The sequence below is a fragment of the Gymnodraco acuticeps genome, unplaced genomic scaffold, assembly GCF_902827175.1.
Source record: "Gymnodraco acuticeps unplaced genomic scaffold, fGymAcu1.1, whole genome shotgun sequence".
NCBI classification, from domain to species: domain Eukaryota; kingdom Metazoa; phylum Chordata; class Actinopteri; order Perciformes; family Bathydraconidae; genus Gymnodraco; species Gymnodraco acuticeps.
Genome location: NW_022990538.1, coordinates 1 through 72,089, shown reverse-complemented (window position 1 = coordinate 72,089; position 72,089 = coordinate 1). Strand labels below are relative to the sequence as shown.

The following is a 72,089-nucleotide window of genomic DNA, read 5'->3' as shown; positions in this document are numbered from 1 at the left end:
GACAACATCCATGAAATCAACTTGTATGTCCAGTAACATGTAATGAAAGATGATTGATAACCTCATAGCCTCCAGCATACAATGTGGACTCCCCAGTCCAGCAGAGAGCAGCTCCACTCCTGCATCCTGCAGGTCGTTGTTACTCAGATCCAGATCTTTCAGTCCAGAGGACTTGGACTTCCCTCTCTGAAGAACCAGCACCTTACCGTGGTAGAGAGGTTTGTGTGCCCTGATGAACCTGGGGGCTGTGTTGTCACCTCAGGAGGGGGAAGCAGGGAACCATCCAAGCTGTGTACAGTAAGGATGGGACGTTGTTGGCCTCAACTGATGGAGTGTTAGGGCGTTGGAAGGAACACTTTGAGGAACTCCTGAACCCGACAACTCCGCCCTCTATGTTAGAGGCAGAGCTGGAGTATGACGGGGGATCAACACCAATCTCCCGGGGGGAGGTCACTGAGGTCGTCAAACAACTCCACAGTGGCAAAGCCCCGGGGGTGGATGAGATCCGCCCGGAAATGCTGAAGGCTCTGGGTGTTGAGGGACTGTCATGGTTGACACGTCTCATCAACGTTGCGTGGAAGTCGGAAACAGTACAGAAGGAGTGGCAGACCGGGGTGGTGGTTCCCCATTTTAAAAAGGGGGATCAGAGGGTGTGTGCCAATTACAGAGGCATCACACTACTCAGCCTCCCCGGGAAAGTTTACTCTAAGGTACTCCAAAGGAGGGTCAGGCCGATTGTCGAACCTCAGATTGAGGAGGAACAATGCGGATTCCGTCCTGGTCGTGGACCGACGGATCAGCTTTTTACTCTTGCAAGGATCCTGGAGGGGGCCTGGGAGTACGCTTATCCGGTCGACATGTGTTTTGTAGACTTGGAGAAGGCTGTTACGTACTCCCCCCCTTTTGTTGTCCTCTTTGTTCTCTCTGCTGTGCAGGTACACCTGGCTCCGCCTTCCCCAGGTGTTCCCAGTTGTCACTCAGCCGAGCTTGGCGCAGGTGTTCCCAGTTGCCAATCAGCCGAGCATAAAAGAGGAGACTGAAGGAGAAGGAGGGGGGCCGATCACTACTCCGGATGTCTCTGCTGTGTCAGAGCTCTTTTGCCTTTTTGTTGTGTTTCCTGGAGGACGTGTTAGTATTAGGTTTTCGCGGCTTTATTTCTCCCGTTAGGTTCTGTTGGATTTTGGGTAGCGGAGGAAGGCTCTGGATCCTACGGCCCGTGGTGTGGTTGGCCCAAGTCCCCTCCGTCTGTTTGTTTGTTTTACCTGTCCTCCAGTGGAATGATTTAGTATTGTGGCAATAAATGTATGATCACAGTTTAGTGCCTACGTGTTGTGTACTTTTGTTTTATGTTGCGGACTGCCTCACGAGCCACTACTATTGAGTAGGGAGGCGAGTCGTAACATATGGGGGCTCGTCCAAAGGCTGTCTCGGGCAGGTGCCGGTGTGGTGAGTAGTATTACTTTGTAAAAGGCCTCTAGAGGACCTAAAAACATTAGTGCTCATGGAAGAATTCAAAAACTGTTTGCCTTACACAGTAGCCACATGAGCAAAAACCGGTGAAACTGTTTGATGCTGCGGTTTTGGCTGAGAAATATGTGCTTACTCACAAGACTGTCTACAGTGAGAGGACTAGGGCACAGGCCGGGTTTGTGGACAATAATATCAGAGAAACCCCAGTCTTCACTAAAGTGCCATGGCAGTCCAGCAGGCCAAGAGTTGCTGAGGAAAAACCGGGAGAGGTAAATTGGGGATCTACGGATAGGCCAGTGTGTCATTACTGCAAGAAAAGAGGTCATATTGCTGCGAATTGTTATTCTTTGCGGGATGAGGAGAAGCCTGTAAAGACGGTCGCTTTGGTGAGTACTTCAAAGCCAGGGTCTCTCAAATCAGAACTGGAAGTTTTTGCTCCGTTTCTCATGGAGGGAATGGTGTCTTTACCGGGGAAGAACAACAGGGTTCCAGTGACCATTTTGAGGGATACAGCAGCTTCGCAATCCTTTATGATGAGGGGTGTGTTGCCCCTCTCTAAGGAGTCTGCTGTGGGTTCGGATGTTCTTGTGAGGGGGTTTGGTATGCAGTGTGTGGGTTCGCCATTGCATAATATTCATCTTGAGTCAGATCTGGTCACAGGTCTGGTAACTGTCGGGGTTCGGCCATGTTTTCCCATTGAAGGGATAGATTTGGTCTTGGGGAATGATTTAGCCGGTGGCAGAGTGCTCGTTAAGCCGGGAGTGAATGCGGTGGCAGTCACCCGCGACAGTTTTACGGCTACGGGATTGGACAGGCCGGTCAGGGATCCTCCATCGTGGCGTGAGGGTGGGAAATCAGGTACGATAAGCCCTGGGGCTGGTCATAACCCTGTCGCTGCCTGTGTGGAGGCGCTGTCCAGTGCTAAAAGTGACACCCCTGACACCCCTGTCACCTCGGAGGCCCCGATCGCTGCGGAGACTCTGGTCAATATGGAGTCTCATTTGGCACACTTGCCTGATGCGCAGCGTGCAGACGTATTGGAGCTGATCGTGAGGTGGAGCGCCCTGTGTCGTAGCGCTCCGGGAAATTCAATCCCCACCAGCGGGTGTGTTCCACCGTTGGTTCCACAGTCGAAAAGGAAGCACTGGCTATGGTTCTGGCTTTGAACCATTTTGAGGTATACGTGGGGTCATCAAACATTCCTGTCACTATTTTCACCGATCACAACCCCCTTGTGTTTCTGCAGAGAATGCGTAACACGAATCAAAAGTTGATGTGGTGGAGTATTTTCATGCAAGCCTTCAATGTTGAGGTCAAACACATTCGTGGCAAGGATAATGTGTTGGCTGATGCATTGTCGCGCTTATAATATAGCAGTTATTGTGTGTTGTTAACCTGTCTGGTGTGTGGAATGAGTGGTGGTGAGCACATCTGTCAACTAAGGTTGATTGTTGTGATTGTTTTGTTTTTAAAAAAAATAAAAAATCACTAACTCATGGTGGGGGTGTTACGTACTCCCCCCCTTTTGTTGTCCTCTTTGTTCTCTCTGCTGTGCAGGTACACCTGGCTCCGCCTTCCCCAGGTGTTCCCAGTTGCCAATCAGCCGAGCATAAAAGAGGAGACTGAAGGAGAAGGAGGGGGCCGATCACTACTCCGGATGTCTCTGCTGTGTCAGAGCTCTTTTGCCTTTTTGTTGTGTTTCCTGGAGGACGTGTTAGGATTAGGTTTTCGCAGCTTTATTTCTCCCGTTAGGTTCTGTTGGATTTTGGGTAGCGGAGGAAGGCTCTGGATCCTACGGCCCGTGGTGTGGTTGGCCCAAGTCCCCTCCGTCTGTTTGTTTTACCTGTCCTCCAGTACCTCTCCTGGTCTGTGGGCGTGGCTGTAATGAAGTCCTAAAGCTGAACTGGTCGGACTCCACGCACCATTGCAGTCCTAGTGCTCTTTCCATAGGCAGGTGATCTGTGTCCAAATCCAGCTCTTTCATCTCTGTTGCTCTGATGTCACCTGGGATTGACGTCAAGACACAACGGCTGGTTGTCACCCATTTTTGGAGGTTGAATCCTCCTTGACTACAGAGCAGAGTCAAATCCTTTACAAGCTTAATTGCATCTCCCTCCGAGGCTGTAGACTTCAGGCAGTCGTCTACATAAAAGTTGTGATTGACTGTTTTGATCACTTCAGGAGGGAAGTGAGCTGCATTGTCCTCTGCAGTTCGCCTCAAGGCGTAATTGGCGCAGCTGGGGGACGAAACAGCTCCAAACAAGTGTACCCTCATTCGATATTCTGCTGGTTCCTGGTCAGTGTTGCCCTGAGGCCACCAAAGAAAGCGAAGAAAGTTCACATGTTTATCAGGCACCCGCACCTGATGAAACATGGCCTGGATGTCAGCCATGACTGCGACAGGCTCCTTTCTGAAGCGAATGAGGACCCCCATAAGGGTGTTGGTGAGATCGGGGCCCTGCAAGAGCTGACAGTTCAGAGATGTTCCTTTGTATGAGGCTCCACAGTCATATACAACCCTCAGCTTTCCTTTGGTGGGGTGATGTACTCCATGGTGGGGAATGTACCACACTTTTCCCTCATCTTGTTCCAGCTGTTCAATGGGTACAACTTCAGCATAACCTTGAACCAGCATATCATTGATGAATGAGGTGTACTCCTCTTTAAACTTCCTCTTCAGGCCTTGAAGTCGCTGCTCTGCAACACAGCGGTTATTTGGCAAGACCGGTTCCTCTTCTCTGAAAGGTAAGTCAATGTAATAATGTAAATGTTTCAGTTCTGTAGTACTTCTCATTATATTCATGAATTTAATGTCCTCTCTTGACATTTCCAATTGCCCCTCTGATGTTTTTTCATTAAAATCATGGTTGTATTGCTTAATGAGCATCTCTTCTAGATGTTCCACAGATATGCGGTTTGTTGTGACAACAGAGCAGCCAGTCTTAACTCTGCCGTTACTTCCACTCCTAAGTGGTCCATTAATGACCCAGCCAACTCTTGTTCTGACTGCGTATGGGCCTTCAACTTGGCTGTTGATCAGCTCCCATGGTTCCATCACTTTTGCTGCATCAGTTCTGATGAGCAAATCCACATCTGCATTCAAGTCGTGCAGCTTTATGTTACTCAAGTAAGGCCATTTTTCCACATCATCCTGTCGTGGAATATTCACACGTGACACTGGCATAACTCTTTGGGTTAAGACATTGGGCAATTCAATAAAATCATCCGTATCCATGCCAGACACTTCCAAGTGAGACAATACATTGGTACTCACAATTTTCTTTTGCCCTATTGTTTGCAATATAATACTGGCTGGCTTGCCACTTAGCCCCAATCTCTTTGCAAGGCTATAAGTGCAAAAGGTACCGGAACTCCCCGGATCCAAAAATGCATAGGTCTGTATAACTCTGTCACTCATTTGGCTTTTCACTTGAACTGCAACAATCGAAAACACAGCATTGCACTCATCTCCGGCCCCTATATGGCCACATGTTTGAGACTGACCAGATGTTACACTCAGTCTGCTCACAGGTTCTTGTGCTTCATTAAAAGGTCAATCAATCAATCAATGTTTATTTATATAGCCCAATATCACAAATGTTACATTTGTCTCAGTGGACTTTACAGTTTGTACAAAATATCAGTATGACAATACGACACCCTCTGTCCTTAGACCCTCACATCGTACAAGGAAAAACTTCCGAAGAAAACCCACAGTTTAAAGGGAAAAATGGGAGAAACCTCAGGGTGAGCAACAGAGGAGGGATCCCTCTCCCAGGACGGACAGACGTGCAATAGATGCCGTGTGTAAATTGAAAAGATAATACATTTGCAACATAGGTAGTCCAAAAGGTGTACTTATACCCTTCTGCTCAATGTGAAGGACTGAAGGATGCTTTTGCTGACACACACTGCAATCCAATCGACTCCTGCAGTCTTTGCTTATGTGTCCCCATTTCAAGCAACCAAAACAAATTCCATGCTCCTTTATGAAATGTATCTTGTCCTTTTGTGTCTTTAACTTAAACTGTGAGCATTTTTCAAGTGAGTGGCTGGTTTGTTGGCAGAATAAACAGCATTTGTTATGACTTTGGGCAGAAAAGGACTTGATCTTATTATCCAGCTGCAGCTTTGTTTCTTTCTTTCATTGCAGTGACACCGGTGGCAAAGGTGCCCTGTTTCCTATGCCTTGGTTCACTGACAGTGGGGGGTTTGTTGCAGCTGGTACATTTTGAGTCCTGAATATTTCCAAACAGTGGGTCAGAGGCAATTCTAACTTGTTTTTCAACAAAGTTCACAAGGTCAATGAATAGTGCTCTGCAACCACGTCTCTCTTGCAAATCACATGCATGGCTCCTCCACTTCTCCCTCACCTTATAAGGAAGCTTCATCATGATGTTTCTGAGGTTTGATGGCATGTCCAACTCATTCATGTGCATGATTCGCTGTGTTAAATTTGAGCATTCCCGTAAGAACAGAGAAAAGGATTTCAGTGATTTGACATCTTCTGCTTTAACCAGAGGCCAGCTATCAATGTTGTCCATATAAGCAGAAGCAATTTTGTATTCATTTTCAAAATGTTCAGCAAGCAGGGATTTGGCTCTTTGGTATCCTTGAACAGAGGGGAGGTGCTGACAACTTTTCACCAGGTCTCTTGGTTGCCCCCTGTTGAACTGCTCCAAGAAATGTAAACAATCACTTGCATTATCAGTTTTAACCTCAACACAATTTTCAAAGGATCTGATGAAAGAATGATACTGAAGAGGATCACCATCAAATGTGGGTATATTTCTCACTGGTAGGGAGGATGCTAAATGTTGCTGGTGTCATTATTGCATGTCGTATTCAAGGAGGATGCTCGTCCTGTCTGTTGAGCATCATGAACCACCTGTGTTGGTGCTTGAGTGTATAGTGGTCTGATGTCCGTCTGTAATACTGCCATTTGTTTAGGCCTGACAGTTTGTGATGTGTCTTTAAACTTGATGGTCTGTGAGGTTTCCTTTGGTCTTACAGTGACAGCCTGGGCATTAGGGTGAAATTCATTTGCATGTTATTTTTGTCATTTCTCTGTGGGACAAATTGATTAGCCTGAGGATTGAGTTGCCTTGTACTCTGAGCCTTGTTCCTTTCCAGATAAGAGTTCATTCCATCCCTTTTGGAGCTGCATTTTGAGCTAGCTTCCAGAACATTGATTTTGGCATTAGTTGCAGCTAGCTCGGTCTCCAGAGCAAACTGTTCCTTTTCTTTTCTTAGTTCCTCCTCTTCTTTTCTTAGTTCCTCCTTTTCTTTTCTTAGTTCCTCCTCCTTTGCTTCCAACTGATGTTTCCTTTTTAAAGCCTTCATGCGCTCCACAATTGCTGCTTTATCAGCCTCTGCTTTTAGCCTGGCAGATGCGGTGGATGATGTTTTAGATACATTAGAGTGTGTTTTGTGTTGCCTTTCCTTTGGACCTGAAATGTTAGAGGCACTGTCCTCCGGATTGATATCATCAATAACAGCACTTTGTTTAGTTTGAGTCTCAACATCAGTTTCAACATCAACATTGCTAACATCATTGTCATTTTCCACTTCATTGTCAACATTTTCATTTGATTCCACATGAGGGTGCCCAGCAGCAGACAACCAATCCTTTACAGACTCAGTGAAATTACAAAATGTCATCATTGTTGCATTGAAATATGTATTTTGCCTTTTGACCTCCTCCTCGGGCAAATCCATATCTATGAAAGACTCATGCATGTTCTTAGCGTCCTCATAACACTTGATGAAGTTGCACAAATGAGCTAGCACAGACTTCACATTGTCAGTAGATTTCATCCAGACACGTATTGGTTCAATATATTTCTTGGCCTGCTTGATTTTTGCCGATCTCTTTTCTTGGCACGTTTCTATGTAAAACGCCAAGCCTTTTGGGGTAAACTTGAGGCTCCGTTTTACAGAGGGCTCGGGCGGAGCAACATTCTCCACACTTGAAACATCTGAATCAACCACAGGCATTGTCTCGTTTGTCTCAACCAGCTGCTCCATACTGTCTGATTGAGTTCACACAGAGAATTATATTGACACTTCACGTCGGAGATTTATGAATAAATGTATTTTCAAGTCCAACAACTCCCAATATTCATCAACATGTAGCGAAACAGTAATTCAGTCACTCCAAATAAGTTTGCTTTTTTCCAATAAAGCTGACAGATTATCCTTCACATACCAATGTTATGTTGTTGTGGAGTAGGTTTGTGCGGCGTCCATTTAAGCCGTGGGTGGTCCTCTGTTCTCCGATCGTGTCTTTAACAGGCAATTCAAAGTTTCACAAAGTCAATGAGCATTGTCTCAGATCTCCAGATCAAACGCTGATGCGCCGGCGTCCATGCTCCTTTGTCCCCTGATCAGCACGATCATCTCAGCCTGAGCGCGGTGGTGTACAGTCCAAACGTCCATGCAGTGCAAAAAATAAAAAATAAACAATAAAAGTGTCCGCTTCAATAAGGAAGGGTTTTTTACTTTATGTAGTGGCTATTTGTCAACAACACCAAAGTTTCAAAAGGCCACTGAGGCACCAGTTAGCAGATCTTACGCAGATCAGGAGCCGGTAATTAATCCATTGTCCAGACAAGTCATCGACGTTTTCGTGGTATTTATTAGTTTCACCTTGCGGGAACAATACAGCAAAAGGTGTTTTAAATGTTTGCTGAACTCAGCCCTGACACTGGTAAAAAACCATAGACCTTCCCGGTGCCCACTGACTGCTGCTGTGCCCTGATTGACTTAAATAAACCCAGCTGTGTGCCCAAATTGACCCATCACCTTCAAAATAAAAGCATTTGAGCTGGAACACAACTTAAATTAAATAATATGGCTGTAAATCAATTAATTTTACAAAACAAAAAACAACAAATAAATACATTAAATAAATGTGAAAAATACTGAATAGCTTCCACACCTTCCCTCTGAAAGAAGGTAGTCCCTCTGCTCTCTGAAGTCTCTCCAACATCTTTGGCAGCAACTGAGACTGTGAGAGAGAGGTTATGTGTTATTTCATCCTTTTGACAAACATTAAGGTTATCAGCGTTTTCAAGCAGCTGATCAGCGTTCTTCCAACATCCCAAAGACTGGATGAAATCTGCACAATGTTGACTTATTCTTATGCTCAGGGTAACTCTTACTGTGAAATACATACATTCTTTAACAACAATGCTACTTCTTTATTTCAGGTCATCGACACATTAACCTCACATACATAACTCATTGGTGAATACCCCAAGACATAAAATACCACACTAAAAAGATCCTGCTCCCCTAAAATAGTAGTGTGTTGCCCATGTCAAACAACTGCTTTTACCAAAAAATGCAAAATGTAACTTGCCTTCTGGTCCTGAGCTGGCATATGAAAGCCTCTGCACCAGATCATTTCTGGGTATCTTCTCTAAAACCTTCTTTGTCAGCTTGAGTGCTCCATGGAGTTTGTAGGTGTTCACCATCAGATCCACTGTGTCCTGCATCTCTGCATTCTCCAGCTTGGACTCTTTAATGGCTTGGTCGCCTTCCAGGACTCCAGGCTGCTGCAGATACCACTTGAAGGCCTTAAATTCATTTTCTTTCAAATCTTCCAAAGTGTTTAAAAGGTGAAATAAGCTGCTGAAATAAGGCAGTTGTTTACAACCTCAAAGTCTGTAACAAAAAAGTTCTGATTGGCCAACATGATTGGTATGTAGACTCTGGCCATTTTAAGCTCCTACTGGTGGTCTTGGTTTCATTTTACGTAAATAGAGCCATCCTTGACTTGGGGCTGCTCAATTAATCGTATTTTAATCGCAATTACGATTTTGGCTTGCAACGATTACGAAAACAACGTAATCGAAATAAAACGATTATTTTTTTATTATTATAATTTTCTTTTTTTTATTATTGGTTTTTCAGTTGAATTATACTTAACGTTCAGGGTAATCAACTGTTAAAAACATACTGTTCAAAAAATGTTTTTCAATAAATGGATGTTTTCAAAGTAAATGGATCGTTTTTAATAATCGTGATATCAATTATTGACCCAAATAATCGAGATTATGATTTTTGCCATAATCGAGCAGCCCTACCTTGACTATAAGCACCATGAAATGGAAGTTGTAAAAGAGCCGGAGGAATACAACAAAAACAATTGTTAGGGAGTTAAAGTCTGTCACTTCTAAAAAGAGAATGTTGACACCAGACACCACTTGACAAGGAAGGTAACATCATCATTAAAAATGTACTTTACGGTTCACATGTCTAAATATGATTCAAGCAATAGTTCTTAGAAGTTAACTGAGGAAAGCGTTACATGTTCCTCTGGGAAAAGTCAGCTTCCTGTTTCCCAGTCTTTTTAATGGGATTGTATTTAGATTGGCTGCTGTTTAGACCAGCCTGTCCTCCTCCAAAAAACGGCCAAATAGGTTGATTGTTCAGCAGCTCATTTTACGACTTATAGTCACATTTTAAAGTTTAGCACCTCTAGTGATCGTGTAAGAAACAACAATTTGCGGCATATGCTCCCGTTGATTGCAAACGCTCCGGAGGGTCGTATATTCACAAATAACCCTCTCTGGAAAATCCTAAATTGTAGAATAGTTTGGCCATTAAAATGCGTTTTGATTTGATTTCTAGCGAGAAGTGTATATTGTACTTTTAGAATCCACGTCCAGTGGATATGTAAGATCTATAGTTTGATAGATATTACGAAGATTTGAGGTCTCGTCAGGAGAACGTTAATATACTACGTCTTTCCCCACAGCGTCCATGTAAAGTTAGCGTCAACCCTCACGGGGTGAAAACCGTATTTCCGGTCTCGGAGTTTTCATAATAAAACCGGAAGTATTCTCCTCACTGTCAAATGATTACACAGTGATATCTGCATTACTCATCCACTAAAAAACATCAGTTTATCCTTGTTAATTACACAATATTGATTGTTTTAAATTGTGTACAATGCTTTTGTGTTTTTAACCTTCGATTCGGAGAAACATCCGCTTTGCTGTAATAATAATCATGAATCTAATCGATAGATTTATGATTCAAAAATTATAAAAGTAGGGTAAACATGTGGATATTATCCGGCTGAACAAAACGTAAAAACAAAAATACTGCATGTGGGTGCACACTTACATTCTCGTCGCAATTTCTACAGGCTCGCACTACCTGTTAGCATCTGGCATCTGTTAGCATCTAGCTCTCCTGCTTACAAACTTTTAGCCATCCCTGCTTATAAGTAGTAGTTTTAGTTGTCTGCGATCTGCCGAGGCCTACTCCCACCTGTCGAGTACGGCTGTACTGAAGTGTTTTTCCTCCGGAGACGGAGCGAAGAGACGGAGCGGCTCCACCTGTTGCTGCATGCGATCTGCGATTTACGGAGGCCTGCTCGTCGCGAAGAGACGGAGCGGCTCCACCTGTTGCTGCCTGCGATTCTGCGATCTGCGATCTATACCTGTAGAATACGGCTGTACTGGAGAGGTTTTTTACCCCGGAGTCGTCGCGGAGAGACGGAGTGGATCCACGCTTCGGGCTTGGCCTGCTTCCACCGGGCGTGTGCTGCCGTACGGAGGAGGATTTTACCACCGCTGGGGCCTGCTTTCCACCTGTCCTGGTTCTGCTGTTGCAGAGGCCTGCTTTCACCACAGGGATACCACGGAGGGACCGGAGCGCTTCCACGATGCTGTTTTCGCCTGTCCTTTGCTGCTGTGCTGATTTTTCTCCAGGAACATCGCGGATACTGTATGCTGGTCTGGGAAAATGGCCCATATCGGGATTCTGCTGTGCCTGTTAACTGTTTTGGACTATGAGAAGATCTCTAGGCATTCTGAGAAGTCTACTGGATTCAGGTCTGTTCTGCCACCCGCAGTGGGCATCCCCTGCAAAGGTTCGGATGTGTTGCTCAAACAATTACCGGTTGCCTTGTAACAGACAATCTGCTCGACAAAATATGTTTGTCTTTTTTGTTTTCCTGCGATGATGGTTCTTCAGGACTGCTTCTTAAGCTCAAATCACACTCTCGCAGACTTTTCCGGTGTTTCTAAATTAGATGACAATGTATGTCTGTCGTTTAAGAGGAAAAGATGCCTGGTTTTGTTGTTGTTATTACTGTCAGGAAATGTACAACCTAACCCTGGTCCGCCCAGTAGTAGTAGTCAGATCGCTACTCCTGCTGATTTTAAAGCTAGGTCTGGGTTGGGTTTCATCCACTTGAATGTGCGCAGTCTGTTAGGTAAACTAGATTTTGTCCGTATCTGGGCGAGCTCAACTGACGCTGACGTCATTGTTTTATCAGAAACATGGCTAAACAAATCTATTTTGGCCTCTGACATTGCCTTAAATGGTTTTAATGTGTATCGTACCGACCGGCCTAATAAAGGTGGTGGCGTTGCCATTTATGTTAAGAATAAGTTCAGTGTAACCACATTAGTTTTCAAATCTATCAGTAAGCAATGTGAATTTTTAGCCATAAATATAGAAGTGGCAAAGGGTCAACAGGTCATGGTGGTGGGCTGTTACAGACCCCCCTCAGCTGTCAAAGACTCCTTGTCTTCACTAGCAAATCTTTTATCACAACTAGACTACAAGGAAATAGTGCTACTTGGAGATTTTAACTGGGACTGGTTAACTGCAGTGTCAGAGGATTTAAAAAACCTTTGTATCTCTTTAAATGTTACTCAGATTGTGGACAGTCCTACTCGCCCTAACATTAAGTCCCCTAATAAATCCTCCCTAATTGATCTCATTTGAACTAATGTTCTCCATAAATATTCATCTGTGGGAGTATTTGCAAATGATCTGAGTGATCACTGTGTTGTAGCCACAATTAGGGACACTAAGGTCCAAAAGGTTAAACCTCGCATTATCATTAAGAGAGACAAAAAACATTTTATGGAGCAGGGTTTTGTGCATGATCTGTTTGATTTTGATTGGGGTAAAATCGATCTGTGTGCTGATGTTGAGACTGCATGGTCTTATTTTTATCTTGGTTTATGGAGATCATTGATAGACATGCACACCTGCGTAAATTTAGAGTAAAGGGACGAGACAATCCTTGGTTTTCTGCTAATCTGTCCAGTCTCCTTCATGAGAGAAACAAGGCCTGGGCAAAGGCTAGGAAATCAGGCTCAGAGGTAGAATGGCTGCGTTTTAGGCAGCTAAGGAATAGCTTCACATCGCAAATCAAAAGTGCTAAATCAAAGTACTATCTGTCAGTAACCACAAATAATCTGAATAATCCTGGAAAATGTTGGAAAGCCATTAAATCGTTATCCACCGGCGATATCCGTAATGAGCTACCTCCGTGCATTACCACAGCATCTGGCACTATATCGGACAGGGCTACTATGCTAAATTGCTTTAATGAGCATTTTGTGTCCTGTGGTTCTCTTTTTGATTCTGTCACTAACTCTGCTTCTGTGAACACTACAGTATGTGACTCTGAAAAACGTGTGTTGGAAAACCCTTTTAGTTTTACCCCTTTTACTGTTGATGTTGTTCGTGAAGCTTTAACCAAGTTAGATCCTAAGAAGCCGGCCGGCCCGGACAACATAGAACCTTTCTTTTTAAAGATAGCTGCAGATTTTATTGCTCCACCTCTCACTACTCTTTTTAACCTCTCCCTCAGCACTTTACAATTCCAAAATTGTGGAAGTCAGCGTATGTCCTGCCTTTGCTAAAAGGAGGGGAGGCCACCTTATTAAATAACTATAGGCCAATCTCTAAGTTGTCAGTTCTGGCTAAGGTTCTTGAACGCTTAGTGAGTAAAGGTAAGGTGTTTTTATGTACAAATGACATCCTGTCTAAAAATCAGTCAGGCTTTAGAAAACAACATAGCACCATCACTGCCACAATGAAAGTGGTGAATGATATGGCGAGTATTTTAGATAATAAGCAGAGTTGTGCAGCTCTATTTATTGACCTTTCAAAAGCGTTTGACACCGTCGATCATCACATCTTAAAGCAGAGGCTACTCAGTATTGGCATATCCAGCCATGCAGTGGGTTGGTTTGTGAACTACCTCTCTGAAAGGTCCCAATGTGTTCACTTTGATGGGCTGTCTTCTGAGTGGTTAAACATTGCTAATGGTGTTCCCCAAGGTTCTGTTTTAGGTCCACTTTTATTCTCCATATATATCAACAGTTTAGGTGAAAATGTGGATGAAGCTACTTTACATTTTATGCGGATGATACCGTGATGTACTGTGCAGGTCCCTCCATTAAGGAGGCTGGTGTTAAATTACAGGATGTTTTTAACATTATTCAGACTCAGCTCTCTGAACTAAAGCTTCTTTTAAATGTTGAGAAAACCAAGGTAATGCTCTTTTCTAAAGCTAAAAAGACACCAGAGCCTGTTTTAGATATTGTAACTACGTAAGGAATACAACTTGAAGTGGTTACCTGTTACAAATACCTTGGTATCTGGCTTGATGATTGTCTCACTTTTAAACTTCATGTCAATAACCTGCTTAAAAAGCTGAGGGTTAGGCTAGGTTTCTTCTACAGGAACAAGTCCTGTTTCTCGCTTGAGGCCAGGAAAAGGCTAGTCACTGTGACCTTTTTACCTGTGCTGGACTATGGTGATTTGATGTATATGAATGCACCTGCCAATTGCCTGGTCAAGTTAGATGCTGCGTATCACAGTGCACTGAGATTTGTGACAAACTGTAAAGCATTAACCCATCACTGTACCCTGTATGCAAGGGCTGGTTTGCTTTCACTAACTGTACGGAGGCTCAGTCACTGGTGTTGTGGAATATTTTCCAAGGCCCATAACTTTGACCCAGTTTATCAGTTCAAACTGTCCTGACTGAGCACACGCACCTCGTAACCTTGGCTGCTGTGCTCTCAGTGTTCTGTCTCCCTGTTCCTGCCTGTTGGCGTCAGCTGATAGAGGTGTTATGATTCTATGTTCCTGCCTGTTGACGTCAGCTGATAGAGGTGTTATGATTTTATCTTGTTATGCAGCAGTTTGATGATGCTCTCAGAACTAGTTAAATACATGGGTCTGAGGTAGAGTTCTTTAGAATTAACGTGGCAACTCTACCGTGAAGTCAGAACCTCTGGCTCTTGGACTTGTGATGTGAATCCTCCGGCCGTAACTCCAAATAAACCTCCAGTGTTTGACATCAAAAGCTCCTGCTCCACCGTGTCTCCTTCCTGAGTCGGTGACTCCCACTGCATTGCTACACAGAAGTTTCCCTTACAATTTGGCGTTGTCGGCAGGATACCAAAAAAGCTTCAGAACTGGTAAGTGTGATTTTCAAATCTACATTTGGACATTGCCTTACCAGAATCTGTGATTGACGGTATCCTAAAATTACCTGTGAAACTGAGCGGCTGCGTTTCGTTTTGGTTAATGAACATTTGGGGATAATAAACCCAGGGAATCAGTGTCTGGGGACTCAGTCCTGGCTGATTTCCTCTGTGTGTGCTGCTCGGGACGGAAGTGCCATACAAGCATACACAGCTCATGTTTAGAGAGTAACCTTAAAGAAATACATCAGTAAAGTGGAGCTTCTGTATGAAAGCAATGTAAAGATTTGTATTGAACAAATCGCCGAATTCTGGGGTTTTCAGCGGCCAAAACAGCAGTTAAAAATAAGCAGCCAGAGATATTCCCCCCATCGCCTCTGTGAGCACGGCTCCAGCAGCAGCCACGGGTGTGTGTGTAAACATCCCCTGTGTCTGGGTGGCTGCAGCCGTGCAGCTGAGAGGAAGAAAGTCACAGTTCCTGTCTATATCTTTAACTCACACCACCGCCATCCCAAAACGGGATGGTCTAAAAGCACTCGTTGTTTGTGACCGTCTTCTACATTGCTAGTAAGGCTGGGGCAGCACGAGGTGCGTGCATCACCTGATGCGCCACAGCTCTCTACTCTGCTAGAGGAACATTTCCTACGTTGCTTGGAAGTGTTGCCTACGTTGCTGGACCAGCTGGTGGCGGTCCGGGGTGCATACATAAAAATTATAGGCTAATTGATCACAGGTGGGCAGTGGCAAGCAAGTGTGGAACAGAGGCTGTGTTTCACCGTTGTGATTAACTCGATGGCGGGTATATAGGCTGGTCGTGTAGGACTACAGTTAACTGTGCTGTTTTTGGAGAGAAAGGGTAGAGAAAAAAAGTCTATGTTCTCCTGGTCGGGGGTTCATAGCGCCACTGATGGAGTAGTGGTTGTCGCAAGAGGATAAGCTAGTTATTGCTTTTGGACGGTCTTCAGGCACGATCTTAGCACTTGTACAAGGGTGGATGCGCGAGTAGGTGCTCCATTTCTATAATTCCCTACCCCCTCTGGTTCAGAAATATGACTCTCGTTACCGCAGAGTGGGTTGTTTTTTTAAGGCTATTCATACTGCTATGCAGAGGATGCCTGTAGGTTGGCAAGCTGTTAAAAGCCCCTACTATTTTTAAAAATAGGCCTAATGTCAGGGGCCTCTTACTGTCTACTTCTACATGTATTCACATTATATGGACAATGTTTCCACCTGGTAAAACTAAAGGCTGCACGGTACTCAGGCTACAATACGACCATTCTGTTCTGCTCTGACGATTCAATTGATAGATTCTACATCAAAACAAATTAGCTTTTATTGTTTCCAATGATAACGTCACCTTAAGTGGAGGAATGCAAACCTGTTTTCAAATATAAGGTTTTGAATTTGTTTGACGTTTCTCAGTAATAACACCCTCAGGCACCCACTATCATTCATGCTATGCCTTCAGTGGTAACTCAGATGTTAAGGGGGATGAAGCTTTTCCTCCCAAATCAGATATGCTTTGTTTTTCAACAAAGGTATACAGTTCCTGCATAATATGTTTCTCACAATTGTTTGTTTTTTTGCGAGCAGCACACAGGTGATACTGAGTCTTCTCGAGTAATAGATTATAAACTACACCATTTTTAAATAGACTCCTAAGTTATTATTTCATATGTGACATATGTAAGAAAAGGGAGGGAAGAGTCAATTATATTGAGTAATTGATTTTATATTGGGAACATTTATTACTCAAACCTGTTTTATGGAAGAGGAAAAAATATATATTTCTGATAAACTAATATTTTATCAAATGGTGAATTAATATAACATTTAGAATCATTGAGAAGGGGTTATATCCAGGGACTAGCTCACCTTTAAATTACAATAACATTTCTCTACTTTGGACTGATGAGTATATGATTCTTGCATGTTAAATGACTAACACAAACCTTACATTTATGCGTCTGGCACTGCTCTCAAGCAGATAGCAGAAGGAATGCAGGCGGATGAGCCTCCATTTCACTGGGGGGGATCAACTACAGTGCTCACTGAATGAGCCACAAAAGCAGAGCAATTGGGGGGTTTAAATATGGCGCTCTGATGAAGAAGAGTTTGAGCCCATCAGCACCTCAGTGCTAATCTACAGTATCAGGATGCCTTTACACACACCAGACACTCGTTGTCATAAAGAGAGGAGGAGAACGAGTCAGAAAGACTGAAGGACACGTTCTTCCAGTTCTCGTACAAAGATGAACTTTGCATTGATTTTATATCTTGGATGTTTACAGAGGTACAATTAATGACTGTCTTTATATTTGTGTTGAATAGTGGTGATTAATATATTTTTGCCGGATCAGATTACACTTTCGCACTTAACAAAATTAATTAATTAATATTTTCAGATTATAAAGTATTAAATCATAAGTTATTTCTACTATTATCACAGATAATGTTAATATCCTTAATCGTCCAGCAATCAGGCTTAACAACACTACTCTTTAATGTATTATCCATGCACAGAAAGACCTACAATGATGTTTCAAGTACTGGATTAATTTCAGTTTTGGCCCAAAACAAATATTTATAATATTTCGTATAACAATTATGTAGCATATTTGATCCTCAAATTAGAGAAGTATAATTTAAAGAAATTGATATTATACATTCAACATTAGATAAACACAGAAGAATCCTTTCCAAGTACCATAAGTAGACGCTCAGGTAAGTATGGCTAATAGGAATAATTGATAGACTTAATTTGGTACAGATCAGTGGTAGCATTCACAAATGTAATAATTCAAATTTTAAGAATGTTTAATCCTTCCTTTCCAGGTTTTTACAAAAGTCTTTGAGTATGTGCCTAACTTTTCCTTTTCAGATTTTGAACAATGTACTTGACTAAAATGAATGTATTGATTTGACTAAGTGCCTTACTCTTGAATAAAGCGTATTTAAGTAAACGTAAAAGTAATCCTAAAATTGAGGACACTGGACTTTTGCAGATTACAACTGTGAATTGTATACCTTAGCTGGATCTCTTAGGATCCTAAGTTTTAAAATGCTTTTTGACTAGTGATTGCCTTGAAGTAAATCTTTAAAGCGGCAAGCTGGTTTTGATTTTATAGTTTGATAAGTGAAATTGACTAATGGTAAATGATAAAAGATATTAGTTTAAAACAAATATTTAGCTATTTATGCATCTGTGTTTTATGTGTGTTCATTATTGTGCTTTTGACAAAAGATGATCAAACACTGATGAGAGATGTTTTTCCTATTATGATTGGCTGTATCAATCATTGTGATTGAATGTTTCAATCTTATTCTACTTTGTGATGTAATTAATGTAAGGTGAGACCACACTCAAATCTAGAGACGGCTATTGAGTTAAGTATTGACCAAAATATTATTAGACTAAGGTTTTTAGATTATCAAAATTGATAAAAAGAAGGAAACTGTTGTGGAATATTTTCCAAGGCCCATAACTTTGACCCAGTTTATCAGTTCAAACTGTCCTGACTGAGCACACGCACCTCGTAACCTTGGCTGCTGTGCTCTCAGTGTTCTGTCTCCCTGTTCCTGCCTGTTGGCGTCAGCTGATAGAGGTGTTATGATTCTATGTTCCTGCCTGTTGACGTCAGCTGATAGAGGTGTTATGATTTTTATCTTGTTATGCAGCAGTTTGATGATGCTCTCAGGACTAGTTAAATACATGGGTCTGAGGTAGAGTTCTTTAGAATTAACGTGGCAACTCTACCGTGAAGTCAGAACCTCTGGCTCTTGGACTTGTGATGTGAATCTCTCCGGCCGTAACTCCAAATAAACCTCCAGTGTTTTGACATCAAAGTTCCTGCTCCTACCGTGTCTCCTTCCTGAGTCGGTGACTCCCACTGCATTGCTACACAGAAGTTTCCCTTACAACTGGTACATTTTTATATACAAAGCCATGTTAGGGAAACTTCCATCTTATATCTGCTCCCTGATCTCACGGAAAATTGTAAGTGGCTACTTCCTGAGATCGAATGCTGTGGTTTTATGAAATGTGCCAACTGCTAGGACTGTCTTAGGGAAGACAGCTTTTAGATGCGCAGCTCCTCTGTCTTGGAATAGTCTGCAAATTAAATGGAAACTGAACAATCTGGTGCCACTAAATGTTTTTAAAGCTCGGTTGGATGCTACTCAATCGGAAGCTATAGGTACCTGTTTATGTGGATAATTATGTAAATGATGCTGTATGATGTCCTTTTGTTGTTCTATTTATGTTTTTATGTTTCATGTGGAACTACTTGAGCAGGTCTCCCTTGAAAAAGAGATAAATGATCTCAATGGGATTTATCTGTCAAAATAAAGGTTTGAAATGAAATGAAATACTGTTACATAAATCCCATGAATGTATGAGATTAAGTTAGCTTTATCATTTCAATCTGTGATTAAAGGTGGGGTATGTAATTTTGGAGAAACCAGCTCGATTGTGCTAGAATTAGAAAATACACAACCGGAAAAAATCTGCCACTTCCTCACAGAGCCCCTCCTCCAACACACACGAACGCGCACATGACCAATGAGGGCACGAGATAAGTTTGTGCACAGATGGAAGGCTGACAGGCAGGTAGGCCATCCAGTTACTTTAGCCGGGCCGGCTCAGATGATTGGTCGTGCTTTTTACAGTACTACGGCTTCCACAGATGACATTTTTTTTTAATGGATTTTTTGTCAAAACACTTAAGATATTCATTGCTATCGGGATGTTAAGAGCATTCCATGGAATATAACAAAGTGTATTTCGAGCCGGTTTCTCAAACTTACCTACCCCACCTTTAAGTGAATAATAAAGTTCTATCAGGTTACTATCAACCTGTCACTCATTATTTTCAGGGAGGGGGCGGGGTTTGGAGGGACAGAGGAGACGTTGATCGCGGAAGCTTTTTTCCTCCTCCCTTCTCAAACTTTACACAAGTATTTATCAACTGAAAATAGCAAGAGGTCGAGGACATTCATACTCTGCAATCCAAGACTTGATTAAATCCACCAAAAAACCTGACATGGTGCTAACACGAGTATTTTTTAAAACATAAATCCATGTGTGTCTGAGCCGCAGCGATGCAGGTGCATTTATTGTCGTGGGATTTTTTTCTACACTGTCTGTGAACCGCGAGCGGCGAGCTACTGAAAATCTGCCCGCGAGCTATCGACGTGTTGGAGACCCCTGGTTTACGGTTTAGCAGTGGCGAACCGTCAGGGCCTTCAAGGTATTCAGAGAATACTCTGGAACACTCAGATAAAACAAAATCGATTTAATTATATAAATAAAATGTATATAAAATGAATAAATGAGAATCGTATCCGTGTTGTTGATCTGTAATATTACAGTGTTACGTTGATTTGTTTGTCCTTCTCGGACCATGCACTACGCATTTCAGTGGTTTTGTGTTAGAAAAGAAAGCAACCAATCAGATCTTGTTCTGGGTCTCTGGGTAGAATATCCTTCAACCAAGGTATTCTACATCCTTGATAGAATGCCCTGGCCGTTGCACTGAATGAGAGCGTACGTTTGGACTGACAATTTTATCAACCAATCATATGTTGATTTGTAGCCAATGGGCGTATTCCTTCAGAGTTTCCCTCGGTTCCAGGGTATTCTAGAAGGCCTGCTAGTTAACTGCCTCGAGACAGAGGATCTAGATCAGTGGTCCCCAAACTAAGGCCCGCGGGCCGGATACGGCCCGCCTCCACATTTGGCCCGGCCCCCTGAACAATACCAGAGACGCATTATGATTTTTTTCCAGTCTGGCCACGCGAATCCTAGACTAGCCCCTGTCAAATAGAACGGAATAATGGCGAAAAGGTAAGAGAACAACAATTCCTGTCTGAACTGGAGTCTGCGCACGGCGATGTGCTGTACTACACAGAGGTCCGATCATGGTTGAGCCGGGGGAGAGTTTTGAGGCGTTTTTACGAGCTGCTACCCGAAATTAACGCATTTCTTAATTCAAAAGACAAAACGGTCCCAGAGCTGATCGACCCAGAATGGAAATGGCACCTCGCATTTTTAACAGACGTGACAGAAATGCTGAACAGCCTTAACTTGCAGCTACAAGGCCAGGGGAAACTCATTTGCGACATGTATTCTCACATAAAAGCATTTGAGGTGAAACTTGCGCTGCTTTTGGAACAAGTGAAAAAGCACAACTTCATCCATCTCCCTGCTACCCAAAACCTCTCTGCAGAGAACCCAGCGGTCCCGTTCCCAGCTGAAAAGTGTGTGGAAGCACTGGAAATGCTGAAGGCGGAGTTCGGTGTGCGATTCCGGATACTACATGTTAATGCAAAAGAAATCCGTCTTTTCCAGAACCCCTTTCTTGCCGATATCGATGAAGCCCAGCCTTCTTATCAGTTTGAGTTGGCCGAGGGTGGGTGGGTGTGTCTACAGAAGGTATAGTTGTGATAGCCACGGTTCGCCACTGCGGTTTAGACATAACCCAAAGTATTGAACAAAGTCTAAATGTGCCCTGATGATGGAACTAGATGAAAAGTGAGGTGTTTACCAAATGTATAAAACATCTTTACAGTATAAAGAGGGAAATGGAAAACCAATCCTGTTATTCAAGTGCAACAAATAGACAGCAAGTATTTTGAAGGCTTTAGTGTTGAGACAGAGCTGTTTACATTTTACATCACAATCACATTACAAATGTATCTACAAAGCATTAACATAAAACAACAAAACAATTACCTGATATTTGGGAGAATATTATATAACGTGTAGACAACACAAAAGTCCAGTCTCTGCTGTCTTGCTTCTGCATTTCAGCCAAATTAAGGGTTTAAAGTTTTAAGGAAATTATAAATGAGGAAATGAAGTCAGAGATTTCAACTTCTGCTCATTTAGGTTCCTCTTTATTTTGTAACTTCCTTTATTACCTATATATACAGTCTGTTTATTACATGGCTTAGCCTTAGTTGAATACTCGATTCTGATTGGTCAATTCAGAACACGTGACACGTTGTTACAGTTTTTCTCGATTGCTGACAAACGTTTTTTTTTAAATTGCTCAGTTTCTCAGAACACTAAACACAATTCACAAAACCCCACACCCAAAGTGCAAAACACCTAATTTCTCCTGCTAAGTGAAGAACTGCACTCAAAACTACAGTTGCAAGAAAAAGTATGTGAACCCTTTGGAATGACCTGGATTTCTGCATAAGTTGGTCATAAAATGTGTTCTGATCTTCATCTAAGTCACAACAATAGACAAACACAGTCTGCTTAAACTAATACCACACAAACAATTATATGTTTTCATGTTTTTATTGAACACACCATGTAAACATTCACAGTGCAGGGTGGAAAAAGTTTGCTATTCTTAAGAAGCATTGCCAGATGTGAACCATGCCTCGCACAAAAGAGCTCTCAGAAGACCTACGATTAAGAATTGTTGACTTGCATAAAGATGGAAAGGGTTAGAGAAGTATCTCTAAAAGCCTTGATGTTCATCAGTCCACGGTAAGACAAGTTGTCTATAAATGGAGAGAGTTCAGCACTGTTGCTACTCTCCCTAGGAGTGGCCGTCCTGTAAAGATGACTGCAAGAGCACAGCGCAGAATGCTCAATGAGGTGAAGAAGAATCCTAGAGTGTCAGCTAGAGACTTAGAGAAATCTCTGGCACATGCTAACATCTCTGTTGACGAATCTACGATACGTAAAACACTGAACAAGAATGGAGTTCATGGGAGGACACCACGGAGGAAGCCACTGCTGTCCAGAAAAAACATTGCTGCACGTTTGAAGTTTGCAAAAGAGCACCTGGATGTTCCACAGCACTACTGGCAACATATTCTGTGGACAGATGAAACCAAAGTTGAGTTGTTTGGAAGGAACACACAACGCTATGTGTGGAGAATGCAAAGGGTTCACATACTTTTTCTTGCAACTGTACATAAACACTTACCAAATGCAAACTTTAGCACCAAATAACACACTTCATTCTTAATACTAGATTGTTTGACAACCCAACTACACACTGCTGAGCATAATCTAAAGCACTTTCATCTTGTATGGGCTATGCTAGAGGTTTCTGCAGAGAAAGATTGCTTGAGTTTACAGAAATACAGTAAATGAAGAAATACAAATGAGTTGTTGAAAAAAATCACATTTTATTCAAAACTAACATTGTGCAACATGCATCTCAGCACATAGTTACTATGCTTCGGATCTCTCTAAGTGTGATGGCATTGTTTGCCAAAACCCAGTTTGTAACTGCTGCTTCCTGCCTCATTGAAAATCCTTTACCTTCCACCTCTTTTTTTCTCAGTCCTTCAGATAAACAACAAAGACATAGTGGTTGGTCAGTGTCTGTGTTGCATAAAAGAAAGTCTACCACAGTACATTGTGCAGGATATTTGTACAGTTATAGTATGCAACATGCCAACAATTCAATTACAGTAATGAAGTAAATACGTTTCACACAACAGATATAACATATCATGAATTATGCAGAGCTAAAAACTGGTAACTAACCTGTTTTCAAGTCTAATGCGCATTGCCATTGCAGGGCCTCGCTCGGCTTAGTACGGTATAGTTAGGCCTTTTTAGGACTGGCTCACTTTATGCTGCGTTTCCATTACAGTTTAGTAGCTGGGGCAGTAACTATAGTAACGCAGTGTAGCCGTTAGCTGTTAGCACTCAAGCTCACAGCTCCTCATATCTGTTCAGAAACTAGACAAAAGTTAAACAAGTACAAACCACAGACTGCCTGTGTCATGGCGAATACAGTCGCTGGTTTATTTATGTCTGTAGGCAGTTGTTGTGAGTTTTGACGGTCGGAGCATATACTGCGTTAGCTTAGCTGATCTCCATTTAGACAACACGCATTTTAAAAGGTTTTTCGCCTGCCATCTTGTCTGCAGACTTGTCAAAGCATTAATTCATGGTTTTTACTAACTGGTATCAGTATGTTGTTACTTCGGCATCATTTTTAAACGTCTATTACAATTAAATCACGGTCAAATATGTTCATCTTGTTGTAGTTGTAGCCCCCTTGCCAGCGATTCTCTCAGATCTAGTTTAGCATACTCAGCCCGACTCAGCCTGGTTGTTGGCCCGCTAAGAACCGCGATTTTATGGGGCCAGAAAAACTGTGAAATAGTACCCGCTAGCCGGAAATACGCCAAGTGGAAACGCAACCAAAAACGGGCCGGGCACGGCACGTTTAAACCGCGCTCCGCACTGTAGTGGAAATGCGCCATAACGGTCCGTCCACATAGCGGCGTGCGTTGAAGCGTTGGAAGCTTCAATGCACGCCGCTATGTGGACGGACCGTCTTTAGTTTTCCGTTGTCTCCCGTCTGAGAGCAACATGGAGGATTTTAATATTCATTTTAATATATTTGGAGAGCACAGTCATTTGGATGAATGGTTAGTGGCTGATGAGTCCCCAGCGAAGAAAAGAAAAAGACAAGAGGGACAATAAAACAGCGGAGAAGTAACGGGGCAGAAACCCTCAACACGGAGCTGCGGACCTTTTTACATGAAGATTTTGAAAATGTTTTTATTGATTTAAAAAATAGTTTTATTGATTTGAAATGACATGCATCCGCTAAGAAAAATAGTCCGTTGTTACCTTTTGAACTACGTACCAACGGCAGGAACTGCTTCGATAGCGTTTTGCTTTTTGATTACAGATTTGAAAACATCGTTGCTTGCTTTAAAAGTAGCACAATTAATTATGTCAAACCTTGGAAAGTATCTAGATATCCCTGCCCTAATACCAAAGTAACTGGCAACTGAATATGTTTTGCCGTTTGATGTCTATGTCTGGACCGTTGAGTAAAAAGGACAGCAGCTCCGTGTTGAGGGTTTCTGCCCCGTTTCTGCCCCGTTACTTCTCCGCTGTTTAATTGTCCCTCTTGTCTTTTTCTTTTCTTCGCTGGGGACTCATCAGCCACTAACCATTCATCCAAATGACTGTGCTCTCCAAATATATTAAAATGAATATTAAAATCCTCCATGTTGCTCTCAGACGGGAGACAACGGAAAACTAAAGACAAGCTTTCGGCCAAACTGTATACAGTTAAATCGACCGGACTTCTTTTTGCAGATGTGAGCGTCCTTAACAACGGTCAATACATCCTTGACAGCGGTTTGTAGGCTACTACTGGATTAACAACGTGTCACGTGTTCTGAATTGACCAATCAGATTCGAGTATTCAACTAAACCTTGTAATAATACTCAAACATAACCGCATGATATGACTCATCTTGTCATTTACCTTTCCCATTTAGCAAACAATGTGTTGATCTAACACCTGCTTGTGACTGTGAGATCATTTGTGACATTGTCAAATTGTTTCAGGTGGGAGAAGTACTCAGATCTTGTACTTGAGTGAAAGTAGAAGTACCAGAGTGTAGGAATACTCTGTTACAAGTAAAAGTCCCGCAATCAAAATGTTACTCAAGTAAACATGTATTAGCATCAAAATATACTTAAAGTACTCAAAGTAAAAGTAGTCATTCTGCAGATTGGTCCATTTTAGAATAATATGTATGATATGTTTTATAATTATTGATCATTAAAGTGTTATCAAAGCTGGTAAAGGTGCAGCTAGTTTGAATGACTTTGTATACTGCAGGGTAGCTTGTGGATTTACTCCATGTGGAACTAAAGTCTGATTTAAGAGTTGATTGTATTTCACATCATTAATCCCAATCTGTAAAGTAACTAAAGTTATCTAATAAATGTAGTGGAGTATACAAGTACACTTTCAACCTCTGAATTGTAGTGGAGTAAAAGAACAAAGTAGCAAAACATTGAAATACTCAGTACTTAGTACAGTACTTGAGTAAATGTACGTAGTAGTTACTTAACACCACTTCAAAAAGTAACAGTGGTAAACTGTGTGATTCTGCCAGTATGAAGAAACATGAAAATAAATAATTTGAGGGACTACAGAAAAAGGAGAAATGTCCTTGCATTGGCACACTGTGTGTTTGTGTGTGGGAAGGGGTCAGGTGCTGCAGCTGAAATGAAACACGTCAGACTTTCGAAGGTGGGAAGTCTGGCGGCTGACTGATAAGAATAACACACGACACCAAGGCTACGCTCACATGTCGAATCTGTTTCAAAAGAAAACTGTTAATTAATTACTAAAGTGGTCGACAATCAGTCCTCTACCCTCCAGGAACAACTTTAAAACGTTTCTTCATTAACATGCAGCTCTGGAGATGTTTCTGAACTGAAGAAGACTCTAAATATGTGTGGATAACATGTATGAGAAGTGAAACATGCAGTAAATACATGCATTTCAATCCAAGATGGCAGTAAAAGTATCCTAGGAGTGGTCTGTTTGGGCTTTTCCCATAAAAAGAAATATCTCTGGATTATCTTGTGCATAAAACAAAGATGCCCAAATGAAGAATATCAATAGTGATCAGAATATGAATCCTAATGATTTTAATATCTAACTTGCTATTGGGAATCACGACCATGTTAAACTTTCACAAATCAAGTAAAAATAATGCAATATCAACTCTTTGTCTTGTCGTGACATTTTGTACAAACACTCATAATCCTCAGAAGTTGAACCTTATTAGATTTCGGTGATCCTGTGACTTTTTCTTGTACAATCATGACGTTGAGAAATTTAAATCTGATTAATTGATTAAATCGCTTAAACAATGCATTGTAATAGCTGCATGTCATAACATGTAAGGTCAGTGCCATACAAATGGTCCTACTCCTCTGGAAAACACCAACAAATGATGAAATGCTCAAAGATTAAAGTAAATCAGTTTTTTCCTCTTCAAAGATAGTGCACTTTTAATCAAATATTTGCAGTTTTGTGTTAAAAAATAAAGGTTATTTTACATCCCGGGAAACTGTTGAGGGTGAGGTCTCGGGGTGGTGTTGGCTGGAGGGTGTGTGTGTGTGTGTGTGTGTGTGGTGTGTGTGTGTGTGTGTGTGTGTGTGTGTGGTGTGTGTGTGTGTGTGTGTGTGTGTGTGTGTGTGTGTGTGTGTGTGGTGTGTGTGTGTGTGTGTGTGTGTGTGTGTGTGTGTGTGTGTGTGTGTGTGTGTGTGTGTGTGTGTGTGTGTGTGTGTGTGTGTGTGTGTGTGTGTGTGTGTGTGTGTTGGGGTCAGCGTGGTGCTCCAGTACTGACTCACAGCTCTCCTCAGCCTGGCTGCCTGCATGTGTTAATGCCAGAGGTAAGGTAAATCTTTTATTTTGTAAATATAATCTTCCTAGAATAGCTCTATCTAACTGAGATAGTCTCGATGATAGTTAGCGACATGTTCACGGAGCCTTTTTCTGTAATTTACTCTGACACTTTTTTACCCGCTAAAATAGACTTCAGAATATTAATTAAGAGTGTTTATAAATAAGGTTATATATCCCTTTCATGTCATGTGTTGAAACCATGTGCTTAACATGTTTCATATCTGCGTAGAAGTTAGTAATCTGAAGTCACTCTGGTTGACAAGTGGAGAGAGAAAATAATCTGTTTCTCTCCTGATAATTGTTGTTCGGTTGTTCATAGACTCTTAACCTGTGTCAAATGTGCTGTATGTAAAAATGTGGTTTTTGATTTATGATGCATTAGTAAAAATACCTCCGCAATAGCTTCTACATGTAAGGTCTACCTTTAGAAACCACCTAAAACAAAAAATAGAAAACATTTGATCCAAAAACTTATTTTAAAATGGACTGTGGCCAAAAAATTCAAATGTAATTCCTGTAAATAGCACTTTAAATGTTTTTGGCTTATTTGAAGCTAAATTACTTTCCAGATTCTTGCTGTTTTGAGTATATTCATGGTAGATTGCACTTATTTTAAGTTGCTTTATACAACCCAAATGCCAAGTGAAATGAGATGTGTTGGAATTTTAAATATACTTCCAACATAAGACACAGTGAAGTCCTGAGAAACCCTGTTATGCATTTACATAATTATATTATTTCTCAGAGTTCATACTTCTTTCTCTCATTGTGCAGACTCCATGCTCTGTTAACATGTCATTTATAGTTTGAGGCTTCAGTGGTGAAACATGATGATGTGGTGACAAACCAAAGCTATGATGTTCATGCAGTTTGACTAGAAACAGTCTGATGAAAAGTGTATGTGGAGCACAGCGAGGGGTCGACACGCAGACACACATCTGTCGGCCGAGGAAGACGATGGACGGCTCTTTGAAGATGAGGGCGAGCGCTTTTTAACTCTGTGTTTCTGCGAGGGCTTTTAGAGTGCACCTCAGCAGAACCAAATCACATTGTCTTCATTTTTTCTGTTTTCCATGCAGGGACAATAGAGCAGCCGAGGGGGTCCATGTTGGGTTTCGACTGTCCGCTGCTGGGACACCCCATGGCTCTAATTGAGGCTTTGTCCATGAACGTCTCGCCTCGTTAGAGCCCTCAGAGCCTGCAGGCCGGAACAAATACAACATGGCATCTGTGCCCAGGTCTGTTGAAAACTGTGTGTGTAAGAGTGTGTGTCAGAGTGTGTGTTTGTGAACTCTATATTTTGAGAAACACATTTCATTTTTCTGACCTTCAGTTACGCTTACACAGAACTATTTGAAAATGCAGCTTTCAGAAAGTTTGAGAACTTATTAAAAATAAGTAAAAAATACATATCTACATGTTTAAAAGTCCATACAACTTAAACATTTAAACACATATTTATATATATTTAAACATACTACTTTTTTGTAAACATTTAACAACCGACCTCTTTAAAGATGAAGTCATAAAAAACATGCATACATGAAGAAAATGCTCAAAAATTACTACTATTTACAGTAAACATGTCAAATGTGTGTTTGCTTGCTTTCAGTGCAAGTTGTGAATGAAACATTCTCATTGTTGTTATATTTAACTGTGAGTTTGTGTGTGTGTGTGTGTGTGTGTGTGTGTGTGTGGTGTGTGTGTGTGTGTGTGTGTGTGTGTGTGTGCGTGCGTGCGTGCGTGCGTGCGTGCGTGTGTGTGTGTGTGTGTGGGTGTGTGTGTGTGTGTGTGTGCATTACTATACTTGTGGGGACCTAAATCTGTCTACACAGTCACGTGTGGGGACTCGCCTCCCTTATGGGGACAAATTGGAGGTCCCCATGAGGGGAATCATTAATTTTAGGATGAAGACTTGGTTAGGGTTAGGGTTAGGGTTAGGCATGTGTTGGTTATGGGTAAGATTAGGATAAATCTCCAGGAAATGCATGTAAGTCAATGTAATGTCCCCTGAAGTGATGTATACATGGTATGTGTGTGTGTGTGTGTGTGTGCGTGTGTGTGTGTGTGTGTGTGTGTGTGTGTGTGTGTGTGTGTGTGGTGTGTGTGTGTGTGTGTGTGTGTGTGTGTTTCCAGCACCTACAGGTCGCCTTGTTAATCTCTGCAGGCAACTGTGATGTCACGTTTTCTCACAATCACCTGCAAAGATGATCCAGTCGCTCTGCTCAGACCAGCACACTATTTATGTCCGCTAACCAAGTACATTTAAAGGTACATTTAAAGCACTGTCAAATTGTGTGGAAACTGCTGTGGTCCAGTTTAATCTCAGCTGGCAACTGTGAGCTTTGAACGCCTCACAGAGCCGGCTAAGGTTCTCCTGAACGCAGCACCATCATTTCCTAAAGAACACCAGCACAGACACCAGGGGGCGACTTGTCAGTGCCTTATTTTTCCACTCAAACATCATCAGCCATAATAATACAGTCAATTAACAGCCATGATGTCATGATGATTTAACAATTTCATTCTTACTTTTGCTGTTTTTTTCATTTAAGTCAAATATATATATATATTTGACTCACAGCCTCGCCGCGTCCCGCCGTCTCAGGGAGGAGACATCGGCAGAGCTGCAGCTGAGAAAAGATTGAGTGTGTGTGTGTGAGGAACGTAACGGCTCCACGGATTGGTCCATTTGGGTATGGGCACGTCACAGTACCCAGGAAGAAAAAGCTCCAACGAGGCTTTCTGGGGCAGCATAGACAGGTCTTTTCTGTATTCGGTGTACTTTGAGGGTTTGTGACTCTGCAGACCGTTTACATGCATAAAAACCTTCATAACACACAAGGGGACGGGTAATAACCGGAAAAGCATGACATGGGACCTTTAATTCATACCGGTTTTTATTTTTGACGTTTTAAGACTCACATTGAACACTTCTGGTTAACATTTCATACTTTAAAACTCTTTAAAACCCCTCTTTGAGGGGGCAATTTCTTTTGCCTATTTTAGGATTGTACAGCTGGAGACGACCCTAAAACAGCCGGTATATATTGCTGTGTGAGTTGAATTGTGTGTCTCTTTGTGTGTATACAGCTGAGTGTAACTGAACATACTTTGGACAGGAACATGACGGACAGTTCCCTGATGTTGAAGATACTGCATCAGGAACTGATTGGAGAGCGATGAGGCCATCAGCTCCTGATGCAATGCCTTCAGCATTAAAATACACTTCCCCAACCAGCTAGTCAGAGCAAGAAAAGTATTTTAAATCCATGATATCCAGCTGTTTTTATGTACTGATGTATTTAGTTTCCATGCAAGCAGGCTCTATGGATGGTAATGTAAGTCAGAGATGTGCTTCAAACACCAATATTCCCCTAAGGATGACTGTAATAATGTTTCGATCCTCTGACTTTTCACTTATACTACCATCACCAGGTCATCATCATAATGGGTCCAATAATTAGGTTTATGACCACATAACTGCCAACTATTGATATTCTCGTTAGCCTCAGCTGTACTTATTATTTTCTGATAATTACGGTTGCAATGGCGAACATTATACCTGCTAAACATAACCACTTTAGCATTGTCATTAAAAACAATAAAGCATTAAAGGAAAACGTCTCCCAGTCTCTTTCCTCTCCTGTGTTGTATGCCATGTTAATACAAAAAAGAGATTACAAAAAATTATAAGTGCATTAACTGTCATTGAAAATGACTGCATCTGAAGTTGGTTGAGTGTTTTAATGTGATTTTTAATGTGTTATCAAAAGAAGTAAAATTAATTAGACCATTACAGTACATACAATATTTGTTTACATAGTATTAGTTTGCTTTAAGTAGAAATAGTATATATTTTACAGTGTTTGGTTGACAGCTGAGCGTCTTCAGCAGAAGGTTTTAATGAGTCTTCAACCTTTATTTGAGTTATACATTCTGCAACAAACCCCTGAGGTTGAAATGAAAATCAAAAAGCACCGATCCATCTACGTTCAACTGCAGCAAGGATTCCTCTGTTTTCCAGTGAGAGCTTCTCCTCGTCCTGCAGCTCATCAGTTGTCCTTTGATGCTGTTACTTCATTAGACTTTATTTCATTAAGCTCAATCTTAGCGTCTCTGTTTGCTTCACTCTGCCTGTGCCTAGACAGAAAGGAACACAAGTATATTGTCTAAATCAATTTACCAATAACTGTTGTATTGTCTATAATAGTACGAGTTTATCTGCTGTTTCATTCTTTCCGAAACCATTAATAAAAGTATCGAGTGCATTTTACAAGTGCTACACATTTACAACATCTGCTTTATAGGGTCATACATTTCACTTCAACAAATAAGACCTACCAGTGGAGTTGCCTTCTCCTGTTTATTAGAGAGAAAGCAGGTTCAAGCCACTTCTGGATTAGCTTTATTTTTCAGGCTCGGAGTTTGCAGCTTGATGTTTAACTTTATTCAATTGCTTACATCACCGCAATATTAGCCATTTCTAGATGCACTGGTCCAGTCAAGTAGTTACATAACAAAAAAAGTGATTAATAAAATGGCTAGTAGCTAAGATGTAGGCAACTTTCTATGAGCACTACTGCAGATTGTGACCACTGTAACTATCAAAGAAGCAGAAGGTCTTTAAAGATCAAATGCAAAGCTTCCAAATATGCTACATTTTTATAGAAATGTTGTTTTTAAGACTGCCTGTATTTTTTATTTTATTTAAATCGAGATAATACACCCAAAAAAAAGCTTTTTATTGATCCAAAACTCGACCCAAAGCCGTCTGAATTTCTGACATGTAATTCCCAGCAGCCTCCGCGCGCGTGACGTAATAGTGGCCAAACAGTCTCTGGACCAAATATCCCGACTCGGCAGTCTCGGTCACATGTTTTTCGAAAAGAAAACTGAATTAACATGGGTTATTGTTGAGCTTTTTGTTGTACGAACTTTGCGGGATCTGGGAGAGTTTTACATGCATTTCCCAAAGACCAAATCATTCGCAAAAAATTGATTTTTTTAGTGAATCGTGTTGGATGGCAACCGACAAAATGGAGCAAGTTGTGTTCTGACCACTTCGCGTGTGATGCATACGACGTTGATCCTGCTATCATGAAGTCTGTTGGTGGAGAAGCATTAATAGCACGTCGGAGGCTGAAACCCGGAGCCGTCCCCTCCACATTTCAGCACAAGAAACCACTGAAAGAACGAAAGAGCCGGGTGATGCAGAAACGCCAAAGAATTGAGGTAAACAACTTTTGATTAGATTTCAAAGCGCACGGAGCACAGCAGATAACGGAATTGCAGTTTTATTGCTTATAGAGGTGGGCACCGTTAGATTCTGTGTCTTTACGATCATAAACAATGTGTTGGATGTGGAGCTAGGATAAGTAATAAGGGCGCTAGGAGTGATAGGTTAGCATTTTTCGCTCGGGGCTAATTCACTGTTAGCATTGTAGTTTATCTGCAGCTCATTCATCGCTCCTCCACTCATAACGGAAAATGTCGAACGTCCTACAGTCGGTGATGCAGACTTCTTCTCCCATCTCTTCCTTCACTTTCCCATAGTTGTGGCAGCACTTGTTTTCTCGGCAGTTTCCACATCTACACCAATTCTCAGCACCCTCGGCCTCTTCCTCAGATGGCGAACTTGAATCATCGCCATCAGCACTTTCATCGGTGATATCAGGTGACGTTTCCTTGTATTTCCTCTTCGACATCAGAGGCTCGTATAGATATGGTTGGATGTCGACAACATACTCCAGATATTGGGTGGCCTCCGACTCAGAATCAGACATGATAGACGAAACTAAGTTGTACTATCGGCGGAAGCCGCTGCGAGCATTTTTCGCTCTGGGCTAATTCAGAGGCTCACTCAGAGCGCCTGGACTTTATTTTTCTAAACCTCTCTAAAAAGGTCAAATTTCACTTGTTTTGCATCAATCTTGATACAGGGTACTTATTATATGTTATAGTTTGGATTCCTAAAGCTTTTAGTCTATAGTCTACTCAGAATCAGACATGATAACGAAACTAAGTTGTACTATCGGCGGAAGCAGCTGTGAGCGATAAGCCAAAGTTTGTTTGTTTGGCCACTGTGACGTCACGCGACGCCATCTTGCGGAGGAGCGGCTGAGAAAATAAATCGTCGGACTTGGTGTTGGGGGTTGAACAAAATAAATATTGCGCATTGCCAGACGCATATTATCTCCGATTTTAATACTGCAATATCTTAGATAGTGTTGTAGCCATGGGCGTCGCCTGGGGTAGGCATCCGGGGCTTTAGCCCCGGATGTTTTTTCTTTAGCCCCGGACAAATTCTCCCTCAATAATATAATACATTAACCTACTTTACCTATAGGACGGACGGCATAAATGTAATTTCCCATGTTCAGTGAATGCAACACAGAGGCAAGACGACGCCACCAGACCAATCAGAGAGTTGCATGGAAATAAACGTGTTTTATTGGCTGACAGGTACACCTCTCCTCTGTGACAATGTTTACACTTTAAACTGTCAGCCCCGGACGCGGAGATTCTGAAGATGGACATTAGAAGTTTTTTTAATAAAAAAGACGGCAATTCTCAAGTGGTGGCTCACACAACAACCCCAGAGCCACCACCTGAGCCAGGTGAACAAGGTATGTACCTGTCAGTAAACTTACAAGTTATGCGAACATGTAAGCAAAGCATAAAATACACGCTACGTTGACGTTACTTTGAATCGCGCGGGTAAACTAAACCGTTAGCAAGTAGCTATAGCTAGCCAGATTAAATAAACACTTTGTCATACAATCTAAATGTTGTGTTTTTTAGCGTTACCTGGTGATTTCAAAGAAAGCTCTCTGGGAAATGTTGACTTACTGTCAGTGTTCGACATGAAGCTATAAGCTACTTTACAGTAGTACAGTTGATCCTGATTCCTGAGTCCTGTCAGTTAAAGTGGTTCATAGTTAGCTTAGCTAAGCATCAATGTAGCACTGAAATATATGGATGTGAATTACTCAAACTACATTTGTATAGGAATGATTCTGTCCTATTGGCAGATAACTACTCTTAGTGATATCTACAAGAGGTTTCCAATGTAAATTTAACTATTTTCAATTGGTTAGTATTACATTTTGTGACAGTGTGGTGACACTCATTTTAATGAAGACACATTTGTGTATCTTGAAATTCATTTATTTGACAGAGCTGGAAACTGATACATACTTGTTTGTGTTTACCTACACAGTCATCACAGATGAGCCAAACAGAGTAGAGGATGAAGAAATGAGAACAGGAGAAAGGGACACACAAGAAGGAGATACAACAGATAAGAACAACAATGAACAGGAACATCAGAACAGACAAGAGTCAATGGGTAACTGGGGAACTGATTTAGGGACTGCAGATACAGGGCCAAGGCAAGTGAGACATCACTGCTTTCCATCCGGCATGTTTGGCCAGCAAAAAAGATCATTTCAACCAAGTTGGTTTGATACTTTTAAATGGCTTGAATATTCTACAACTGCCAATGCAGCATTCTGCTTTAGTTGTAGAATATATGGCAAACCAAAGCAGTCAAGGGATCAAAGGGACACCCTCACCACCTCAGGATACACAAACTGGAAGCGTTCATTGGATTCTTTTCGAGAACATGAAAAGTCAAACGTACACAAGGCCTCAATTATTCTCTGGAAGAGCTTTAAAGCCACCCAGGTCCACAGGGACATCACACAGCAGCTACATGCTGCAAATGTCAGTGAGATTCAGGAACGTAGGGAGTATCTGAAACGCATAGCAGCAGTGACAGCCTTTCTTGGGAAGCAAGGGATTGCTTTCAGAGGGCACAACGAAGTAGCAGAGAGTGATAACAAGGGTAATTTTATGGAATTCATGAAGCTTCTTGAAAACTTTGTTCCTTTTCTGCAAACCTATAAGCCACCTTCATGTGTGACCTACCTCTCACCCTCATCACAGAATGAGATGATTGAAAGCACCGCCAACGTTATAATGGCAAGGATAATATCTGAGATCAAAGAGGCAAAAATGTACTCGGTAATGGTGGATGAAGCAAGAGATAATCACACAGAGCAGCTTGCATTGTGTGTGCGATATGTAAGTCCACAAGGCTCAGTGAAAGAAAGGTTCCTTGGACTTTCTCAGCTTGCAGCATTTGATGCTAAAACCATCACTGACACAATAGAGCAGCTACTTGACAAACATGGAATAGGACATCTTAAATGTGTTGCCCAGAGTTATGATGGTGCTGCTGTTATGAGTGGAAAAGTGAGAGGTGTACAAGCTCGGTTTAGAGAGAAGCATCCAGAAGCACTTTATGTTCACTGCTATGCCCATGAACTCAATCTTGTCCTTTGCGCCACTTGCAAAGCCATCCCAGAGGCACGTGACTTCTTTGATCTCCTGGAGTGTCTCTACTCTTTCTTCTCCACATCTCTTGTCCACCATCAGAGATTGGAAACATTTCAGAAACAGCTAGAGGTAGGGAACAAACAACTTGTTCAGCTGTCACACACTCGCTGGGCATGTCAAATTGAGTCGGTGAATGCAATCCTAAAAAACCTCCCTGCTTTGATCCAGACTTTAGGGAGCCTTCCAGCCCCTCTGGCAAAGGGACTGGAAAGCAAGCTTTGCAAATTCAGTACCATATACATGCTTGTCCTGTTCCAGACACTGCTCTCAACCACTCAGGGCCTGCACAAATACCTGCAGAAAGAAACAATTGACTTGGTGCAGGCAGTAAATTACAAAACAGCAGTTGAGAACACACTGAAAAGTTACCGAAGTGACGAGAAAGCACATGAGGTCTATGACAAGACCAAGGCCCTGTGCAATGATCTGGATATTCCCGAAACTGTGACACAGAGGAAGAAGCGAAGAAACATGGAAGACTTTGTAGTTGAGGCATCATGTGGAGCAAGGTCAGACCTGACAACAGGAGATGACTTGAGAGGGAGAATCTTCTTTCCAGTTCTCGACAGAATGCTGGAGGAGCTTCAAAACAGGTTTTCTGGAGTTGGGGAAAAAATATGAATCGGCATACAGGCATGTCACCCTGCTTCTGAGAATTTCCTGAATGAAGAGGCACTCAAAAATCTTGCACAACATTACAGCATCCACTTACAAACTGAAGAGGTTGTTGTTGCAAGACAATACCTTGCCAGGATAGAGTAAGACATGCCAAGTATCCAAAGTGTATTTTCCCTTTTGGATGAGGATATGTTCCCCTCTCTTAAGGCCATCTTCCAAGCTGCTTTGACAATCCCAGTCACCAGCTGCAGTTGTGAAAGGTCCTTCAGTGCCCTGCGAAGGCTACACACTTGGCTGAGAAGTACAATGGGCCAGGTGAGGCTTAGTCATTTGGCCATAATTTCCATTGAGAAGGAGGTCTTGGCTAATGTGGCCCATGGAGAGGTCATCGACCAATTTGCGAATGTCAAACCAAGGCGATTCAGCCTAACACTTCCACCTACAAAACAATAAAGAGTCTGAAGACAGCGAGTGATGATGGGGAGAAAAACGAAGCAAATGAAAGGTAATGTGATGAAGGAAGCAAGTGATGAGGGGAAACGGCAAGTGAGGAAGGAAGCAGAAAGTGATGAAGGAAGCAAGTGATGACGGAAGAAAGTGATGAGGGGAAACGGCAAGTGAGGAAGGAAGCAGAAAGTGATGAAGGAAGCAAGTGATGACGGAAGCAAGTGATGAGGGGAAACGGCAAGTGAGGAAGGAAGCAGAAAGTGATGAAGGAAGCAAGTGATGACAGAAGCAAGTGATGAGGGGAAACGACAAGTGAGGAAGGAAGCAGAAAGTGATGAAGGAAGCAAGTGATGACGGAAGCAAGTGATGAGGGGAAACGGCAAGTGAGGAAGGAAGCAGAAAGTGATGACGGAAGCAAGTGATGAGGGGAAACGGCAAGTGAGGAAGGAAGCAGAAAGTGATGACGGAAGCAAGTGATGAGGGGAAACGGCAAGTGAGGAAGGAAGCAGAAAGTGATGAAGGAAGCAAGTGATGACGGAAGCAAGTGATGAGGGGAAACGGCAAGTGAGGAAGGAAGCAGAAAGTGACTTGAAAATCAAGTGTTTTTAAATATTAAACCCCTTTCTGATTCTGATTCTTTGATTTTTTTTACATATGGGTTTTGAGAAATGTATCCATAGATCTCTTAATGTTGCTCTCAAAGTGCATCAGATTGATGCTTTTAACTTCAATATTTAAAAAAAATCTTCCTGGGGGAGTTTCCCCCAAAATAGTACTTTACCTCTGCTTATGTAACTGCGGTGTATTGTCCCCTCGGCAACAGATCACTCACAGTTGGTGATTACTTTCCAGCATTTCAATTGACAGCATATAAAAAGGACATGTGAGCTTCATTGCTTAAGAGATCCTCACATGCTATCTCTTTTAAAAAAGAAGTGTCCAGTCAACAACAAAATATCAGTGATCGTATCGTGATAGTATATTTTTCATAAGCGATGTGAAACATTAAACTTAAAAAAACTCTGTGAGGGCCTAAGATATTCTACAAAATAATATTTAAAAACATTTTAGTTATATTTTTCATTACTTTTACCAAAATAACTTGATTTAATTGTATTTAAAATAACATTTCCAAAGAAATAAATCCTTCGAATCTGCCTGTTCAGTTTCTGTTGGAATGTGAAGGGTTAAATGAAAGAAGCTCCTCTCTGTGAGTGTGAAGATAGGAGCTGTTGGACGTCCAGCTAGAATTCACAGAGGGCCAGCTATAGTAACTAAAATGAGAGAGTAATGTCAAATGACAGTACAATTGACCAATCATATCTTCCTTCTAAATGGGTGGGTGTTATTATCGCGGACTTTATGACATAATAACTCGAGGGAAGGGGGTGGGGGTCAGAGGGCCTAGGTATAAGTGCACGGCTCGCCACTGCAAATAGCCAATCACACAAAAAACATGTTGCTGTGACTGTGAGCATTAAGCAATTAAAATTAAACTAAACAAACACAACAGTACGTTATTGTCCTTATAAAATAAAAACATACATTTTGTCCACCGATATAATACAGGCACCTTACCCTCAAGAGATCCTCACGTGCTATGAGAATCTCCCACAATCTATTGCCATAACAAAGCTAATGCAGGCATACGTTTGTGACACTAGATGGCGCAATTGTGTATGTGCGTGTGGGGAGTCTTGCAGTAGACAATTTGACTGTAGTGCCGCCACTGTGGGCTAAGCCCCGAATGTTTCCAGGTCCAGGCAACGCCCCTGGTTGTAGCTATATGATTTCGATTGTACTGGCAATTATACAAAAAGCTTTGCATTTGATCTTTAAGCATTAAGTGGAACTAACTAAACTAAACTTAAGTAGATTAAATCACACAAATCTCCATCTTTAATACATCTTCTTACTCATGGCAGTTTTAGAAACACCTCATTCTCTTATGGTGCAAAACAATTGATATTAAGCAACCAGTCATCCAAACATGTAATCTGAGTTTTTCAATTTTAACTGTATTGTAATATTATATTTCAACTGTACTATGTATTAGTTTATTAACCTGTACTTAAATCATGTTTTATAATTGTTTGTGGATTGTTATGTACCTACCTGGACTGCAGATGGAAATGAGCTATTAGCTAAAATCTGGCATAATTAATCTCTTCTCTTTTCTGAGATTAATATATTAATAAATACATAATAAAAAAACATCATCATAAGTCATGCATGTATAGGCGCAATCACACCGCAGTACTTTTCCCACAAAGGTTCATGAGAATTTAGTTCATGAGAACTCTTTAGTTCTCATGAACTAAATACAGATCGCGTTCACACCGGAATAAATCCCTGGGGGAGGATTAGGCAAATGAAGCCGCTGACGTCACTTCTTCTTCTGCTTTGGGTTTACTGGCAGGCCGCAAACCACTTCACGGCGTATACTGCCGCCCAAAGTCCCCGGCCGGAAGTCCCCGGAGTTGGGGACTGGCTTCAGTAGAAGCTGCTGGGACTCCCAGCAGCTTCTACTGAAGCCTTCCGAGTAAATCGCCAGAACGCCGACACCTCCTCATCTCCACCGCTCCCATGTTTTATTTTGTGTTGCCATAAATTAGTCTCTCTGCGTTTCTGCGCTGGGCTAATGCTAATGCTAATGCTAATGCGAGGATAATAAAATGGCGGCTTCACAAAACTTTTTGGGAGTTTTACGGGGCGTGGTTTGCAATCCGCCCAGTCAATCAGAAATAGGAACCTTTTTCTCCCACGAAAGTCCCTCTCTAGCAGGGACTGAAAAGAGGGTAAAAAGGTTCTCATGAACTAATTTTAGTACCGGCTCTTTTTGGTGTGAACGCGACAAAAGAGTTCTCATGAACCTTTGTGGGAAAAGTACTGCGGTGTGAATGCGCCTAATAAGTCCAAAACCTGGTAATGAGTTAACACTACCGAGTTTGTTTACAGGTTTTTTAGAAATGGGAAAGAAATACTCTACCTTCCCTCCTCCACGTCAAAGATGTTCTCAGGTAGACGGATGTTGAGCGTCTCTGGGAGCATGAAGACCAGGCTGCCACTGATGATTCCCGTTCCTGCGAAGATCAGCGGCGGCAGAAGAAGCCAGAAGTCCTCCAGCAGCATGATCATCGGAGCCAGAGCGGTCCCGATCCGACAAACACACGAGGTGTAGCCTAAACCACACTGCCTGGCAAACAACACAACCAAGACATCCATTCAGCATCTCATTATTTTACTTAGTGTACGGTATAGCTGGTTAGGACCTTGTGATTTTAATACTAGACCGACTAGAAAACTGGGTGGGACTTTCGGCAACAGTTCTAAACTGGTTTGAATCCTACTTAAAGGACAGGAAAAAAGTTGTTTCTATAGGTAACACATCTGAGTGGACAAATATGACATGTGGAGTTCCTCAAGGATCCATCTTGGGGCCTCTTGTCTTTAACATCTACATGCTACCACTGGCTCAGATAATGAAAAACAACAAAAAAACTATAATTTCACGGGAAGACTAGGGGTAGAGGAATGTGAGAATTTGGTTAGGGGTCTGCAACTCTTATTACTTTTAAATCCAGGCTGAAGACTTTCTTTTTGCCACTATTTTTAATTGAACTATTCACATCTTACACTGGACTGTAACTATTCAGGTTGTATTATCTTTGCTTTTTAATGTTTATAATGTGTTTTATGCTCTTAATGTCTTTCATTTTTGTAAAGCACTTTGAATTGCCTTGTGTTGAAAAGTGCTTTATAAATAAACTTGCCTTGCCTTGCCTAATAAGGGCTATCAAAGCATTCGTCCCTGAAAGTTGATTTACTTAAAGAAATAACATATTTTGATTATCAGACGTCTCTTCCCCCACATAATTCATTGATAGGGTAGTTTTGGGACTATTTGCATCACATGACTGACACATAAGTTGTAGTAACACCATTTGGCCACTACGAGAATTAGCTTCAAAGCCCGGCTCACTTCCTTAGAATGATTTTTCACTCTACTAAAATTGTGACTGCATTTAAGTTTACTTGTAACGGAGTATTTTTCCATTAAAACAATGCTACTTTTTCTTAGGAAATCCTCAAAGTAAGTCAGGGTCCATGTGGGTTGCTGACATTACATTGCAGTGGACATCTGCCTTCAGTCTTGTTGTTTGCATAGGATAAATGAGGGATTAGTTTTCATTGAATTCATCATTGGTCTCTCTCAAAGCTCTTTCCAGTATGTTATGTAGTTAAAAGCATCGTCAGTCAGGACCCTTTAGGTGTTTCTGTGGTTCAGGTTCAGGTTTTACCTCAAGATGGTTGGGTAGAGTTCAGTTGAGTAAAGAAACGCTGTGGTGAACGCCGCCTCTGAGAAACCCTTCGCCACCACAGCGATGCACGTACGAAGCACAGAGTAGTCTGAAACAAAATCTGATTATTAAAGATTTAAGGGGAAATACATCAGCCGACAAGACAAGAAATGTCAACAAGATCTCACTGTCTAATAAGTTTTAGATTGGATATTTGTTGACACTATTGTAAAACGTTTGTAATGAGCTGTTCTTTCTCCTCAAGCTTTTCTTTGCTAAAATTGATATTTAGTTGAAGTCAATGCAATATTTTTACTTGTAACATAGTATTTTTACAGTATCAAATGAGGACTTCTACTAGTTAAGGATCTGAATATTCCATCACTGGTTGAAATTACAAACTTTTCAGCAGTAGTGTATGTTAATGCAGACACATGTCACCTAAAGGTATGCCGTGTTTACTCCAATCAGAGCTCCCGTTGTGATCAGAAACCACGCCTGGCTGTTCCTCCGGCCGATCCAGTCCAGGACGAAGAAGGTCAGGATTTTGGCGGGAACTTCGATGGCGCCGTAGATGAACTGCGTGAGATAGATACTGACGCCGAAGCCTGAAATCCTGAAGCTGATCCCGTAATACAGAAAGGCAACTGCAAACCTGAAGATACAGAGTCAGAGTGAGCACACACACACACACACACACACACACACACATACCATGTATACATCACTTCAGGGGACATTACATTGACTTAACCCTTCTCTTGCGTTAGGTCATACCCCCCTTCCCATGCTATTTTCGGTCAAAATTGACCGGTATGTTTTGCACGGTTTTGCACAGTGATATCTCTGGAACCCCTTATCCAATTTTGATGGTTGACATCTCATTTGAACAGTCAAAGCAAGTAGAATCAAGGGATGACAGACAGAACGACACCAGGGGTGAATTTCATATTATGTTTGGCAGTAAGTTCAAAGATAGTGCTTATTTTACATTACTGTATGTTATAAAAATGCTTGCCATGTAGGCTGTGTTTACTGGAGATGGAAATGATTTAGTTAGTGTTGTGGCTGAGATTCTTCCCGTTCCAATGATGTATGGGATGTATTTATTTGATACAAGCAAGCCAGTGTTTCATGTCATGGTCCGGACCCACCGGTGGGCCCATCAAGTTCAGCATTCACTGTGCTGAATATAAAATAAGACACAGATACTGTTTTCCTCAATGAACATTTATTGAAAGAGAAATTTACCATAACAGAACATGTGTGTGTGTGTGTTCACGCACATAGTTGGCAATGCAACATTGTGGAATGTCACCTCAGGCTCCTCTCCCTCAGGGGCCTCTATCTCAGGGGCCTCTCCCTCAGGGCGCTCTCCCTCAGGGGCCTCTCCCTCAGGTGCCTCTTCCTGGTCTGTTGTAGGCTCATAGTCTGGATCGCTGTTGTCTTCCATTTCTGAGACATCTTCCTCTATCTCCTCTTCATCTGGTTCAATCTCCTCTTCATCTGGTTCAAAAATGTGTCCAGGGCCTCTCGTACAGAAAATCGCCTAATCGGTCGCCTGCTCATTGTGTCAATGAGTCAAATGTGAGCAAGGCACAAATATGACTGCTTGAGAGCCAGTAAGGGAGGCGCATTTAGCGCGAGAAAGTGAGAGGTTTGTGTTTCTCAAGAGGCACAGAGCTCGCACCTGTGAGAAGGTATGATACATTGTATCATACAGCGCGAGAAAGGGAGAGGTTCCTGTAATGTGTGTGTGTATATAGATGTTTTCCATCTGCAGGATGAACATAATACACTCATACCCATTCATTTCTATGGCGGTCAAATCTGACCGAAAACGTCAAGGGTGTTTCACTGTTGAATAAATCACTCAAAATGCAATGCAAGTGGTGATCATCAAGTGTATATGTTCAGAGTAGAGATGTTAAGATTCACCGATTCGCATCGGTGCACCGGCATAAACGTTCAAGATGCGAGTGCACCGGTTGAAAGAGTGCACATCGGCTACAGTTTGGGTTGAACCGGGTTGAACTCGCGATGCATCGATTGCGTAGCGTCTTTGCATCGGTAAAAAAACGATTCATTCATATAAAATCCCCTAATCTTGTCAACGCTCAGCAGATACGATCTTTGATATCTTCGCCACTACGGAGGCCGAGAGTCTCAGTTATCAACACACACGGAAGTCGAGGAGAAAGAGAAACACAGCGCACCGAAAAATACCTACAAATCAAACGTTTGGCAACACTTCGGATTGTTCAAGAAAGACGGTGTAATAGTCCTTTATGCTAGGCTATATAGTTGACCGCAGGTCATGGAGAGTAATAAGGTATCCGTAGACCTTTGTATGAGGTATCTTTATTACTTAACAGGTCTACAGCCATGATACATAGATCCGTCCTAGATGCGGGCTTGCATACACACAGTATCACTCCTCAGCCGCACCCCATCAGTAACGTCCTGATGGTATATGTGTGCGGCACAGACGGTCAACTTGAAAAATCGCTCGCAAATTGTTAACGATGCCGAGCCGATTTAAAGTACACAAGTAGTACGAGGAACTTAGCGACGCACATAAAGAGTCGACATGGGGTCTGCGGCTGAAAAGAGAAACCTCAAAGTTAGACATATGAGTTAAATCACTCAGTGAGGTGTTCTGTCAGAGAGTGGTGTTTAGTTTACAGCAGCCTGTGACGGCCAATAATAATTTAAATGTATTCCTCACTGTAAGCAGTTATGAAATACCTGTTTGTGAAAGGTTATTTGTGTTCTTTATTGTTCATACAGAACCCACTGCTTTCTGCTCACTGGTGAGTTAGCCTATGAATGAGTGTTAAGCACATCAGGCTGGCAGCTGTATGGGCATTGCTCTATGGTAGCTGTTATTTGCACATTGTTAATCATGAGCAATGCATCCTTACATTGTTTAACTGTGAGGTGTTATACAATTGTACTCTGGAGAGCTTTTAAAGGTAAAAAAATAAACGGCATGATGGGATGTGCAGTACCAAATATGTAAAGCACTTTTTTGTTAATGTATGATTTGCTGCATATAAGGAATAAAACAAAAATCCTCTGTCGTACCAAATTGAAGTATCATTATTTTTGCATCGTGTTGAATCGCACCGAATCGCATAATGTTGAATCAAATCGTATCGAACTGTATCGCAACAGGGGTGAATCGTATCGTATCGCATCGCCTGGTGTTTCAAATGTATCGTTAATGTATCGTATCGTGGCAACGTATCGAGATGCGCATCGCATCGGCCTCAGTGATGGAGATGCACATCCCTAGTTCAGAGGCCTAGTGTGGAGGATAATATAAGGTATTGAGGCAATTGGATGAAAAATACAATATTTATGATTAAAATAAAAGTCATTCGGTCACTTTAGACCCGAAACGCAAGAGAAGGGTTAAATGCATTTCCTGGAGACTTATCCTAACCTTAACCATAACCAACACATGCCTAACCCTTACCCTAACCAAGTCTTCACCCTAAAATGAATGATTCCCCTCATGGGGACCTCCATTTTGTCCCCATAAGGGGGGCGAGTCTCCACACGTGACTGTAAACAGATTTAGGTCCCCACAAGGATTGTAATGCTAGGCCACACACACACAGCCACACACACACACACACACACACACACACACACACACACACACACACACACACACACACACACACACACACACACACATGTTTTAAAGGTCCCCTATATACTGTTTTTCATCAATATATTATAGGTCTCAGATATATACAAAACATGTCTCTGAAGTGTTTGACTCCAAACCCCAAACAGATCATTGCAGCATTACCCATAATCCCCTCTGTTTCAGCCCTGTTTCCAAAGTGCTGATTCTCTGTCTGTTACTTCAGATGAAAATAAGGAGCCCCTCCCCACGCCCCTCTGAGAGAGATTTGGTTACAAAGAACTCAATGGTGCTCTAGGAGGAGATTCAGGTGATAAGGGGGGGGGGGGGTTACCTTGGTTGCTGATTGGCTAATGGTTACTCAAGACAAAACATCGTTATGACATCATAAAGTGGCCAAAATCTGATCAGCTCATTTTCAGACAGGTTCTTATATAAATGATCAGGACAAAATGAGAGAAACTTTCAGAATCTCTTTACACAGAGGGGACACATGTTTATGTATAAAAGACATGAAGAAGTGGATTTTGCTTGATAGGAGACCTTTAAGGTCAAAGGTCAGGGGAGGATGCAGTACCAGAACAGTCCGGAGCAGAGGGTGATCTTCCTCAGCTGGGGGGTTTTGATCAGATCCAGGTAGGAGTGGTTCTTCTCGGACCCCTCAGTCCAAGCCACTTTTCCCAGAGCCTGAAACAAACACACGGGCAAACACAGGCCCCATTTCTTATTCCATCATTTTGAAAGAAACTACTTTTTTCTTTCACTGAATAACTGTTCTCCAGTGTTACCATCTTTTATAGCATGTTTGATCCTGTCAAATAAAATAAACATATCCTGCGCAGATTTTTTCCTATTAAGAGCCTTTAATTAGCTCAACGGTTATCATCCATTTCATTCCGGTTAGGCTTTAATTTGAGTTTCATTGATTGTTCTGCCAGCGTGGCACAAATGTGGATTAGAGACTGAACTCAGCTGCAGTCTACCTCAGAGTCCAGTCTGGAAATGTTCTCATTCTTCTGGTTCATTTGAGCGCACTGATCCAGATACTTCTTGGCTTCCTCTGTTCTGCCGTTGACCAGCAGCCATCGTGCTGACTCCGGCAGCCACCTGAACACAAACAGAAGAAACTTTAAAAGACACTGAGATATTGACTGCCAGTATGGAGAACAGAAAGCCTGTTGAACATCCCCCTCACTGTTGGAGTAAATGTATCATTAAGTGTCATTTCACATCACATCTGTCTCTTCGACCATTGGTTTGTAATTAACATGTATGCAAGTTTCAACCGTCTGGCAAACACTCACTCACACTCACCTGTAATGTAAATTCACCTCGCTGAGAACCTTCCCCTTCCCTTGCTCTCGTATGTGGTCAGATCTTGTTCGAACCTTTTCGTGCAACACAGGCCGGCAGTGGCTCAGTCAGTAGGGGCTTGGACTGTGGGCCGTAGGCTCGCCAGTTCAAGTCCCGGACTAGACCCAAATATGGAGTGTGGACTGCTACTTGGAGAGGTCCCAGTTCACCTCCTGGGCCCTGCCGTGGTGCCCTTGAGCAAGGCACCGGACACCCCTCCACCCCCCTCACTCCCATTGCTCCCTGGGCACCGTACAATAGCTGCCCACTGCTCCTATTAGACTCCTGGTACTAGGATGGGTTAAATGCAGAGGCCAAATGTCACTGTGTGTGCTGTGTGACCATTAAAGAGGGTTTCATCCCCCCCTTCTATTCTATAAGACTGCCCTTTCAGCTGAAAGAGATTAACTCTGTTAAATGCTTTGATTTGTATTGACTTTATTAAATAACAAAACTTTGCTTTAAACTTATATAATATTTTCATTTCATGCCAAACAGGTTGTTTTGTTTTTGTGTGGAATTTCCTCCAAACTCACCACCAGAGGATGATGGCGATGAAGCAGGGCGCGGTCACGGCCAGCGTCAGGTGTCTCCAGTCCCGGAGGAAGTAGGCCAGCAGAGCCAGGAACATGTTCCCCAAACTCCACGACAAACTCATGATGGTGCCGGTGAAGGTCCGGTGCTTCACGTCTGTCCATTCTGAGCAGGGAGTCAGCAATAACATTACATTACATTTTGTCCAACGCAACTTACAATGAGTGCAATCAACCATGAGGATACACATTCAGAGCAGCAAGAATCCTGCTAGTATGTTTGTTCAAAAATGCCAAACTCCATAAAAAAATGCACATTTCTTTTTAGATTGTAATGGACAAGGTGCAGTCAAAAGCAAATATACAACAGGCAAAGGTAAACTGCTGTGATTGATTATATAATAGGTATGAATTAATTCCCTTTTTCCTTCCCGTTTCTCACTATAATATAAATTCAACCAGAGAAAAGTAAATACAAAATTATAAAAAATAAACAAGTTAATAATCAAAAGACTACATATTGTTTTTGACTTGACATCATTACTATGAATTAGTCATTTAAGCAAATAAAACATTTGAATTATAGACTTTACATTCATCAACTTTATTACTACATTTCTGCTCTTTTCCCAATAGTTACAGGCTATATTTATTTCAAAACCTGGCTAGTGAGGAATCAGCTCTGCCAACACTGACACATCTTCTGCAGCTCACAACCCACTGTCTGTCTCCACTGCCTGTGTTATGTTCTTTTCTGTTTCGTTTGTTTTATGGTTCTGTTTTTATTTTTTATTAAGATTTCCAGAACTGTATGTTGCATGTTTTTATTTGATTGTATTTACTTGTCTAAAATGAAAAGTGTCTTGAGGTTGACTTACAGAATCTGTCCAGGGACTACAGAGGAAAAATAGCCACATTCAGTCTCGTTTACAGAAATGTTGATTAATGTGCACTGTCCCTGTTAAATAAATGAATAAATAAAATACTGTAGTGACATCAGTGTTATTTTATTTCATTTGTCCCTTTGAGTTCTCACCGAGGACCACCCGCCGAGGACCACCCGCTGAGGACCACCCCGATGATGGAGAGTCCGCTGGGGGCCACGCCACAGAGCGCCCTGCAGACAGCAAGCATCACGTAGGAGCTGGAGAACGCCGAGGCCACTCCCAGCACGGTGGAGCTGAGCAGAGCCACCAGGAGCATCGACTTACGACCAAACCTGAAAAACACACGCACACACACTTTAGCAACTAGTCTTGGAGCTCACAGGAACTGTCATCAGTGAGTGCACAGTTTTCAGAGAATTGTCCAACTTACATTTCTTTCTTTTTTTTATGGTGACTTTCCATTTAAACTAACTACTGGTTGTGTGCTGTGTGTGTGTGTGTGTGTGTGGTGTGTGTGTGTGTGTGTGTGTGTGTGTGTGTGTGTGTGTGTGTGTGTGTGTGTGTGTGTGTGTGTGTGTGTGTGTGCACATGATTTCTCTCTATATTGTATTGCCTAATTGGTTGACTGACTGTTCCCATCTGACCTGCAGCAGAACAAACTTGATTTTTCTCCGAAGTCAAACTGTTCCGGCCGGATGATGGTGGTTAATGATGTTTTATTCAAACCTGATGTGCTTCTTTCCAGGCAGCCATTGGCTTAAAACGTCTACTTTTCCAGTAAAGGTCATAATTAAAATCTCTTAAGAGGCCCTTTAATGTTTTTTGGGGTTTCCCCTTCCTGTAGTGTGTTCTATAGGTTTTTTGTGCTTGTAAATGGTCTGCAAAGGGTAAAATCCATAGCGCTCCAACACATTGTACGTGATAGTCTTAGGGGGCGGGACATCTCTAAGCGGTGGACCAATCACAACAGAGCCGGCCAGCTAACCAATCAGAGCAGACTGGGCTCTGGTTTCAGACAGAGAGTGAAAAGAGGTGCTGCAGCACAGGCAGTATGAGAAAAATAAAGAGCTTTTTGTGACAGTGGAGGATCTGGAGCTTTATGTTTTATTTCCTCGCCCTTGTCTCCACAGTCCATGTTTGGATGCATCAGTTCCGATCCCTTTTCTTCATGTTCCTCTTCTCGCTTTCACAGCTTGAGGAGAATCAGATACATCGAGCCTCATGTTTCTGTAAAAATGAAATGAATTCAGCTTTATCCAGTTGAGTTTCAAAGCTGTTGGGACTCTGTCCTCCTCTCTGGTCTGCATACCTCCAGAAATCAATTAAATCTTTATAACCCGTGTTAGTAGAATACAACAACACAAGGTTTGAATGCTTAATATGATGAAAATTACATTTATTCCTCGAGCTTCAGGATTGTTTTTGTATTTTTAAACTCCCCACAGACACAAGCAGAGGATCATTGAAAAACACCACTGAGACAATAATGGATGAAGTCACACATAACATTATTTTATGCCATTAAAAAATATATAACTGGATCACCTCCCAAACTTTTGACTCACCACTGAGTAGCTTGTTTATAAATTATGACAGCTCCATTTTCCAGCAATGTAAGTGACTTTGTATCTCACAGCTACTTGTTTTAGTTTTGATGTGTACTCCAGGAGGTCACATGAGGAGCATGCCACACACTATGATAACAATCCTCTTCCTTTACAAAGCGGGAATCTGTCCACGGCTGAAATTCCTTGCACCACTGCATCACTTTTGTGACATTTCAGGCGTGTGGTGCAGTGGGTTGTGCGCAGGTTCAAATCCCACTGCAGTCAGCATGTCGTTGTGTCCCTGAGACACTTCACCCCAAATTGCTCCTGTGGGGATTGTCCACAGTATTGAGCATGTGAGTCGCTTTGGATAAAAGCGTCTAACATGTGATGTCATTTCACAACAAGCGTTAAATCATATGCTGACACTGATCACACTGCTCCCCGGGCGCCGTTCAAAATGGCAGCACACTGCTCCTAACACTAGGATGGGTCAAATGCAGAGAAACAATTTCCCCACGAGGGATTAATAAAAATCCATCTTAATCTGATGTTCAACGAATGCATGATTTCCTGACGATTTGATGCATTCCTGCAGGACACTTCATGGATTCCCAACTTAAAGAAAGGATCAGGTCACTGTGACTTTATGAGGCTTCACACTGTATAAAGCATCAATCAGGGAACGGTATCAACAGATTTTTCTGATCACATTCGTTTTTGGGACACAACTCACTTAACATTTTTCAAGATGTAATTTAATTTTTTTCAATGGCTGCATTTTTGTTTTGTTTCAGCCAATTTGAGCTGAGCCAATACAAAAGCCTTACAGTAAAAACACTGCATCTGTATTGACAGAGACAAAAGTGTATTCACATGAAGGTTTCTATTGAATGTTCTTGCATTTTGAATTCATGTGTGAGTTTTTTATACCTCGGGACTGTGGGAAACAGTATTTCGATCTTTCTGTGTGTACAAACATATTTTGAGATTGTCAATAAAGTTGACTTTGACTTTGAGAAACATGTTCAACAGAGGAAAGCTGTGTCAGAAGTTAAGATAACAGAGAGGACAACCAATACGTAGAGTTTGTTTTTGTTCATCTCTCCCCTCAGAGGTCAGATGATGACCTTAGGGATGCCCTTCAAAAGTGTATGTGCAGCGTGTGAAATTCGTCATTATCGCTGTTTAAATCCATTTATCCATGCTAGGGGTCAGTTTGTGACCTGAAACAAAAACATGCAGAACCAGAGTTTGAATAAAGGCAAAAAAAGCTTGGTGCTCACAGATTCACAAGTAAATATTCAAAGCATTCAATAATTCTATGAAACAATCCGTATCCAACAATGAACCACTTTTGTTTACTGTGTTTGACACTTGGTCTCATGGTTGCATTTTCTGAATATTTAAAACCACATGTCTGCAGGAAGGCAGATGGAGTTAGTGGGAAGACAAAACAAACCCAAGAAGGCAATAATACAACAAATACAATGATACAGCAGAGTGGTGTTTTCTCTTGGGACATGTGTTAAAATGTTGCCTTTTCTAGCCTGTCTCTGAAGAACAATGGATGCTTTATATAAATATGTCAAGGGTAGGTAATAGGCCAGTCGATGGGATGCAAAGGTTAACATCCAAACATCTAAGATATTATACTTTTTTTGTGGTTGTTTTAATGAAAAAACACACACACATACATATGTAAAATAAGATTACAATTGTTTAAATTATATTTGGCAAAAACAGTGTTAATCATTTGTATTAAAGAAACAGCCACCAGGTGGAGATAGAGTCACAGTTCCCATGGGAATTATAACCAAACAAATAAATAAATCTCAATTGTAAGCAGGTTGCAGTTTTGAAAAAAATAATAAAAAACGATGTTTTAATGAGGGGATATATATAAATTCTAATCATACTTTCTAGTTAACATTCTAAAGGTGTTTTTCTTGAGAGGATATTTATATGAATGTGGCTGAGACCTAATATTGGTCATACGCTGATGTAGGAGGTGTGAGTAAGATTAAACATCCAAAGATTGCTTATTGTCATCATATGATGTCCCACTGTGTTAGGAAAAAAAGTCCAAATCCCTTTACACTCTGAAAAATACACTTTATTTACAGCCCCTTTCAAACATAATTACAAAAGCAATGAACCTGATAAACACAGAATGACTGAGTATAGATGTGTCACAGTTGATATTCTCAAACTGAGACCAAAGCTGTCACGGAGGAATTAAATGAATCTTTAAACTGATAGATAAGATGAATAAGATAAGATGTACTTTATATATACCCAATTTGGGAAATGTTTGCAGCATACAAACAAGATACATTATGATGATTAGAAAAAAGCGGTGATGTTACATTAACATGTGATTCTTTTTTCAATAAACTCAAACACTAAAGGCGTCTACAAATATAAAGTAACCTTTAGTCACAGATGATGTTTCCTGTGTAAAGTGGGTGGCCCTCTTCAGAGGAGGTGCAATACGTTTAGCAAGGTGTGCTGTTGCTGTGGTAACCTGACCTCCACCTGCAGGAAACAGCTGCAGAGAGGCGACAGTCTGCAGAAAGAGAAGCATCATCATTTCCCCCTTCAGTTCAGACTTGAGATAAGCTGCATTTGAGCTTTTTAGTCATGCAAAGTACATTACTTGTACTATATTGAATTTGTAGTAATAATATTCTGGATTTATTTGGATTCACAAGATCACATGACATGAGAGGTATTGCAAATATCAAGACTTTCTAATGAAAAACTAAGACAGAATAAAAAGAAGACTTGAATCTAATACAAAATATTTCTTAGTTAATCGAGTGCAGTAATACAATTGTGCACCAATTCGGAGTCACTGGGTCACATGACGTGGACGCTATTGAAAATAAATTGAACTTTTAAATAAAGAAACTACTTAAAATGACTGAATTTAAATACAAATACTCTGATAAATAAGCACTTAAATCGAACCAAAATAAGCGTGTCTTAATTATAGTGTAATAGTGTGGTTATTATACCTAGAGTAGATTTGGAGTCACTGACTTTGTAATAGATTACATAGAAGATATTAAAATCATTGAAATTATGTTCTAATAATATAATGTTCTAAAATCAATTCAACGAAAACATTTCCCAATTTGGGATAAATAAAATACTTCTTAACTTCTATTTATGAACCATCCATAAGTAATCAAAAAGGTGTGCCACACAAAAGGCACATTTATAATAATTGTAAGCATATTTTACACTAATATAAGGAAGTAAGCATGGATAAAGGTAATCATAATAAGATTGGTGCGTCGAATATCCGACCTAGAACTCACTTCACTGCAGTAGCATTTCGTTCCTGAATTTGTACCGCAGTGACACATCAGTGTATTCGTCCTATCTTTGGAGAGAGTGTCTGTGTGGTGTGTGCGTGTGTGTTGGTGTCACCGTGTTTTACTCCGCGTTACCTCAAATCTTCATCTGTGAATTGACCCACTGTGATGGAGGAGGACAGAGAAGACATATCCGGGGGAGAAGGAGAAGGAGGATACCACCGGGAAGCCAAGCGGCTCCGCACGGAGGAGGAGGCCGACGGAGAGGAGCTGGAGGACGGGGAGGAGGAATCCGAGGAGGCGGTGGTGAGCAGCGGCACCACCGACAGCAGGAGCCGGAGCACCGGAGGGAAGGTGGGGGGCAGCTTCTATCAATCCTGCTTTTAAAATATGGTTAGAATATAAATAACGCTCGTGTCATATAATAATTCCAATATAATCTTGTTTCCACTAAATGACAATGAATGAATTGCGATTAAAAGAACAGAAAAACAGTTAAAAGTCCTATACACTCAATATTTATGAATATGTCTCACTATTTAAATCACTGAATAAATGAAAGACAGGTCCACGTTTGCAGAAAATAACAGAAAATAGTCATAGTCATATAGACTTCATGCAGCACAGAAGTGAAATAAATATTACTTGTATAAATCGTATCTGAGTATTATTAGATGTTCTTCAGACAGATTAAGGTTATTTAGGGTTGTTTTACTGACTCTTTATGAGGAAGTCAGGGTTCCTACACTCATATGTCATCCTCCAAGATATGTCACAGTGCGTCTTTTAGGGAAGAGGTTTTAAAGAAGCTTGCTGGTGATTCTTTAGTAGTTTTAAAACCTTCTTTTTAAAAACAGAAGCTGTTTGTGATGAAGCCATAAGGCCTTCAAGGAGGGCGATGGAGTGACCCAGTAAGCAGCAGAAGCACAGTTTATTTAGAAATGACAGGGTTCAGCACTGCCTGCTCCAACCTTAGCCAGTTTAGGTTGTCTTTTGAATGAGGTTAGAGAAGGTTTTGATGTTGAAATCGTCGCAAGTTTGGCGGTTTGACTCCAGTGTGTCCACAAAGTGTTGTTGAGCAATAAACTGAACCACACATTCCCTCTGATGTTCAGGTTAGCATTGCCCATAGTAGCTCAAGTGTAAGTAAAGGAGAGGCGAAGTAAAAATGGAATTTGTTTGTTAAAAAATGTCAGTCTGTTATAATGAACTTGGTCTTCAGCCTCCTCGATGTGTTCTTAACCGAGTCCTTTTACTGTGGTGGACTTTTTTTCAAGTCAAGCCAACAGGAGAAGTCAGTAGGATATCATTTGAAAATTGAGTTAGTTTGCTTGAAACTGGAGCGTGTTTGGTATCATATGAACCACAAGGATCTGTGGAAGAAAAATAATATAACCTTGTCTCTTGTTTGCCACGTACCTAACTCAAATCTGGCCGTGTCTTACACACTACACCTCAAATGAGCTTCATTACAGATTCTCAGAGGTGTATAGGCCAGACTGATATAGCGTGCAGATATTTGTATTAGTATTATCTATCATATCAAGCTCTTAAAACGTCATTTGTGTCTGCTGTTTATTCAATGTTACTATCTGGCTCTGATCCTCGACTCGTTGCGACACTAAGGTCTCTCTTTGAGGTTCTGCCAGTGACAGGAAGTGGCTGAAATCAGCAGGAAGTTAGACCATCTTTCCACCTTTATTAGATGGGCCTGTGGTATCAGTCAGTCTGTGACCTTGTTGGTGTTCATGTTAGATCACACTGAACACTGCAATCTAGAGACAGAGAAACATATACGTACAATAAATACATGAGGATTTTAGGAAGATCACATATATGTAACATTTACTTTATTCTACCCGTTAGGACATTTATTCTGGACTCAGTCATGCAGGTTTATCCTTATCAGATCAAATATATAACACATTTCCAAAATCTGAAAGGTTTATCGTATACATTTAGCTTAAAACTGAATAGAGTCAAATTTAAAATGGAGGAACAATTAGATGTGGAGACGTTTTATAAGATAGCTTTAAGGTGTCAGGGATGCATGGGAGGCTGCACACGTCAACAGACAGATTTGTGCAATGCAGTGGTTGGAACATTTAAATGTATTCAGCAGCTGTGAATTCCTAGCATTGAGAACAACACACTCCTTCACTGTGAGGCGTCTGTGTTTTATCCTGACACACTGGAGGAGGTAGGAGACTTTATTGAAGTTTCCTCCCCTCCTCCTCAGCAGATCAGTGAACGCTCTGCAGACAGAGAGCATCATGGGAAACAGATTGTACTGAAGCAAGCAGGAACTGGACCAAACTGCAGTCAGCAGAAGAGATAATTGCAGTTATTTATCAAAAAAAAGAAGTCCAAAGGCAGTCGGTCTGGTAGGCAAGCGATGACAAAGAAGGAAGGTAAAAGAAACAGATACTCAAAACACTAGAAGAGAACTCTCTCAACGGAAACACACCACTGCTCACTGGTTGTGCCGACAAACTAACAGACACATGGGAAACACACAAGAGACTAATTAACTAAGGTTACCCAGGTACAATCAGGGCAGGGAAGCCATTTCCAAAGGCAGGACAACAACAACAAAGACAGGCAGTAATACAAGATGAGACAATAGAGGAGGGACACATCGCTATGTCAATGTGTCTTCGGGCAAGATACCTAACCAAGCCCCCAAGAAATGAATGACATTGAAAAAAATACTTAATCCATGTGTCCCTGGGCCAGACTCTTCCCCCCAAATTGCTCATTGCCCACAGCACTGAATGTATGTAAGTCGCTTTGGATAAAACTGTCTAACAAGTTTCAAGTAATTGAATGATTTGCAGATAGAAAGAGACATCTGTAGATTAGCGGAACATTTGTATTCTACATTCGGTCCTAGAAGTTGTAAAATGTGCTAAAATTGAGAGTTATATCCTCTCCATTCATTTGACTGAGCCAAGACCGGCCATTATGGGATGGATCGAAGGCCGGACTTAGCAAACACACAAGTGTTTCAAGTTTCAAGGCTTTTATTGTCATGTGTGCATAGCTACAGTGTAGGGCTGTGCGATTATGGCAAAAATCATAATCACGATTATTTGGGTCAATAATTGATATCACGATTATTTTGACGATTATTCATTGAACATTTATTGAACTTTAAAACAAATAATATTTTACCAATAAACAAGATCAACAAATATGTTGGAGCGCACTTCCAAAACCATACTAAACATATATTAATATGATAAATAAAAATAAATTAGACTAAATTAAATCAAATATGATGCAGTGCACTGTCACAACCTACTGAAAACTCCTTAACATATAGCCAACATTTTGGTAAAACATATTCAACATATTCCACTCAGTTAAACGTTGAAGGCTGGCCAACCGTCATGGTCCAGAAGTAACAGGAAATAAATGTTGAACTACAATTTAAGACCAAATAAAAATGTTTAGGCCACCATGGCAAATGCTGGTAGGGCTGCTCATGTCATCTCTTAAAGATGTTTTGCAAGAAACACCAGGCTGTTGACATGGTCTGGTTTCAGAGATGAGCGCAGGCAGGTGACGATATTGCCACCTGTACTGAAGACCCTCAGCCACGCCCCGACACATGGGGTGACGCCGGCCAATCACAAAGCTTTGATGCGTCAAGTGCATTATTCTGGCACAGGAAGATTATGTTACAGGACATTAACGATAAAACAGAATATTGTTGTTCTATTTTTAGACACATCTCGCGATCGACTGGTTGGGCAACCCTGGGCTAGACCATAGGTCTGTTGTGGTGGCAAAGTAGTCAGCTGAAGCCACATCTCTCTCAACTTCCCCACGGCATTTGTCATATAGTGCAGGGAGCGCAGACCTGCTGAAATAATACCGAGACGGCATCGCGTAACGCTTGTCCAACGTGTTGACAAGTTGCTTAAAGCCCTGGTTGCTAACAGTGCTAACTGGGCACATATCTTTAGCGATGTGAAATGTAATGGCAAGTACTTGCAAATAGTGGAAATAGTTTTACCCTTCTTTTTAACGAGTTGCTGCTCTTGTTCTGACATTTTCGCTCGCGCTGAATACTCACAACACATGTCACTCCCACGTGGCCGAGTGGGCTTTTAGGGAGGGGCGAAAGCGCACCCAGCAAAATAATCGTATTTTGTCAATTATGCTGTTTTCATAATCGTCGCAAGCCATAATCGTAATCGCAATTAAAATACGATTAATTGCACAGCCCTACTACAGTGTAGTGTGCATAGCTACAGTGTAGTTATGACAAAGAAAATCTTGTGGAAGTGATGTAATGTAATGCATGCTATATGGGCCCATTGGACGGGAATATTGCATCGCAATAAGATCCTTACACTTTTGTACTTGAGTGTCAGGTCAATTTGGCTTCATGCACTACTGAGCAACTCTCATAGGAATGAACGGGGTCCTGCTTCCAAAGCTGTATCCACTTCTCTAACTACATCCATGGCAACTAGTGTGGTCGTCTACAAAACGGACTGTCTGTGGTTTGATTCCTAGCAGAGATGTTCACAAGTCTTTTTTTGCAAGTCCAAGTCAAGTCTCAAGTCTTTGGTCACGAGTCCAAGTCAAGTCTCAAGTCTTTGTGGGGTGAGACTTGATCAAGTCTTTGGTCACGAGTCCAAGTCAAGTCTCAAGTCTCTAAAAAATAAAAGTCTCATGTCTCTTCTGGTTGTAATAAGCCTTCTATTGTCTGCTGCTATCCAGTCTGTTAAGAATACTGCACAGCTATATCTAAGACATTCAAAGCATTTACTGTATTATTATCACTCATATCTATTAGCATACAGTATCAGTACTGATTAGTTGTTTGTTATATGATCACTTTAAACAGGCTATTGCAATGCAATATGAGGACAAACATCACACTTTATCTAAATGCAAACAACTTATAAGCAAAACACTTCAGAATCAGAAATCAGTATCACAAATACTTTATTAATCCCCCGCAGGGAAACTGTGTTAAAAGTACTTCAAAGTATAAATTTGTTCTGTGCCATTTGCAACAAAAAAACTATTGCTGCAATATTATCTGAAATATACTGAACTGGTGATATTAAAACATGACCTGTTCCAAAAGAGATATCTACCATGCAAGTGGCTGGTACTGTATGTTGCACGCACCAGCCACAAATAACAATGGCAATCTATTGAGTGGCTGGTAACATTTCAACATTCACTAGGCTAGCCATTTGGCCAGTGGACAAAAATGTTAAAATTTGACCTCTGCAACCGTATTGTTTAATTACACTGGGTCTCTAATGACATCTTTTAAGTCTACTATAAATAAACATATTCCTCTATCCTCTCACTCAAACCCAGTGTAATGGTAACCTGATAAACCTGTAACATTAACGTTACGTGGTCAACAATAAACCTGTAACCTGCCTATAAACCGACAGATGTATTTATGTATGTAACTATGTATTTGTCTACGTTTAACGTTAGCCAGTAGATGGTGGCAGCGGAACGTAATGATTAACGTTACCGACCTTTTTTATGTCATGTCAAGAGTTGGATGTCAACGCCACTCAACGCAAACAAGTGTGACAAGCAAACATTCACTCATCTTTTCAAATATTCAGTTACAAAGCTAGTAGCAAGCTAAGTTAACATTACATAGCTGATGCTGAGCTAAACATGTTTGCTAACCGTCCATATGCGTTAATGTGACTGACCTCTCCGGGTGAGTTTTCAAGTGCCTGATGAAATTTGACGTTGTTGCACCAGCATCCTTGATTTTAATATTGCAGACTTTGCAGTGTGCGCTCCTTTTGTTGGTGCCGCCGGCGTTTTGTTCGAAGTTTTTATAGTTGAACCTAATTACAAGCGGTACAGCTGCAGGTGTGCCGCCGGTCGCCATGGTGTTACCATGATGTTAATGTTAATGTTAAAGGTGGGGTAGGTAAGTTTGAGAAACCGGCTCGAGATACACTTTTTGTTATATTCCATGGAATGCTCTTAACATCCTGATAGCCGGCCCGGCTAAAATAACTGGATGGCCTACCTGCCTGTCAGCCTCCCATCGGGGCACAAACTTATCTCGTGCCCTCATTGGTCATGTGCTCGTTCGTGTGTGTTGGAGGAGGGGCTCTGTGAGGAAGTGGCAGATTTTCTCCGGTTGTGTATTTTCAAATTCTAGCGATCTCGAGCCGGTTTCTCAAATTTACCTACCCCACCTTTAATACGCCAAAAATAGAAAACACAATGATTGTTCACGAGTCCCAAAACACGAGTCCAAGTCGAGTCCGAAGTCTTTTGAGTAGGAGTCCAAGTCAAGTCTGAAGTCTCTGTGTGTGCGACTTAAGTGCGACTCGAGTCCGAGTCACAGACTCGAGTCCCCATCTCTGATTCCTAGCTTCAATCAACAGGCAACATGACGATGTATCCTTTGGCAAGAACCCCGAATTGCTATTGATGGCATGGCCAACACCGGGGTGAATGTTAGTTTTAACCCTAACCCTGAGCAGGCGGCCTTTTGTATGTCAGCCTCTGTCTCTGTATGAATGTGGGTGATTAGGTGAATGCTGACTTGTATATGTAAAATGCTTTGAAGGGTTTTAAAGACTGAACATGATCTATATGAATACAGTTTATTTACTATACCATCAGCTGAGACACCACACAGACGGGCACAGGCTGAAGTCAATGTTTGAAGATTTTGAACAGACCATTGCTGCCACTTCCTAACCCATCAGACAGACAGACAGACAGACAGACAGACAGACAGACAGACAGACAGACAGACAGACAGAAGGACAGACAGACAGACAGACAGACAGAAGGACAGACAGACAGACAGACAGACAGACAGACAGACAGACAGACAGACAGACAGACAGACAGACAGACAGACAGACAGACAGACAGACAGACAGACAGACAGAAGGACAGACAGGCAGGCAGACAGACAGACATACAGACAGACAGACAGACAGACACACGGACATACAGACAGACATACAGACAGGCAGGCAGACAGACATACAGACAGACAGGCAGACAGGCAGACAGAAGGACAGACAGACAGAAGGACAGACATACAGAAGGACAGACATACAGACAGACAGACAGACAGACACACGGACATACAGACAGACAGACAGACAGACATACAGGCAGGCAGACAGACATACAGACAGGCAGGCAGGCAGGCGGGCGGACGGACGGACGGACAGACAGACAGACAGATGGATGGATCTACCACATCTTAGCGCTGCCAACCAGTTTTGCATTTTAATTATTCAAGTCTCTCGTTTTCTGTTTTTTTAAGAGCTAAGTGCTCTCAAACAGGGCAGAATGATAAAAAATTGAATTCATCAAGCCACCAATTAGAGTTCAGTTCATGAGTTCCAGATTGTCCACATCCAACCCAGGTCCGGGTGATGTTACCTCCCCCATGATTTATATGTTCTGACACCTGCTGTGCTGCTGTGGATTAAATTCAGAGGTGAAGCTCTCTGCAGACTTGAGCCGACATCAAAGCACCTTTGATCTCGTGTTTGTATGGTTATAAAAGAGAGAGAAGATCAAACTGAAATCACAAGTGGACGTGTAAATCTGACCCCAAAACAGAGTCTATTATATATTAATTTAATTTCTTGAGGTGGCTGGACTAAACGTAATGCTAAAACAGGTTACCTAATAGATCCATTCCTCTATTTCTGTGATTGGTTGGTTGGTTGCTCACCACCTGCAGAGGGGCCTTTATTTGAAACAGGCTTACACAAGAGACAAGCCTTTGATTCAAATTCACGCTTTGCAAGTTGTTCATTCTGCATTAGATTTGGTTTAAAATCTTTAGCGAAGAGAATCCCTTAGTTTCCTTTCCTGTAGTGTGTTATAGGTTTTAGTGCATGTAAATGGTCTCCAGAGGGAGTTGCTCTCCCCCCTGCCTGAAAGGCCTCAATTGGACTTTGTTTACTTCCATAAAATAATGACATCACTATGTGACACTCGCACTTCTAGTGCTGAAACACATTGTACGTGATAGGCTAAGGGGCGGGACATCTCTAAGCGGTTGACCAATCCCAACAGAGCCGGCCAGCTAACCAATCAGAGCAGACTGGGCCCTGGTTTCAGACAGAGGGTGAAAAGAGGTTCTGCAGCACAGGCAGTATGAGAGAAATAAAGAGCTTTTTTAAACTATAGGCTATAAAGTTAGATATGAATGTTAATGACACGGAATAAAAGTCAGACTAACTTAGCATGGTAAAGAAGACGTGTTTTAAGATGGGTCAAAAATGGAACGAATAGTTGAGTTTTCTTATTAGACAGCCAAATCCAATTCAAACCCAAATACTCAGATTCGGGAAGGCCCTAAACGCATTGATGAATCATCAGCAATCCTTGCTCCCCTGAGGATAGACCCTCTGAAAAGGCTTTAAACTGTTATTGTTATTTCAGTTTACTATAAAAAAAACTATAAAAGTGTGTTGAACCTCCTTCAGACATCGTAGAGCACACACACACACACACACACACACACACACACACACACACACACACATGCACACACTGGGGTTTATAAATAATGTATCATTCTGCAGAGGTTGCCACTTTAAAAGCTCGTTAGCTCAGCAGTAAACCGGTAATGCTTACAGTGAAATGTCAGGGAGGAAGAGGAGGAGGTGATGAAGATGACACCTGCAGGAGGGAGGAGAAGGAGAAGGAGAGTAGGAGGAAGAGGAGAGGAGGTGATGAAGATGACGCCTGCAGGAGGGAGGAGGAGGAGAGTAGGAGGAAGAGGAGGAGGTGATGAAGATGAAGACTGCAGGAGGAGGAGAGTAGGAGGAAGAGGAGGAGGTGATGAAGATGAAGACAGCAGGAGGAGGAGGAGGGTCGGACAGATTTGATACAGCGGCTTGTCTTGACAGGAAGGGAGCAACATGTCTTTGAATGCTCACCCTCAGACACACACACACATGCACACTCGCACACACACACACACACACACACACACACACACGCACACTAAATAAAGACATGCATGCAGCAAAGAAAGCTGGCCTCAGTCATCACCATGGTGACCGAGCTGTTTGAGCCGCTCCTCCACTGTACTCCTGTAGAGGAGAGACAACAGGAGGAGGAGGATCTAACGCTGCCACAAAGAGAATATAAGATGTGGGATGAGTACGATTACAGCGGCAACACTGCTTTAGTCATTGGGGTTAAGTTGGTTACATGACATGTTAGCTAGCTGAAAACTTTACAGTAATTTATTAAATGACTCACTTTAATCACGTTTAACAAAAGTAAAGCCCAGACACTAAAATCTTCCTTACTGTGTGCCGATAACATTTTAAGTGGATTTTGAATTGATCCGTCTCACTGCCTCAACCTTTGCTTATACTGTTGACTCATGAGAACATCTCCAACACCTTTTCTTTCTTCTCAACGCTGTGCATGTTTCCACCACCTGCCGCTCTCTTGCTGTTGCTATAGCAGCCCTGCGTAGGTGCATTGAGTGCACACTCGTCTGAAGGGACCTCAGTCTGTAAAGATATGTATAACTTCATACGTTTTCTGTGAAGGGAGCTGCTGAAGTTTGAGGTTAACACCCACAGTCCACCACTGCAGCCAGACAGAAAAAGCCCCATGCAGACCAAAATAAAAAGCCACACGGGCTGCAGATAGTGTGATTGATAATAGCACGAGACAGCGGTCAGTTAATGCAAACATTTCTCACGCTGCTGCCGTCAACAGACTCCCATGTGTCGACTCTGCAGAAAACATTTCATTTTTTAGCACATCCCAGCTACTACTTTACCTGCCACTTCTCTGGTGTGACAGCTGCTGAGTGATGTTTGTGTTCATTGCTATTGTTGAGTTCGGTTGATTTTGGAAGATGCTCCATTTACAGTGCAATTTGTAAGATGCATGAAAAATATATAAAGAAAGGAATAACGTGTACAGATAAATGCAAGAGTACATAATAATCTTACATTAACTTAGATATGTCCAGAAGTAGAATAGGCAAATTAACATATAAGACAACCTATAATGAAGGAAACATTAAATACAATTTAAATGAATAAAAGCACACATAACCAATGCATATATGAAACAAATATACAAAATATTAAAGTAGAAACAATAATACATTTACCATATTTATACATGTTTTAGAAATACAGCCACACACTGCTTGCTCATTCAATATGTGTGGTCTTTTTTAAATCAGAAATTACAGACATTTTATTTTGTGTAAACGAGGTCCATTACCCATACATTTAAAAAAAGAAAACCTGTAACAAGTCAGAACAAGGTTTGCTTAAAATGTGTAACACAGATTTGGAGAATTATTTACACTGCAAACGATATACTATGTACAATAAAAGCCACTTCTCTGGTGCTGATTAATGGTGTTTGTGTTGATTGTTATTGTTGAGTTTTGGAAGATGCTCCATGTACAGTGCAATTAGCAAAGTGTAAGAGGCATGAGACACCTACATCTGTGCATGATGAAAATAGTAAAAGAAAGGAAACATGTGTCTTCATGAAGAGGTCAACACCCCAACAATCAGAGAGTGTTTCCTGCTGACGTCGGTGCTAAGAGTCTGAACCTGCTGCAGAAAAACTGTTCAGACTGCAAAATCTGCAGCACTTCCTGAGAGCAACGGTTAACACACAAGATTTTTCCTTCTCACCCAAACTCAGTGCGTTCTTCAGTTTCCTGCAAAGACACAGCAACACCCTGTTAGTCACACCCACAACAACACAGGACACTTGATACATTCATCATATTAGAGCGTAGACCAACATTACTTTCTACGCCAGGGGTGGGGAACCTTTTTCCTCTCAAGGGCCATTTCAATTTTTTCAACATCCTCCGAGGGCCGTACAAATTATTGACCTCTGCTTAAAAATACTAAAATCACAGCCCATTAATTTCGCCTTTCTTTCATGCTGTGCAAAGAAAAAGCAACCTCTTAATCCAGATATCTTACCCTGACTCGCGTAGGCATGACCACCAAAACAGAAAGATATGGACACAAGATGTGTGCAAATGTATTTAGTTTCATATCCATGTGGAAATGATTTAAGTGGTGGGGGACCTAACCTCCTCTAGGGGGGTCCGGAAGGTTGTTTTTTTTAAATGTTGAAGTTAAAAGCATCAATCTCGTGCACTTTGAGAGCAACATTAAGAGATCTATGGATACATCTCTCAACAGGCCAGATGAAACAGAACTGCAAGCAGATTTATTTTTCTTTATGGATATTTTACAAATCACTCCCCTTTCAAACTGTATTATTATTATTTTTGATTTTACTGTCATATAGCATTTTATATAGTAGTTTACTTTATTCTCTTATTTTTTTATAACTATAATGATCATATAAAGATGTGCCTTTACTTCACTGGTTGTAGAAAAAGCTTATTATATTCGTTAGCATAGCTAGCTAACCAGATGCTAATAACAACAGAGTTATTGACTGTATGATCAGTATGACAGATCGACACTGGGCTTTCAACTAAAGACACAGCCACGCAAAAACTGCAGCATGTGTACGGCTCCTTATGGGTTCTGCCATTTCTGAAGTGCCGGAGCGGCGTTCTGGTGCTCTCCGGCAGAACTACACCCCTGTCAGACGAGACATATACCACGTGATGACACGTTAGGCTCGTGTTGTGTTCAAGGACCCTGACCTTGGCCAGGAAAAACAGGCACTCGCTTGTTTAATTCTTTTGCGGTCTAGATTTCTTACATTTTTTTCTTTTTTGCGTGTGTTTATAAATTACCTCGAGGGCCGTACCAAATGGTCTCGCGGGCCGTATACGGCCCGGGGGCCGGAGGTTCCCCACCCCTGTTCTACGCCATGGACCTCAAATAAAATCAGCCATTCGTTGATCACATTGAAGTGTAATATGAAGTGCGATGATTTAAAAAACGAAACCTTAATCCTTCAAATTATATTCCATCAGAAAATTTAATCAGATTTACTGAAAAATTCAATTTATTTTGTGATGTCATTATCCATTTAAGCAACACAATTGTGTCTCGTGATAACTTAGGATTTTATAATACAATTCTATTAAAAGACGATAAATCAGAATCGTTTCGATCAAGAAGGTTTACACATATGAGGAATTTGCTTTGTCTTAAAGTTCCCATGTCATGGCCATTTCTACTGATCATAATTCCATTGTTGAGGTCTACTAAAATAGATTTATATTGTGCAATTTTCCAAACTCACATTGGTTTCTCATACAGCATCTCTGTATAGCAGTGACGTGCGGTGAGGTTCATGGCTGGTGAGGCACTGACTCTTTCAGAGTCAGATTTACAAATATTATATTTTGATCTTAATCGAAATGTTCGGTTATTTTCAAAAGCTTTTTTAGTCTGATGCTTCGATTCATTTTAAACAGACTGTTCAACAAAAGGATACCCAAAATCTAAATATTGGATTGTTCTTTCTTAGTAAGATCCCATGTTCATTACAATTGTGGTCTTACCTTGACTTGAAGATGAAGTCCATGCTTTCCTTCTGGACAACAATCTCTATTACTTTTTTGTAAAAGTCCTCCTTATCTTCCTGTAGTTTCAAAAGTCTAGTTTGTTGTTCGCGTCTGGGTAGAATAACTGTAGCAACAAGAACCTGTGGGCTCACGTGCGCCTCCTTCAGTGCGGCAGAGGTTATGGCTGCCTCTCCTGGTGCTTTTTTCATTGCCGTTGTATGATGAGACCAGCGAGCCTAAATATCATATACGTGAAATAAGTTATTTAGAGACTATGGATGGCGAGGATAAATGTAATAAAGGGATCTACAAACATTACATTGGTGACATACAGTGAGATGGTGCAGGCATGCGCTTAGGGCCCGCTTTCCAGCCAGTTTATGTGGGGTGACGCATTCTGAGGTGAGGCAGATCTCATCTGTGCCTCACCTTACCCCACAGTAACTGGCTTGAGCGCGCTCACAACATAAGTGCCCACGCTACATTATTGCCCGCGCTCCAGCAAGTTACTGTGGGCTCACGAGAGGCAGAGCTCGTCCCTGCCTCACTCCTCATCGCTCCCATGTAGTTGTAGCGGAGCTCGGCCAATTGCTGATTTTGACTATAAAAAGCGATTGGAATCATACATAAATCACATTTACAAAACACATATCAGTGGAGACATTTTATTATTATTAATATTTAGTTTTTCTTTAGTTGTTTTTCCGTTACATTGGAGTATGACAGGTGAGGAGTGACTGCCTCCCCTGACTGCACGTCGCTGCTGTATAGTATGTGTATTCACTCTCTGTCCTACACGGCTTGTTGGAGCTCCTGCCCCCCCCCCCCCCCCCCCCCCCCCCCCCCCCCCTGTGAGCCCAGTGTGCTCTGATTGGTCGGGAGACGTTGCGAGGGCTTGTTGCTGCTGTGAGCTGCTGGCGGGGGAGCGGACAGGTTTCCGGGTCGGCGATACAGCGAGAACAAGCGAAACTCATCCTGAGCACACACAAACACTCGAAGTAAAAACAATAAGTGTGGCTTGATATTGAGTAAGAAAAAGGTTTCTAACGCTGTGAGAATGGGTCTACGGAGAGAATTTCCCCGCTATCCCAACTCGTCTATTACCAGCGTTCAGGGAGCTCTATGCAAGTCAATGGGACGCCCTGTTAGTTAGCCAAGGGATCCCGGTGTGTGAGGTGCTCCGTGCATTGGTCCATTTGGGCCAATCCGGTCATTTGTTGTTGATTTGGGTGTTCACACGTCACAGAACCCAGGAAGCATACAATGGAAAAAGAAAAATCTCCAACGAGGTGTTCTGGGGCAGCATAGACAGGTCTTTTCTTGTAGAGTTTTACTCGCTACAGGGTGTACTTTGAGGGTTTGTGACTGCAGACCGTTTACATGCAGAAAAACCTTCATAACACACAAGGGGACGGGTAATAACCGGAAAAGCATGACATGGGCACTTTAAATGGTGCATTCAAAGGCACAGAAAGAAGAATATGTTGTTGTTTTACTATTTAACAACTATTTTTACGAAAATTATAGCAAATTACAAATAAAGACAGCATTTACACAAAATATAAATATGTTAGAAACCGAGTACAGTACTTTATATTAAACTATCGCCCTGCCGTGATCAAGCAACCTCAACAAAGTATGTGTTATTATTTACATTGTATTTACATTATTTGCCATTCCTCTGCAGAGCGGCGTGGACGACACTCACTGTATCCCCCCCTCCCCGGTGGTCCACGTCCGAGGGCTCTGTGACGCCGTGGTGGAGGCCGACCTGGTGGAGGCACTCGACAAGTTTGGCAACATCTGGTAACTTATTACACTTATTAGACTTTCATTAAATGTTTTTCCAAGGTTAAATAAGAATACTAGACATAGCATTTTATGTAATGAGTATTTTTAAGTACGCTGGAAAAACGGAAATGTTGACTTTAATTAAATGTGTCATGTGAACAGATTTCACATCTGTATTAGGTTAGTTGAAAGCAATAATTTTAAGTTTAAATAATACAATATTAGGTTCAACTTAATAGTATTGCTTTCAACTAACCTAATACAGTTGTGTGAAATTTGTCAAGTCAATGTTTCCGTTTTTTCAGTGTACTTAAAAATACTCACTACATACAATGCAATGTCTAGTATTTGTAATTAACCTTGAACAGTCTCACAAATTCTCACACACACTCATAAGATGTGTAACATGTTTGATTAAGTCTAGACTTCACCAACAGACTCTGTTTTAATTACTGAATCGACTATTACTGTCTGTAGCCGGCTGCTCACACACATTAAATGGCTGAGGTGTTGAATTATTTACACATATTAGCCGGATATTGAGGTGCAGTCTGATGTGGTTTGCTGTCCATCAGAACAACATGATTTGCACTCATTCATCACACAACAAACCTCTGCTGCTTAACCTGCAGATCATCAGGTTGTAATGCTCTCTCTGCAGTCAAAACCTCACAAAATAAATAAAGTCTTTTTTTCCAGCATTGCCACTTCTTGTTGCGATCATAGCATCATTATCATAAGAATAATTTAACGCCGTTTTGAACAGATCAAAAGAGCTGAGGCGTTCAAAGTGACTGATAATACTAACCATCATGAATCAACCGAAGCACACAGCCATAAATGAGGAAGCCAGAGTGAGGAGGATTATGTAAAAGCTAGCCACATTTATTTTGAAGAGGCAGCATTTTCCTGTGAGCTGGGGGATTTAAAAAGCTCTCAGAATACAGAGCCAGTATGTAAATATGACTGGCATCTCTTTTAGCAGTTAAGCAGTTTTTATTCAGAAATTTGGTTGATATTAAAAATAATTTTCCTTTTTATTTTGGTAACTTCTGATCATTGTTCAACCTTTTTGAAAATATATACAAAGGAATTGACAGTCAACAATATTGGACTCTTCGATACATCTTGTAAAACTTGTATTTTTAGCGTCTAATCTTTTTAAATAATATACCTACTTTCCATAGAGCTCTAAAACAAAAAACAGCAGCTTTAACCTGGAGCTTGCACTTACACAAAGAATGGCAAGTAAAGTTTATTTACACACCACCACATTGGAGAAAACACAAAAACAACAATTCAAACTGCTTTACAAAAAAACAATCGGACATAGGATTACAAAGACACAATATGACTTAAAGGGGACCTATCATGCAAAATGCACTTTTTGATGTCTTTTACAGCGTTATACCCAAAATCAGCACTTTTGAAACAGGAAGTGAAACAGAGGGATATGAGGCATGGCTAGAATGGGTGATCTGTTTGGTATTTTGAGCAAAACACTTCATAGACATGTTTTTTATATATGTTTATATATCTGAGACCTATGCGATTGCCTAAAAATAGCATGATTGGTGCACTTTAATTGAAGTCAATAAAAAGCCAAGAGAATGAAAACAAATACAAGCTTGAATAAATTAAGACAGGTATAAAACGCACACAAAAGTTACAATGCAGTGTTAGATACTTATTTGATTTAATAAAAGGCAGCAGGACCCAGAAAAAACCTCAACCTTGATTTAGTACCTCTTTTTCTCTGGTTTTAGTTACGTGATGATGATGCCGTTTAAGCGCCAGGCCCTGGTGGAGTTCGACAGTGTGGAGAGTGCCGAGCGCTGCGTGTCGAGTGGAAATCGTGACGCGGTTTGCATCGCCGAGCAGCAGGCCTTCTTCAACTTCTCCACCAGCCAGAGGATCACCAGACCCACCAACATAGACGACCCCAGCAGCGGGAACAAAGTCCTGCTGCTGTCCGTCCAGAACCCGCTGTACCCCGTCACCACCGTGAGTCCAGAACCTCCTGTTCCTTATTTACCACAACTACTGTATATCAGCTGAACCTCTATCACCGTGAGTCCACAACCTCCTTTTCCTAATTGACCTGAACTACCGTTGTGGCGGCTATATTCCCATTGAATACGGCCGCTCTGAGGCTAAACTTCGCTCATTATTGTGACGCGTATAAATAATAAAGTCTGCACTGTACTTGATGGTTTCAGGATATTTAATATAGTAAATCAAAACAATAAACAAACTGAATCATACGGTCAACAAAATATATCAGAACTAAGCTCAGCCCCATTGTCATGCTACTAAACCTCCACATACACCAGGTGCCCTAAATACCATTAAGCATTAACCACACCATGTGACCATCACCGGAAACAACCCATTACAAGTGTGTGTGGTGTTAACAAATCATGAAGATAATATAACTATAAACACCAGGCTACCACAGCATTTTGGCTCCTACAACCGTATATCAGCTGAACCTCCTCCATCACCACCCTGAGTCCAGCTGAAACTCCATCAGCACCCTGAGTCCAGCTGAAACTCCTCCATCAGCACCCTGAGTCCAGCTGAAACTCCTCCATCACCACCCTGAGTCCAGCTGAAACTCCATCAGCACCCTGAGTCCAGCTGAAACTCCTCCATCACCACCCTGAGTCCAGCTGAACCTCCTCCATCACCACCCTGAGTCCAGCTGAACCTCCTCCATCAGCACCCTGAGTCCAGCTGAAACTCCTCCATCAGCACCCTGAGTCCAGCTGAACCTCCATCAGCACCCTGAGTCCAGCTGAAACTCCATCAGCACCCTGAGTCCAGCTGAACCTCCTCCATCAGCACCCTGAGTCCAGCTGAAACCCCTCCATCAGCACCCTGAGTCCAGCTGAAACCCCTCCATCAGCACCCTGAGTCCAGCTGAAACCCCTCCATCAGCACCCTGAGTCCAGCTGAAACTCCTCCATCAGCACCCTGAGTCCAGCTGAAACTCCTCCATCAGCACCCTGAGTCCAGCTGAACCTCCATCAGCACCCTGAGTCCAGCTGAAACCCCTCCATCAGCACCCTGAGTCCAGCTGAACCTCCATCAGCACCCTGAGTCCAGCTGAACCTCCTCCATCAGCACCCTGAGTCCAGCTGAAACTCCTCCATCAGCACCCTGAGTCCAGCTGAACCTCCATCAGCACCCTGAGTCCAGCTGAACCTCCTCCATCAGCACCCTGAGTCCAGCTGAAACCCCTCCATCAGCACCCTGAGTCCAGCTGAACCTCCTCCATCAGCACCCTGAGTCCAGCTGAACCTCCATCAGCACCATAACTTCCTTTTCCTGTTTGACTAAAGCTACATCAGCTGAGCCTCCATAACCAGAGCTTTATTGAGTTGAATTATCTCTACTTTCATTTCAAAATCCCCCCCCATCCATCTATGACACCCGTATCTTACCTACAGTATAATGCACTATATAAAGACAAGATGAGTTGAAATGTGGAAATGTTGTTGCTGCAGCATAACACAAAACAAGGCATTGCACATAATAACAAATTAAAAGAGTAGAAATAAACAATTCTATCTAAACATCTCAAAATAGAAATAGAAATAAACCAGCATAGAGTAAGAAAAAACACAGATGACCGTGAAGATAACAAAATCTATAAACTGCCTGACAAATTAAAATCACTATTGAAGGGGCCAATTTTCTGTTAACACGATATAAGCAGGACATTATTTAAGTGTCATGAATATACTTATGATGCATGATAATGTGGTTAAGACTTGCACTTGGACATGTACATATATTTAATCGATTATTATCTTTACTCATATCTGTGTATACTCTGTGTCTTACCATATCTTATTGTTGTTTTTTTTATTCATACTGTTCTTATTTAATTTATATTTTTCTCTCAGGATGTCCTGTACACCGTCTGTAACCCGATCGTTAACGTCCTGCGCATCGTCATCTTCAAACGCAACGGCATCCAGGCCATGGTGGAATATCCTTATGCATCATTATTTATTTATTGTACTTTATAAAATATACTTAGTTCCATTTCACCCATGAAATACAGTTTACCGGTAATTCAATTGAAGCTGCAGTTAAAGGGGCCCTGTTGAGCCTTTTTTGGTTTTCCCTTTCATGGTGTCATAAAGGTTTTTGTGCTAAGTAGTCTGCAAAAGTTGGAGGGAGTTTCTCTCCCTCACACTCCCCCCTGCCTGAAACGCCTCCATTGGACTCCTTTGTTTACATAGTGACATCACTATGTAACACTCGCGCTTCTATTGGCTAGCGCTCCAACACATTGTACGTGATAGGCTAAGGGGCGGGACATCTCTAAGCAGGTTGACCCATCACAACAGAGCCGGCCAGCTAACCAACCAGAGCAGACTGGTCTCTGGGCTTTTTGAACATTAAAGCATGGAGACATGTCACAGTAGAGACACAAAATACAAATATGGATGTGAACATTTGCATAATAGGGCCCCTTTAAGAGATTAATAGCATATTTATCTTCACTGTTAATGCAGTAGATAGAATATGATGATGTGCGCATTTAAAGTCATTTAAGATTTAGATCTACTGAAGCTGACAGTAGACCTTTTGAGGACAGTGGAGGTCGTGTTTCTCTCCTCTGATTGGCTGTTTGATGTTTATAATGATGAGTCACCCTTAACAAGCTCGTTAACATTTGAGTCAGTGGAGGACGCTCAGAAGGCCAAACTGGCTCTGAACGGTGCCGACATCTACGCCGGCTGCTGCACGCTCAAGATCGAGTACGCTCGGGTAAACACACACACACACACATACACACACAGGGCTCCGGACAAACACACACTCAGGTGCATGCACACATACACAGCCTCAGTCTCAAGCCCACGCACACACACCCACCCAGAGGTGCTGTGCTCTGTCGCCCCCTGCAGCCCAACAGACTGAACGTCGTCCGCAACGACAACAGCAGCTGGGATTACACCAAACCCTTCCTCCTGCAGCGAGGTAGGACACCACACACACACACACACACACACACACACACACACACACACACACACACACACACACACACACACACACACACACCACACCACACACACTAGGAAGAAGGGCTTTTAAGAGGCTATTTCAATTGTGAATATGGCCCTAGGCGCTGAATTCAAAAATGTGATCCTATCCAAATGTTTAGCAAGGTGAGAAATCAAGACACATCTGCAAAAAGAGTTATAGAGACATAGAAAATGTAATAACTATTTAAACATGCAAACATAGAGAGGAGATATGTATCATGTAAACACTCCAAACCAGGATACTAATATGCATTTGAACACACTCATATACTTATTAAATATATGTCATACAATCCACTCCAGTCACATAGGTTTCAACCTAGTCTTGTTAGATCTGTATATAATGTGATCCCTCCAGGTGTGTGTTTTTTTCAGTAAAATGCTCAACTGCTTTGCACATGTCGTCCTAAAGGAACAATATAATGTTCTAGTTATGCATTCACATCACTAAATGGCGGCAGTGAGATGCAGATAAATGATTCCTGGTGTGAAGGTTGACTTGAGGTGGAGCTCAGTGAGCTCTGCCTGGAGACTCAGAGGTTAAACTGCAGCCTGAAGGTGGTGCTGGGGAGGCTGAAAATAGATTTCCATCACAGAGGGAGCGCTCACTTTCCCCACCCGCTGCTAAACCCGACCATTACACCAAGACACACTTCACCCTGTTATGTATGTATGTATGTGTGTGTGTGTGTGTGTGTGTGTGTGTGTGTGTGTGTGTGTGTGTGTGTGTGGTGTGT

General features: G+C 41.7%; 2 protein-coding genes across 2 annotated transcripts; one reads left to right on the top strand and one right to left on the bottom strand.

The window, feature by feature from the left end:
• Positions 1-30,990: 30,990 nt before the first annotated feature.
• On the bottom strand, positions 30,991-48,270 carry slc22a7a (solute carrier family 22 member 7a). The gene is given in 9 exon segments (XM_034227296.1): positions 30,991-31,078; positions 39,393-39,599; positions 40,705-40,813; positions 41,139-41,359; positions 44,940-45,049; positions 45,346-45,469; positions 46,252-46,422; positions 47,315-47,467; positions 48,215-48,270. Coding segments are annotated over 9 exon segments (1,239 nt in total).
• Positions 48,271-52,057: 3,787 nt separating this feature from the next.
• Positions 52,058-72,026, top strand: LOC117553395 (heterogeneous nuclear ribonucleoprotein L-like). Its single transcript, XM_034227297.1, has 6 exons — positions 52,058-52,359; positions 66,183-66,301; positions 68,053-68,290; positions 70,198-70,283; positions 70,975-71,071; positions 71,212-72,026. The coding sequence occupies exons 1-6, from the start codon at positions 52,174-52,176 to the stop codon at positions 71,383-71,385; spliced, it is 900 nt and encodes a 299-aa protein (XP_034083188.1). The 5' UTR covers positions 52,058-52,173; the 3' UTR covers positions 71,386-72,026.
• Positions 72,027-72,089: the final 63 nt, after the last annotated feature.

Excerpts from the sequence above, each read along its gene's own strand:
- LOC117553395 (XM_034227297.1), top strand. The coding sequence starts at position 52,174 with ATGGAGGAGGACAGAGAAGACATATCCGGGGGAGAAGGAGAAGGAGGA. Across the intron at positions 70,284-70,974 it reads GGCATCCAGGCCATGGTGGA|ATTTGAGTCAGTGGAGGACG; the intron begins ATATCCTTATGC and ends AAGCTCGTTAAC. Across the intron at positions 71,072-71,211 it reads TCAAGATCGAGTACGCTCGG|CCCAACAGACTGAACGTCGT; the intron begins GTAAACACACAC and ends CGCCCCCTGCAG.